This window comes from Equus caballus, chromosome 2 (assembly GCF_041296265.1).
Source record: "Equus caballus isolate H_3958 breed thoroughbred chromosome 2, TB-T2T, whole genome shotgun sequence".
NCBI lineage: Eukaryota > Metazoa > Chordata > Mammalia > Perissodactyla > Equidae > Equus > Equus caballus.
Genome location: NC_091685.1, coordinates 84,979,502 through 85,044,608, shown reverse-complemented (window position 1 = coordinate 85,044,608; position 65,107 = coordinate 84,979,502). Strand labels below are relative to the sequence as shown.

At 35.3% G+C, this 65,107-nt stretch overlaps 1 protein-coding gene across 9 annotated transcripts; it reads left to right on the top strand.

The window, feature by feature from the left end:
• Positions 1 to 8,676: 8,676 nt before the first annotated feature.
• Positions 8,677 to 54,051, top strand: RBM46 (RNA binding motif protein 46). Of its 9 annotated transcripts, none has more exons than XR_002806462.2 (7): positions 8,724 to 8,929; positions 22,298 to 22,459; positions 23,391 to 23,858; positions 24,384 to 25,163; positions 40,569 to 40,642; positions 46,016 to 46,075; positions 53,093 to 54,049. XR_002806462.2 is itself a non-coding variant. In XM_070257535.1 (6 exons), the coding sequence occupies exons 2-5, from the start codon at positions 22,309 to 22,311 to the stop codon at positions 46,069 to 46,071; spliced, it is 1,455 nt and encodes a 484-aa protein (XP_070113636.1). In that variant the 5' UTR covers positions 8,677 to 8,929; positions 22,298 to 22,308; the 3' UTR covers positions 46,072 to 46,075; positions 51,993 to 54,051. The 9 variants fall into 9 exon arrangements, 6 of the variants coding, with proteins under 6 accessions (XP_070113636.1, XP_070113642.1, XP_070113649.1 ...); XR_011434823.1 differs by having other exon boundaries at positions 8,724 to 9,469; positions 51,993 to 54,048; XR_002806461.2 differs by having other exon boundaries at positions 51,993 to 54,047.
• The last annotated feature ends 11,056 nt before the right edge of the window (positions 54,052 to 65,107 follow it).

Genomic DNA, 65,107 nt, shown 5'->3' with positions numbered 1-65,107 from the left:
GATGTTTTACAGTTTATATAATCAATCCTTGAGTTTTAGACATTTTACTAGCTGTGCAACCTCTCTTTTTCTCATCTGTAAAATGAAGCCAATAAAATTGCCAACTTTAAGGGTTGTTATGAGAAGTAAAGAAATTAACCCATGCAAAGTCTTTAAAACACTGCTGATTGATATTCTGCTTTTAGACCATGGCCACCATCAAGGCAAAGATCTTGTCTTGCTTGTTCAGTATGTATTTCTAGGGTCTAACAACAACTTGGCACACAGGAAGTGTTCAATAAATGCAAATAGGAGTACATATTAGTTTTAGTAGTACTGCTGGTAGAACTCAATTCTCAATAAATATTTGTTGAATAAAGTAATTAACATTTTTTACTTCTGTATTGATAGAGAACTACTTTTAAACAACTAAATATTCTAGCAAATCTTTAATAATATCAGAGTAAGACATTTTTGTTTTTAAATGCTAAAAGCTTTTTCATTGTCATCTAGAAATTCAGTGAGGCTAGTCTTATATTCATTGGAGCAGCATTTTTCCAACAATTGTTCAATGCGTGTTTGTCAGGTTATTAATAGACATTATATGAACCTGTTGGGTGATTAAATAAGTTTGTTAAACCTTGGGTATCTTTAACACAGGGCATCTCTGAACTTTTAATTAGCTACTGTGCACAGAGAATTTCTAAGAAAAGATATAGTAAATGATGTTTCTTGAATTAGTTTGATCACATAACTATTTTTTCATGGAGCATTTTCTGGTTCAATCATTGTACGGGATACAGTTTGGGAATTTAAAGATAATGCTTTTGAAATATAGGTATCTCCACTTTATAAATAAGAAGGCATACAGGGAGAAGCCTGGAGAGAGAAAAGGGATGAATATGAGGTGGATGCTATACTAGACACTTTACATTTAATATCTATGGTAGTCATTGATAGTGCTCAGCAAAAATGCAGGTGCCCACATTCTGGGTACCTAGGATTATACTGCCTAGACCCCTTTGTTGGCGGCACCTTGTGATCAGTTCCAGCTAATGACATGTCCTTGGAAAGGACATGTCAGTTTAGAATCTGGCATGTAATTGGTTGTGTGAGATCGTCCAGAGCTCTCCTTTCCCTCCGCCATGGCAATGTGCAACATAACAGCTTACTGTGCTCCATCAATCTGGGGTCCTGAGTAAAGAGCTGAGGAATGACTGCATAGGAGCAGAGCCACAGCTACTGTAGCTCAAGAAAGAATAAACATTTGTTATTTTAAGGTGAGATTTGTGGAATTGTTTAATTATTGCAGGATGACCTAGGCTTTTGTAACTGATACAGTATCTTATTTAATTTAGACAACCAACATACAAGGCAGGCAATACTGTTATAAATGTAATTGACTTAAAAATGGAGACTTCGGGAGGCTAAATAATTTGTGTCCAAATTTACATTGCCAGCATTTGAACTGTTTCATTCCAAAGCCCATTATATTCCCACCTTATCACTCTGACTAAAAAAGGTTTTGAAATACAACTCATTAGATTTCCTACTGTGCTTAGAAATCAGTAGGTGTTAGACAAAGTTTCATTGAACTATGTGGCTCATGCCCTTGAACTACTTGTTCGGTGATGCCTGGGGTTAGCGAAAGGATGGAATCCTCTACTGTGCCAGCTAAGTAAACTTCTAGAGGCTGAAGAGAAGGCTGGCTGGAAAATTTCCTTTGGGTTCTGCAGGAATTTAAGCTTCACTATAATTTCAAATCAAGGGATAAATAAACAGAGCAGCATAAATTGTACAAAAGCTAATTTTGGAGTCATATTTCCATCAGTTTCAAAATACTTTAGCTAGAAGTTCTCTAAATGCTGACATTATGAAAGTCATTCCACTCACATTTCAAAAATAAGCACGTACTCTAATTTTTCTCTTAGAAGCTGGGAGATGGAGATAATGTCTTTTCATATATTCGTAATTTGGGAAATCCTATAGGAATTATACTTTCCTTTCATTAGGTCACTTCAAGCATTCAAATTTGAGAGGAAAACAAACTGCCTTTAATTTTTAATCTTTTATTCATTCCTTAGTCCATTTGACAAATAATTATTAAGGGCACTGTGCTAGGCACTAGAGACAGAACAAGGAGTAAAACAGACAAAAATCTCTGCTTTCTTGGATCCTATATTTTAGTAGGGGAGACAGAAAATAGCAAGATCAATAAAATACAGAGAGTTAGATGGTGAGAAGCACTGTGGAGAGAGATACAACAGAGATAGATACTGCAGAGATAGATACAGCTCGTGCGTGCAATGTGGAAGAAGGATGCAATTTACATAATATGGCCTTGGAAGGTCTTACTGAGAAAGTGAAATTTGAATAAAGCCCTAAAGAAGATGTAATAGCCAGCCACTTGGCTATGTGTAGGAAGCACACTCCAGGATCATGGAATCGCAAGCGTAATGGCCCTGAGGCAGAAGTGTGCCTGACACAGTCAGAACAGTCAAGAAGTCAGTATAGCCAGAGTAAAGCGAAGGCAAGCATTTTTGTCTGTCTTGTTCACCGTGAATCCTCATCCAAGCAATTAGCATTGTGCCTAGCACATAGTAGGCACTCCATAAATGTATGTTGAATAAATGAACCAATCAACAGGCAGAGGGAATAAAGGGGATTCTAATTTTATCATGTGTGTATGTGTATGTGGTTTTTTTTAAATAAAAAAAATTAAGGCATATATGACCTGATGTAAACAGAAGTCAATTCTGAGTTGTGAGAAAGTATGTTGTACTTAATGATTTAAATGTCTAAAATTATAATAAGCAAACAAATAACGGACAAATCAAGAGATGACACCAAAGATCTCACATCCCGCATATGAAATGGCTACTGTAGGGCTTAGTATCTTTGCTGCTATCTCATGTCATACTACTCACCTGTGAGAGAGTTGGTATTACATCCCTTTTACAACTGTGGAAACTAGAGCTCAGAGAGGCTACATGAGTCAATCCAGGCTATGTACAACTGGGAAAGAGAAGAGCTGAAATGTGCCCATAGCTTCTCTGACTCTAGTTCCAGTGCTTTTTTTTTTTCTTTATACCATCCTGCATATAAGATATACATTAAAAAAAAGGCTTTTAATAAATATAAACTAGAAAATATATTTAACTATTTGTCACATCTAGTAAATAAGTAGTAAGAAAGAACAAACCTGTGTAAAATTTTAATATGATTTCATGCTATTAATATTTGTTCTTAAAGCAGTCATTTTGAATGTACATCTTATAGTCATTCTGCTGAACTCTTTCCTCCTATACCTCCAACTAACTACTCACCCGACCCTCTAAACCATACTACAGACTGACTCGATCTCCTATTTCCGCACAGAATTAAAACTCTCTATCTGTGTTACACAGCGCTCCTGGATGAACCGGAGAAGCAGTTCTCATCCAGTCTGGTTAGCCTGCCCCACATACACAGGGCAGTACTGAGGAAAACCTGAATGACTGGCTGTGGTTGTTTGGACAGTCTACATTTAACAACGTTATTCTAGCAGAATCAGATTCCTTTCTTTTCAGTCACAAGGGCTTAGTAATTCAGTGCTACCAAGACACAGGGTTGAGATGGAACTGTATCTCACTTATTAGGAATGAGAACTGTAAAGGAACAAGTAAAAGCTGGCCAAACATAAAAGGCTGGTGATTTCAGGGATGCCCTAGAGATTGTACACAGAAATAGATCAATGCAAATTAAAACAGACACAATGATTTATTAGAAAGATTGGAGGCCTTAATTTAAAACACAGACTGCATTCTGGATTACAGCGGTATTCTACATCCCCGTTAGAGTTCCATGGACTCTTTATTCCCTGCATTTTGAGAAAATGCAAGATGTTCTCCTAACCACAGAGAGGGAGTCTCCCTCTGCTTCTTCTGCCATGACAAATGACAGTTGGATAGTCAGAGTTGGAGTCCTTGAAGGAGGGAACTACTCATGGAGTGCAAAGAAAGCAATGTCATACCTAGGAAACTGCTTTGCCCCACACATCCTTTATTGCCAGGTGTACAAATGTCCCTGAACCAAAGCTGACCCTGTTGTCCTCAGCCAAAATAATTTTATTCATTGAATATATTTATGATGGCTTTTTTTAAAACCACTGTGGAAGTTAAAAGCACAATTTAAAAGCTTCTGTGAGAGCCAGTATATAAGACAGAAGAGTCAGAAGAGAGGAGTTGGAGATCCAGATTGGCACTAACTGGTTCTGTGATTTGGGGCAAGTCATTTCAGCTCTCCCAGCCTGAATGCTGAGGTATCTGTCAGCTCTAGTCCCACTGTAACTTGTTACTGGAGGAAGCACGATACTGAACTTCTTCAGTGAGATAAAACAGGAAAGAATTCATCACAGTCTTTCTCCAACCAAGTGCTTAAAATGCTAATCTTCACTATTAGAAAGTTATTTTTTACATATGTTAGTTTTCTCATGTGAGTTAAGTCTATATCTCTCAGAGGGGCAAAAAAGATTATTTTCCTGGCATTGCCTAACACTATTTCTAATATTGTAGTTGATTTAAGAAAAACAACCTAGATGACTGGATCTTGATATTAACTAACAACTAACACTCATCAGCAAAGGTTGTCTTTATGACTATTTCCTTTAGTTAGCACCTGTGTTAACTGAGGCTTATATAGGTTTGGTCCCTGTATAGACCATTAAATTATGTACAGAGATCTCTATATTTGATTTGCTGCCTTGGAAGGACAGGTTGTTAATCAGGGGAGGTACATTGACTGGAGGTAAAGATGGTGTGGGGTAACAGCACAAGTGGAAAAAGCAACCATCCTACCTTATAATCACCTTGGTGCTGACACTCACATCCCAGAGTGATGAAAAGTTCCAATTAATCTGTCAGGCAGAAAGCATCAAACCAGGAGTGGAGACCTCTAGGGAGGGAACCACCCATGGAGTGCAAAGAAAGCAATGTCATACCTAAGAAACTGCTTTGTCTCACACATCGTTTATGGCCAGGTGTACGAATTTCCCTGAACCAAAGCTGACCCTGTTGTCCTCAGCCAAAATAATTTTCTACATTGAATATATTTATGATGGCTTTTTAAAAACCACTGTGGAAGTTAATTGTGAATTGTAATAAACATATTTACCACAAGCATGAAAAATTCCCCATACTTGTGAAAGAGTTTTGAGATATCATTTAGATTGGAGAGTCACCAGATTAAAGGAGATGTGCTTAGCTTAGCTCCCAGGCTGTGTCCTGTAGATCTTTAATTCTATAAACATGCAAGTAGTTGTCATGTTTTCAGTGGATCTGTGCCATCACTGCCAGGTATGGAGAGAGGAAGCTCCAACACGTGGAAAACTAACCAGAACACTGCATGATGCTCTTGTATATGAAACCATTCACCTTTCATTTCTTTTATCAGTACTAAGTTGGATTTTAAACATTTATATGGACTTCTCATTACTGTTCTTTCCTTTTAGGGGTTTGTATTTTATAGAAGGCACATGAAGATAACTTTATTCCAAAAAGCTTGCATTTCATATGGGGAAAAACACAGTTACATGGTGTCTAGACTACAGTAACCAACTATATTTTGCATATCCGTTCCAATTTTTACTGACAGTGCTTTTGTCCCATGTCCCACAGTCAGTATTATTTATCTTCCTGGCGTTTGCAGAGTCCCTTTCTGTTTTCTCTCTCACCAACAGGTATCTTCCAACTTTGGCTTCTTTTCAGTCAAAAACACCTCTGTGTCACTTAACTTTGTTCTTCCTATTCATTTGGATCACCTTTTCCCAAAAACTTGCAACAGGCTCTAATTTGGGATATATTCCTGAAAAAGAATTCTAGTTGGTGAAGGTGTTTTAGATTTTCTTTTCTAAGAGCCTTGAGAAATAAACTTAAAGGCTATTCCTTTAATTTTACATGCAGAGAATATAGTTCTCATAGCATGTGAAAAATACACCTATTAATAGACTTTGGATAAAAACGATTTAGAAGGAATCTGACCAAAAGGACATACAATATAAATACTGGAAGGATCTTTAAATAGCACTGTTTTCATTCTAAAGGAAGGTTCTATGGCCTGACTCTAAGGCCTGTTGAGAAGCCTTTGTTTATTTGGTTTTCTTTATACTTGGGGTAGAAAAAAAACTAGAAATGTTAAACAACCCTTCAGACTACTTGCATGAACTATCTTTTGCACCTCACAAAATAACATCTCCACCTAGTGATGTTTTAAGGATACTACAGCAACTCCTAGAAATTGTTTAGTTGTTTAAACTTTTCAGACTAACGTGTTTAACACAATTTCAGCTCGTTTAACCTTAAACACATGTATTTAGAATTAACTACTGAGAACTGAGACAGCACCAACATGAAAGTAAAGAATGTGGGAAACCTTTTTCTGGAGAAATAAAAGAGCAGCCACAAATAGTAATCAATATGACAGAACAATGATCATCCTTGCAGTTTTTGAAGTAGAGAATTGACATGTAAAAAAAATAACAAGTATGTACAGTCATCTCCCCTTATCTGTGGTTTCACTTTCCAAAGTTTCAGTTATCCATGGTGGTCAACCTGGGTGGGAAGCAGATGATCCTCCTTCTGACAAATCCTCAAACGGTCAATAGTAGCCTAATGCTACCTCACAGTGCCTATGTCATTCACGTCACTCATCTTATCACGTAGGCATTGTATCATCTCACGTCATCACAAGAAGGTGAGTACAGTATAATAAGGTATTGTGAGAGAGACCACATTCGCATACCTTTTATTACAGTATACTGTTATAAATTGTTCTATTATTAATTGTTGTTAATCTCTTACTGTGCCTAATTTATAAATTAAACAGTATCATACGTATGTAGGTATAGAAAAATAGTATACAGGGCTTGGTACTATCTATGGTTTCAGGCATCTACTGGGGGGCTTGGAAAGTATCCTCCAAGGATAAGGGGGGACCCCTGTAGGTACATTCTATCAGTCTAGATTTTCTACTTGCTTTATTTTGAACGCATGCATTTATATAAAGAGGTGGTGTTCACTGACTGAAGGGCAGAGAGTCTAGGAAAGAAGGTTTGTTGAGCTTCCATTATGCACTGGGTATTATGCCATCTATTTCTGGACATATTTCGAGACAGTATAGCATGATGGTTATGTGGGTAGGGTTCAGAGCCAAACCGGGCTATGTACTTGCTGTATGACCTTGAGCAAACTGCTTAAGCTTTCTGTGTCTGTTTCCCAATCTATAACATGGGGGCTACATGGGGCTAGTTTTGCCAAAGTTATTGTCAGAATTAAATGAACTAACACCTTAGAGTTGTTTCTGGCACATGCAAGTGTTCAGTATTTGTTAACATTACTATTTGTCATTTAATCCTCACAATCCCCATTTTAAACTGGGGCTCAGAGAAGTTAAGTAATTTACCCGAAGTGTCATAACCACAAAATGGTAACATGGTGATTTGAGCCCAGATCATCTGACCCTAAAGTCCTTGCTAATTCCTCACTGTTGAAGTACATTAAAGAAAATAAATATATATATATATACACACACACACACACTCACACGATTTGTTAATAAAGAAAGTCTAAGACATTCACTAGTGCCTTGAACATATGGAGACAACAAACTGAAATCATGAGTTAGTGTGGACGAAAGCACTGAGGTTGGCAAGTTGGGGACCTGTGTTACTGTGTAACTAGTAGATTGTTCTGGGCGTCAAGTTTCTCATTTTTTAAAGGAGAAAATACAGGATCTAGGCTCTTTCCAGTTCTAATATTCTGAGTCTGTGAATCCACAGAATTAGTTCCTAAAGCCCTTTTTTCCCCCTTTGTCTTCCATTTAAACCCAAGCTCTATTTCCTTTTTTTTAAAAGTTTTAAAAAAAATTTTTCCTTTTTCTCCCCCAACCCCTCCCCTGCTTCATAGTTGTGTATTTTTAGTTGTGGGTCCTACTAGTTGTGGCATGTGGGATGCCACCTCAGCATGGCTTGATGAGTGCCATGTCCGCACCTAGGATCCAAACCATGAAACTCCGGGCCACCAAAGCGGAGTGCACAAACCCAACCACTCAGCCCGGCCGGCACCAACCAAGCTCTATTTTCATAGGAAGCAAAACTCAGGGTATGTATGCAGAATGCCTCACAACCGTATGGTGAAAATTGGTTTTACACAAGCGTAGAACCTGGCTCTTCAGCTCCAATCCCGCCGCCAAATCTCTCCCCAAACTGACTAGTGGTGGAGTCAGGCCTCTTACTAGGTCCCCTGATTCAGGGCATTCTCCTAGGCATTTAAAACACTTAACTTTAATTTGTCGACCCCTATTTGCAAACCCACGTTTAGCTGTATACCTCCCCACCCCCACCCCCTCAAGCCCGCATTAAAAAAAGGTCCATAGTTAGGATATATGTTTGTTTTGGGGCAAACTAGCAGTTTAAGACTCGAAAACTCCGTTAAATGAGAAAAGAAACCTTTACAACGCATCTATACTTTCCCCAAGTAAGAGAAATACGGAAGTTCAAATCATAGCCCTTGCTTTTAAGAGCCTTAACAAAACTGGCAGGACTTTGTTTTGGTATCACTCCCTACCCACCCACCCCCTAAAACTCTCTCTCCTCGCCCCAATTGGCTCAACTGCTTGTCATTCCAAGTACTTTTACTTTAGCCTCCTTCGGATTTAAACCTTGGTCCCGCCCAGCTTCTTCCCAGGGCTGGTCACTGATTGGTCCAGGCGCCACTCCGCGTGGGGCGGCCCAGGCTGCTGCGCGCGGCGCCGGCTGGGAGCCGAGGCCAGGCGCGAGGACGGCGCGAGCTGTTCCCGGTGGGACCCCCTCCCCCCTGCGGCGACCCCGCTCCGACGGACTGGTCCCCGAAACGGTGGCGGCGGTTTGTGGTCGTTGGTCCCAGGGATTAGGACCAACATTTGAAGACCCCACGGGGTGAGGAGGGGATGGGGGCAGCGGGGTCACTGCCAAACCGCTGGTAACGGCTGGAGACCCTGCCTCCTGGCCGCAGGAAGCCTGGGCCGGCTCACTCTCACGCCACAGAGGCAGCGGGGACCCACGCCCGCGGGAGGCGGTGTCCGGGTCACCCGCCGCCTTCCTCGGCCCCGTCGAGCAGCGGGCGGGCAAGTGTCGCAGACGCGGCTGCCCAGCCCCACGGGGCATCTTGCGACCGGAGAGCTCCGGCCGTCCGTGTCGCGCGGCGTGGGCCCGGCCGTCTGCCCCAGCTCCCCGTCTCGGCGGCCCTCGGCGGCTCCCTCCGCCCCGCGGCGCTGTGCCCTCTCTCCGCCTTGTTTTCGCTCTCCCCCGCCGCCTTCCGGACGCTTCCCACCTGCTGCCCTCAATGTTCTCCCCCTGACCCTCTTCCTCGCGCGACTGCCACAGGTGAAGGCCGCCCGCCGTGCCTCCCGGGCCGTTGTCCCGCCCGCGCGTCCCCTCCCGAGGCTTTGGGGCGCGTCCGGGAGTCCCGACTGCCGGGTGAGATTGGGCGATCACGTCGTGGTTTTCATCGAGTTGTGATGGATGAGCCTCGACGTTTCCTCTGCTTTTGCCTCTCTTGTTTCTTCCCCAAGTGCTGTCTTGTGAGTTGGGTTTTGAACTGTGGAAAGCTGCCGGGGTACGCGAAAGACGACCGAGCCCCTCGCCGCCCGCGACACGCGACACGCGGCAGGCAGCCATGGATGGGGATGCTCGCCATAGGACCATTTTTGTCTCCTAACGTCAGATAGTTTTCATTACTAATTTGTAAAATATTTTCTTCGGAGCAGTGGAAAGACCACTGAAGCTGGAATCACGAGACCTCGGATTTAATCCTGGCATCGAAATAGATTCTGAGATCCTTGTGAAGCCCCTTGATTTGTCTGGGTACCGGTTTCATCATATGTATATTTAGTTTAGCTAATGTTGAAGTTCCTTTAAGCTCTCTCTTTACGTTCTTGATAAATAACGCTGTAACCTTTATAATATATGATGATTCGAATATAGGCCGATATCATAGAGGGAGTATCAGCAGCTTTTTAAGACTCGGCTTCTCTTACAGATCTGTCCCATTTTGTGTTTGAGGGTGGCGTTAGAACCAGGAAGCAGGATATGTTGCGTGTATGAGTAGAGTAACACATAAATAACACATTCACTTGTCGGTCGACTTTTGCTTTTTTAAGTAACGGGAAGGTATTTTCATTTCAAGAATCACTGCAGTGTATAGTTGAGTTGGCCAAACTTCCACTGGGAGCCTTTCAGAAGTAAAGCTCCTTATGGGCTCTAATGCTAGACTCTTTTCCAGGGTACACATTTAAAACATTCTATTTTAAAATTAGTTTGTTTGCAACCGTGTGCCATTATAGGCGTAAAGATGACTATTAGTGCTGCAATTAGTAAATATTAGCAATGCCCTAGTTTCAGCTTAAGGCACTACTTTGCTAATTTTCACTTAGCAGGGTGGAGCATTGGACTTGAACATTATTGCTACAGATAATACGTATGAACACTTGAAATATAAACATGCATATTACTGGATATATTATGAAGAATTATTAATAACAATAAGACCAATTTATGGACTGAAATTAAGCCTCATATTTTTAGTGGTGGTATTTTTGTTGTTAGGAAGTTTAGACCTGTTGGTTTAAGGAGGGTTTGTGAATAGAAATCAAATAATTGGTCTAAAATCTGTCCAGATTTTCATATTAATGCTGAATGTTGTTTCCCGTTTTATTTTACCACCTGTTAGTTGGTGAAGCAAGAAAATGAGGGAAGAAAATATGATCTTTATGTTCAAATTGTAACAGACTTCAGGTGACAGATGATAGAAGATCTTATGTAAGGAATAGTAGTGTACTATTTTGTAGTAGTGTACAAGAATTTTGGTTCTGTTGTAGACATCTTTATCTTAAGTTCAAAGAGCATGTTACGCTTTTGGGTTCAAAGCAATATTTAAAAAAATTATTATTAGTTACAATTATTTTTTAAATAGTTCAGTTTTTTAAGTCTCTAAATAAATCTTCCCTCCATAGTATTACTAGAGGTTGTGAAATGCCTGATACTAAAATAAAACTTTTTATGCGTTATATATTTAACTTCTAGGAATAAAAATGTGCTCTCATTCTTTAATAAAAATAATTTAAAATGGAGTTAAACTGATCCAACTATACCCTTTTATTTTGAAATAATGTTAGACTTACATATTCGTACACTTTTGCTTAATCCTTCTCATTTTCCACCCATTTTAATGTAGTGCTGTCTGTCATTAAAATGAGTTGCCACTAAAAAACCTCCATTGACCTGGCAACTATGGTCTCAGTGTACCATACTCAATAACTGAACTAACACATCAGAAATTTAATACCATGTCCTTTAAGGAATGCTGCAAAGATCTAATGTGCTTTCTATAAATGTATTTTGATACCTTAAAAGTTGTTTTTTTCACTATTCCATTGTTTTTAAAAATTATAGTAACACTTATAAAATGTTCATTTTCAGAACTTCATACATTTTTCCAGTAATTCAGAAGATAAAGTTTCAATTTAAGTAGTACACAGCTGACACAGACTCCTTTAGATAAATGCTTAATTATCATTTGTATTTTGCTAAAATTGTGCTTGTCGTTTTTTTATTAATGTTATTTTGAAAGACAGTACAAATTTGAAAATTTGTATTTGTGTTAAGTTATTAAGATGCTTACAATTAATGAAGATATGGTTAGCATTTAAAGGTGAAGGCTTGATTCTCATTGCTACTTGAGTATCCTACGATTGGCTATGCTATCTTGGCCTACTTTATACCTTAGTTAGCTTTTTTCTTTTTTTTCTGTTTTTTTTTTTTTACTTTTGAAACAGCTGGAGAGGAACCTTTGAAAGTTTAGAGTTTAGGAAAAAAGATTTCCCTGTGAAAGCTAGAGTTTATTTCTGGTACTTTTTAAAAACAACTTCTAATCTACTCTTCCCACTTTTTTTTTTTTCATAAACTATTTATGTCGTTCTCTTACTCATGGCCCTGCGTCTCTTACTTAGCTTCCTTGGGTCAGCAGGGTAAGGAATAGTTTGTAGAACACTTTGGAGTGTGAATCCACAGCCAAAAGTGGCAGAGGACTAATTGAGCCTGGAAGCTTCAGTTGGTATGTCAGCTTTGTCTTAGTGTATAGGACTGCTATGCTTCCTTGGAATTTTAGTAATTCTCTGATTCCGGAATATTTTAGAATGAATGTAAAGATATTGTATGCTTGTTTAGATTTGATCTATAATTCTCTAGTTCAGGGTCTTGAATTCTGACTCTTCTAGAAATGTGTTTTGTTTAAATTAAGTCTGGTGTTAAAGTTAGATATTTTTACACTTGCTTAATTGTGAATTAGATATGTGTATATGTTACTTTTGTTTTGGAGGTTTTAGGATACGAGAACACATTGCTTTCTAGAGAGGATGAGATTGGTGACTCTCCAGTGTCTTTTATACTTCTGTAATTTCAAGTTTTATATTATTTTCATTAAGGTTTCTTGAAATGTATTAAGTCTAGCATGTGTTTCTAGTCATTCTTTAGTAAAAAGAGTCTTTAATGTGAAAATTAGCCTTTTATGTCAATGTGAGACCCTAGATAATATCTTTAAAAATACAACTTTAGAGACGTGAATTAATTGAAAATATGTGTCTCTAAGGTATTTGCAAGGATGAGTTGGGTTGCAGAAATTCACCATTTAGAGCAAGCTGTGAATTACGTTTAAATAAAAAAAAGTACTGTTTATTAATTGATTTAAATTCTACATTTTGGATAAAATGAAAGCAGAAGTCATATTTATCTGTTGCTTTTATAGGCAGTAAATAGCTTATGTAAGGTAGCATACTAGAGTCTTAGTTTTTTCCTCATCCTTTTTCCTGAAACATGTTTAAAAACTATAAATCTCACACTTGCCTATTCTCCAAATGATATCAACATATTAGTGTAATGGGCCAGTATGATGTCCTGTGGGATGTTAAGGTTCCTCTGGACTAAATTATGGAAGAGAGTGAGTTTATAAATTGCTTTGGGTTTGAGTCTCAGGTCTTTTCGATTGCTAGTTTTATGACCTTAAGCAAGTCTCACTATTTTATTTGCTCTTGATTTTCCTAGTATGAAATTTGAAGTGATTTAAAGTAGACTTGCAAGTCTAATATTTTCTTACTGAAAAGTCTTGAATGATGGTATAATGGCAAAACCTAGAGTTAAAACAATCTTAAGTGGAGAAAGGTAGTTATAGCATTTAAAATGCTTTTAATTTTAAAGGAATGATAGTAGAAAAACCTTGCATTTTTTTAAAGACAAAAGGCTGAAAGTTGGTTTGGTTAATTAATCTTTATCTCATTAATCGTTCTGATTGTCAAAGAGTAACATCTCTTTTGCCAGAATCTATCAATAATACATTGATTTATGTATTGGATTTAATATCACATAAACAAAATATGTTCCTGAAGTATAGTGGAGGGTTACACAGCTGATAATTCAGACTTAAGACTTTTCCCTTGGTAGAACTTCTTTCCTGTTTCTTAATTCTGCCATTTAATAAGTGTGTGAGGCCAGTAAATTAGAATAATGTAAAAGTGACTAGGTAAAGAGAGTTGAGACAATACCTGCCATGATGAAATGAACCTGGAAGTAGGAATTGAGAAAAAGCTGCACAGCTTTTTCCCTTCTCTGGAGATGGGCCTTTGCAACGTAGCTTTATTATTTAAAAAAAAATTCTTTAGAATATCACATATACCTGTTATTCAAATGTAAATACATTTTGAAAATGAATTATCAGGGCCCAAATAATATTAATAGGTAGATATTCTGTCTCATTACAAGGAAGACAGAATGTTGACTATTTAAGATGAAGTAGAATCCTATATACTATTCACAGGTCAGACGAGGGCAGTTTTAAGATTTTTTTGATTATATTTGGAAAGATAGCTCTTAATTAAGCTTGCAAATATGAAAGTTGTATCTTGGAAAAGGTGGATAAGTTAGGCCATTTCATGGATGGGACATAAGTGGGTAAAAGATCAGAGGGGAGGGGAGGAAGAACTAGTGGATTGAATCTAGAAAGGTGAAATTTATTATGACTCTAAAATCTGGTTACCTGATAAAGGCTAGGGCAGATTGTTTGTTTTGTTGACAGTATGCTTAATTTGAACCATGTATCACTAACCTGTGTAGACCACTAATGCAGTCTTTCTCTGCACTGGTGGACTTTGCAGTTTTGGCTACCCTGCTTTCAGAGGAAAAAGAGACCAGGTAGTGAAGGGACATGAAACTGTATCATATAAGAAGCAGCTAATGCTGCATTTTCCAAATGTTTCTATAGAAAGTTAATAGACGTATGAAGGAAAATTAGGGTATCATACTGAAGTGTTTGGGAAACATTGAGTTAAACAAAGCTGAATGGTTTGTTTTAGCTGAACTTTTCATAGTGTTAAATATGCTGATGTTCATTGTGATTCTCTTAAGAGGTAGGAGGTATAATGATTCTCAGATGTATTAGGCATTGAATACATTTTTGAGGCCTGCTAATAGCTCCTGGAATAATATTCTAAGGGACATCATTTTAGGAAAGGTTGAGTTAAAGTAACTGATAATGTTTAGCCTGGCAAAGAGGAGAATTGCTTTTCAAATGCAGTTACATGAAAGAGGCATATTCAATTTGGCCAGAAGGATAAAATCAGAATCAATATGTAGAAGTTACAAGGGAAGAGATTATGATCCATTATAAGGAAGAACTTTCTTAAAGAGTTAACCAAAATTAGGTTCCTCTAGAGAATACTGAGTTTCTTGTAAGAATTTGAGACTAAGATGGGTGATTGTTTTGTAGCAATTATTATGAAGAAGATGCAAACATCAGGTGGGTAGTTGAGTTAGATGATTTTTAAGGTCTCTTATAAATCTGAAATTATTTTTCCAAAAAGGTTTTCCAAAAAGTGTTTGTTGACCTTTTTGTTTGTCAACAAACAAAACAACAAGCAAAAAAAGTGTTTGTAGATCTTTTTCCCTCTAAGTTAATAAAATATTTTGTTATTTTTTAAAATCATGCCATAGTTTTTCAAAGAAGGCATGAATAATTGATTAGTTGTTATAATCTTGTAAAAAAAAAAACTATTGTGAAAAAAATCTGGATTCAGGTACTGGTATTGCAATTTATGTTGTATGACTCCAGGCAAATCACATCACTTTTTGGAGATGTCAGATTATTAAATATCTAAAATGAAGATAATATAAAGTTGGGGTTTAGGAGCCCGATATTTAGGCAGACGAGTCTCTGATTTGAATCTACCCTACTAATTTACTAGCACTATGACCGTATCTCTCTTAGTCTCAGTTTATTTATTTTTAAAATGGAAAGAATAATACTTATCTTTATTATAAGTGCTAAATAAGATAATGTATATAAAATACCTGTCATCCTGCAGGGTATATAGTATGTTAAATAAATGAATGCAGAAATAAACATAAAATGGAATTTCACAGATTAGGAAAGTAATGGTAAATGTTGTGAAGTGATTTGTCAAAGATCTCTTGATTAGGAACCAGAACTCAGGTCTTCTCTCACCCAGGTCTCTTTAGTTAAAGCATGGTGTCCCTCCATCCTTGTCTCATTATTGAACATTTATAATATGCCAGGGAGTATATATGGTGGTAGAAATTTGAAAATAAAAGACTAGACCCTACTTGATAGCTGATGGGTGTTGGGGAAGAGGAGGTGGAGGGGATTGACTGTTCATTGCTCTGAGATGGGTTCTGTGATAGTAGTACAAACAAAGGGCAGCCTAATATAGCATTGAGAAGGGAGGGTTTTCCTGGAGAATATTAGGAGTGGGAAAGCCAAGGAAAGTGAGGAAGGACTGTGAGAACAAGCTAAGCAAAGGCTGGTACATGAGAATATGGCACATTTGAGAAACTGCAAATAGGTAAGTATTGTTGTTGACATATAGTAAGAAATGAAGTTGAAGAGTTAGGCTGGGCCAGATTATGAAAGGACCTTTATGACTTTTTAAAGAGCTTGGATTTTATCTTTAAAGAACAGTGGGAAACCCCTGAAAGGGCTTTTTGCTCTTAATACAAGTAGCGCATGGTCTTATTCACAGAAAAGTGAAAAGTTAAGGTCCCTTGACTCATCTTTCCTGCTTACCAGTGATAATGACTGTTAAAGTTACTTGTGAATTTTTCCAAAGTTTTTGTGTGCCTATACGTACAAGCCTCTGTGAATGTATGCATATATATCTTTAACCGAAACAGAGTTGGTAATATAGTAAATGTATTGTTCTCTGACTCACTTTTTCTCAAATATTTCTTGAATATTTTTCCATATCAGCACACACAGATCTATGCCATTCTTTAATAACTGCATAACAAAAAGCATACCATACTTTTTCAATCAGTCCTCTATTGGGAGACAACTAGATATTTTCTAGATTTTTGCTTTTATATACAGTGTGTCAGCAAACATGCTTGTGCATGTATCTTTGTATACTTGTGCAACTATATCTGTAGGTGAATTTCTTAGTAATTGAATTACTATGTATATGTACCTCCTAGATTTTGATAAATATTGCTAAATTTCCCTCTAAAAAGATAATTCCAATTTAATGCATACCTGCCAACATTGTATGAAGTCCTGTGAAGGATTTTTCTGAATTTTCTCTTAGACTGTTCATCCAACAAATAATTATTGAGTACCTGCTGTGCACCAGGCGCTATGATAGATAATAGGGAAAGCGTTCAAGGTAGATGGAATTTCTGCCCTCGTGCAGCCTAGAGTTTAAACCATAGAAAGTCTGTAGATGTTTTATTTGATCTGTACAGTTTTTCTTCTTGTTTTTATAATTGAATTAATTTCCAGGTTTTTTTTGTTTGACCTTGCAATACTGTTTTAAAGGAACCATGAACCTCTTGTAGAGCTATTACTCTCTAAAATGTGGGCTTAAAACATAGAAGTCACCTAACTGGATGATGAGGGTATTACTGTTTTCTGGATCATAAGTACTTTTAAGACAGGATCTATGCTACAGCTATCTTTGTACTAAATTTTGGAAGGAATATTAAAAGCCACATGGTCCAGCAGTGCACCGTTTGCTTGAATCTCTACTGCAAGTCCAGCCCATGTTTGAACACTTCCATTTGTCAGGAAGCTACCTTCTGTAGCTTTCCAGCTTTGTGCAGTTCTCTTTGCTTAGTAGAAAGCTATATTGAGGCATACTCTATCCCTGGCACTCTCCACCCATGGTTGCTGTTCTATTCCTTAGGGTCATCAATATGACTGGAAACCCAGTAAAGTGACTTGGACATAAAAAACATTAAATAAATGTGTAGAGAATTGAACTGAAATATGAGAATTTGACTCATTAAGTTTTTGAATTGGGATTTGGAACCAAAATATACCCTAGACTAAGTTTGAACATGATTTTCCACCAGATTACTTTTTAGTTATGCCATTTTTATGCCTGTGAGTATCTGCACACGTAAATGGAAATGACATTTATGTAGCTTTGCAGATTTAGTATGTAAATGTAGCCCTTTGGATCTCAAATTTTAAATATTGAGAGATTTCATATAAAAATTGGCAGATTTCTGGTGTTTCTTGAAAAATTGGGGAATTTTGCATAACTGGGAAAACTGGATTTCCTCATGGCAACAGTTTGCTAAAATTGAGTAGCCACTGCCCTTTTCAAATGCATGGGCAGTCTAGTTAAGCACAGTCCATAGCACTTCTTAGAGTCTTGTGCTTGGCCTTGCCACTTATTACAATTTTCTTGCCAGGGCCTTGTAGACATCTGAGTTGGTCATTTAGTGGATACTTAAACTTAAAATGTCCAAAACCCACCTCTGATCTTACCCCTAAAAACTGTTCTATCTCAGCTTTCCTCACCTCTCTGCTTCTCAGAGGGAAGCAGAAAGTTTTGTTCAGGCCAGAACTTTGGTGTTGTCCTTGAGTTCTCTATTTATCTCCTAATCCATATCTGATCTGTCAGAAAATTCTATTGGATATACCTTCAAAATATATCTCATATCAAGGACTACTTCTTTTTCCCTCCACCTTAACCTCTCTGGTCCATGCCACCATCTTCTCTCACCTGAATTTTAGTCTTGGTCTTCTAATTGGTCTCCGTGCTTCCACCTTGGTTTCTCAATACAATACCATATTACTTCTGTGCTCAAAATCTAGTGGCTCCTCATTTAAAAGCTAAAGTCCTTTGTTACCTGACTTACAAGGTCTGGGTGATGTGACAGCTTGTTGCCTTGCTGACTTTGTCTTCTACTCTTCTCCCCCGGCTTTACAATACTGGTTGCCTTGCTGTACCTTGTATGTGCCACATACGCTTCTACTTTTGGAACTTTGTTTTTGTTTTTCCATTTGTGTGGAATGCTCTTCCATGATAACTGCGTGCCTGTGTTCCTTAATTCTTTGCTCAAATGTTACCTTCTCAGCGAGGCCTATACTGGTTATCCTGTTTAAAATTGCACCCTGTCTTCTTCCTGCCAACCTTCCCCCCACCGTGGGCCCAATCCCTGTTCTTTCCCCCCCTACTATTACCTTTTAACATATATTATTTATTATTACTTTATTATCATTTTTTTTCCCCACTGAAGTAAGCTATGCAAAGGAGGAATTTTGGTCTTTTATTTACTGATATATCCCCAATATAAAGAATAGTGCCTGGCACACACTTGGTACTTAATAAGCATTTGTTGAACAAATGAATGAATTTGAGTTTATAGTGCCTGGTCTGCAGTTTGTTTTTCTTTTTATTGTATTAATCAATTTTTTACAGAATAGTATTATTTTATTATACATTAAGATTAATTATATATTGTTTTATTATATATTAATTAGATAGTAAATACATTTATAGTGCTGATATGCAAAATACTATTTTAAGCCCTTTTTACTTAATCCTGACAGCAGTCCTGTGAGGTAGAAACTATTACTGTCCACGTTTTAGATGCAAGTAACCTGAGACCAAACTTGCCCAGAGTCACAGCTGGTAAGCGGGGAGAACCAGAGTTCACGTTTAAGTAGTCATTTAGGTACCTGAATTTGCTCTTAACTATGACGCCATGCTGCTCTGGTTATTTTAAGGAAATTAGCCTTTTACTATGTTGCAGATCATTTTCCCCGTCTGTGATTTTCTGTCTTAGTTTTGTGGTATTTTTTGCCTTCTAAAATAGTTAATATTTATATAGTATTAACTATATAATCTAATAATATTTTACTTTGAGGCTTATTTGTTTATTTTTTGGAAACACCTTCTTGATTCCAAGATTAAAAAAAAAATTTACTCATTTTTCCACTTAGTTTTGATTGTAGCAGAAACTTAATCAGATATGTATTTTATGTCACTTTGACAACATTATGGAGATTTGTTTGAAGGGGACAAGACTAAAAACTGGAACAACAGTTAGGAAGCTAGTACTAATTCAGGTAAGAAATAAGTGTCTGAGAACAGGCTGTGGGGATGGAAAGGAAAAGACTGATTTCAAGAGATATTAGAAGGTAAACTAGTCAGGTCTTTGTGACTGATTAGCTGTGAGTCAAGGGAAGGACTCTGGGTTACCTCCCAAATTTCTGGCTGTGACAGTTTGGAGGAGAGGGAGTATGGTTGTGATGCCATTTATGGTTTGAATGGATGAATTGATGGAGATAAGGTAAAACAGGAAGAAAAAGGTTTGGAAGATAAAATGACATTTAGTTTTGGATCTGTTGAATTCAAGATGCCTATTGAATATCTCACTCTCAATACGTACGTTCTTTAGGCAGTTTGATAAATGAATCTTATCTTAATAAAGAAAACTTGGCTACTAAGTTTAAGGAAATGAGGTAGATGGCAGGTAGAAACTATATGGGTGCATGAACTACTTTCCTGCCTTGTTTTCTTCCGAATTACTTGATTGGATGTACTGTAACATCTTGGAAGGAGGTTTAGATTGTAAAACGATTGTGTGTGGTGTGTATGATATGGATTTGTTTTTAGCTGTATTCATCATCACTCAGAAAAATTCAGATATTTTAAAACTAGGAAGGAGTTCAGAGTTCACCTAATTTTAATATGCCAATTTATAATTTCTGAATATTTTATTTGCATAAAAGTCAATTTGGGGGCTTCTTTGTTCCTTGAGGGACTTTTTAATATGATGTTGTGGCAAAAGATATGTCCTAATCATTTTCTTGGCAGGAGGGGATGTTTGAGATCAAGCAGACCTGGGTTTAGGTTCTTGTCTGTGCCACTTTCTGGCCCTGTGACCTTGGATAATTTATCTTTCTTAGCCTATGTTTTAGCATCTGTGGAAATAATAATTTTCTTTTAGCAAGGTTGAGATTCCCCTTCTAGTAGTTATAGTGACTAGAGATAGATAATATGTAGAAATTCCCTGGCATTTATAATAGGCATACAAAATAAATGGAACCTCTTATGATTCTCATTCTCAGCCTCTTTCATTCTGCTGTCTCTGGTTGGTTCTGAATCCAGTTCAGATCAGTTACCTAAAGATAAAATGAATATCTGGATTCTAAGCTATAATTATTTGCAGATGTTTAATGATTTGCAAGGTTCCAATATCTGCATAAAAATTAGTATTTGTGTTCAAGGCCAACAAATGAGTCCTGGAGGTTTTTTTTTTTTAACCACAGTTAACTGCTTTAATATTTATAAAAACTGTGATATAGGCAATGTTATTATCTACACTTTACAGATGAGGAAATTGAGGTACAGAGGGCTAAATAACTTACTCAAAATCATGTAGCTAAAGAGTGAAAAGAAAGGATTTGAATTGAGGCAGTCTGGCTACGGAGCCGCTGTGCTATATCAAGCGCTAGTGAGGATAACTGTGGGACAGTTGCACTTAGTCTGGAGCAGTCATTCTTTGGTGATGACCTCTCCACTCCTACCCTCTATCCGCTCTTCCCTAGAAATGTCTGTGCCACATCACACTCACTCCTCCACCTTTGAGAAAATGAAAGATATTTCTGGAACAACAGAAAACAACCACCAAAAAAACAAAAAAACAACCTGAAAAATGTGCTGCCTTTGTTAACAATAAGGTGCATGCACTTTGTTAACAAGGTGCATGAACAATTAAGATGGACCATTCTCTAGTATTTATCAAAACTAACCTTGATTTGGCCTTACGTAATTTGAAGAAGCCTTTTGCATTCGTTGCCTCATTTAATCCCAACAGCAACCTTCTGATAACTTGTATTGGTATTCCTGTTTTATAAATGAAACGACTAGGTGTAAAGAAACTGAATAAGTTGTCCAAGGTTGTAGTGCTAGGAAGTGGCAGAGCTAAGTCTGAAATTGAGATGCTGTGGCTGAAATTTTCATACTTTTGAAAATGCTGTGCTAAAATGACTTGGTTTCCATTTTTAATTAGTAAAGTTCTATTGAAACCCAGAATATCTTTCCCAGTGCATTTCCCACACTGTGGATTTTAATTTTTCTATTTGTTCGCGGTAACAGCGGATGAGAAATAAAATTAAGAAACAGAATCAGCACCATATTGATCTTTAGGATCAGTGTGATTCTTCTGAAAACCTAAGGATATAGTAAATAAGTTCATTTAAAAATTAAAAACATTTTTATATACAGTAGTCAACATAGATCTCAGCTCCTCTTCCCTAACTCCTGCTCTCTCATCGGTGTAAGTTTTGTAAGCTGCTCCTACTTGGAAATCACAGTAGCTCCTGTTTCTGCCCAGAGAACAAGTGGTTTTGATTCCTGCTCTATCTAGTAGCTCCTTTAGTAGATAGGAAGAGGGGCTAATTGGAAACTCTGTTTACTTATTCCAAGCGTCTATTTAATTTCTGATAACTGGTGGAGCTCTTGAGGGTTGCTGACAACATTAGCGTTATTGGCATTAGGCTACGTTTATCTGACAGGTGTAAGTCACAGAAAAATCCGGTTGGCCTGTATGATAAAATAATTTAAACCTTGGGCTCTATAGATTGGCGGTGATCATATATTCATTGATGGCAGTATATTTATTTTGTTACTCCTTCTGCTTGCTTTTTTCTTCTCCAACTCCTTTTCACTTAGTTCTGTTTTCCTACTCTTGTTTGTGGTGTTCCTTTCTCTTTTTCGTTTTTGCTACCCTTTCTTGTAGCTTAGGGCTTCTAAAAATACTGCTTAATTCATCAGTGATGTTAAAAGAAGTTTCTACCTTCCACTGTTGAGAATAACTTTGGGGGCAGGACCAGAGTGATTACCAAATGTAGCAGCTGCAACTCCTTGGTTTCTTGCAACCCAAAAGAATGCTTCATAGATTCCTGTTACTCCATTTCATAAACACTGTTTTTAACCTTTGTTTTAGGAAGTGCAACCATGAATGAAGAAAGCATAGACGGAACAAATGGATGCAATAAAGTCCGAACTGGCACTCAGAATGAAGCAGCGTTACTTGCTTTGATGGAAAAGACTGGTTACAACATGGTTCAAGAAAATGGGCAAAGGAAGTTTGGTGGTCCCCCTCCAGGTGTGGATTTGTTTATGTTCAAAAAAATTAAATCCTTAATGTAGTCATTTCCGTTAGGTGTACATCTCCACAAGAGTCCCAGACAATAGCTATTTCCTTGACTGCTTTAAGAGCTTAGCGGTCATTTTTATTATTGTGAGGGAAAAGAGCTAGATCATATATGTTACGCAAGTCTGACCCTCACATTCTTTTCACTCCTGCTCTTGGTTTAAGAAGCAGTTGAGAAAGAAGTTGGATTGGGTTTAGAAAGAAGTCAGAATTGGATCAGTGGAGAAAAGGTACTCTGGCTCTTAAAGGGGAGGTGGTTTTGGGAGGAATTTGAAAGAGCAATGAGTAGAGGAATGGCATTTATACTAGATGCAAACCAGGTGCACACAGGTAAATAAAGAAGAGTTTTGTCTTTCTACCAATACCCAGTGCAATCTCTTTGCTCAAACTCTCCAATTAACTTTCTCTCAGGCTTAAATAAAATCTTGACCTCTAGCTGCATCGATGGCTGCCTTGCCTGCTACTCTCCTCCTCCCTCAATTACACGTTAGCTGTATGGTTCTGTGTGCTCTCTGTTGTTTTCACATATAAACCACATGCTTCTTCCTGATATGTCCTCAAGGCTCATTCCTTCATTTCATTCAGGTGTCTGCTTAAACCTCGTGTGCTCAGAGAAGAGTTACCTGACTACTCTACCAAAAATAGTAACCCTTCTGTGGCTTTGTTTTCCCTTCATAGCACTTATCACCCATTGTCTCCATTTTCTATTGATTAAAAGCTTCACAAGGGAAGGGGCTTCTATTTTGTTCACTGATGTATGCCCAACGCTTAGAATAGTGCATGGCACATAGGAGGCTCACAGTAAATTTGTGGAATGAATGAATGATTGAATAGTGAATATGATTATCTGACTAGAATTTATGTGTGTATTTCTGTTTTTCAGGTTGGGAAGGTCCACCTCCACCTAGAGGCTGTGAAGTTTTTGTAGGAAAAATACCTCGTGATATGTATGAAGATGAGTTAGTTCCTGTATTTGAAAGAGCCGGGAAGATATATGAATTTCGACTTATGATGGAATTTAGTGGTGAAAATCGAGGTTATGCTTTTGTGATGTACACTACAAAAGAAGAAGCCCAGTTAGCCATCAGAATTCTTAATAATTATGAGATTCGACCAGGGAGGTTTATTGGTGTGTGTGTAAGCTTGGATAATTGCAGGTTATTTATCGGAGCTATTCCCAAGGAAAAGAAGAAAGAAGAAATTTTGGATGAAATGAAGAAAGTTACAGAAGGAGTTGTAGATGTCATTGTTTATCCAAGTGCAACTGATAAGACCAAAAATCGAGGTTTTGCGTTTGTTGAATACGAATCTCACAGAGCTGCTGCTATGGCTAGGAGGAAACTAATTCCAGGTAAACTTATCCTTTTAAAGATTATTTTTTCATATTAACTTTATTATAAATATGGAAAAATGAGAGTACCTCATAGATCAATATCATGGAAATATGTAATGCCCTTAAAGAGGAATAAAGATTGTTTCCATAAGGAAGTAAAATAAATCAAATGATTCTAAAAGACAAGAAGGTGTTCCTATAAAATTAGTCATTATTTATATTAATTTGCTCATTCACTGAATGTATATACTTTTTTTGAGCTGTTAATTGTTGTTTGAAAAATCCAAAGGTTAGTACCTAATTCTTCTAATAAAAGTCTATCCTTGAAGTATATTTGTTCTCTTGACTCTTAAAATTAATTCCACCTTAAGTTCTGGCTAGGTTTGCCTTAGTAAAAACTTTCGTTTGAGTAGGAAATTAATGCTTAACCAAATATCTTGATATGTATTTGAGTTTTTGCTACTTTGGAGAAACAGTTTTCTTAACAATTTTTGAATTTTATTTGGTTTAATTGTCTTCAGATTAATTCATTCTTTTTTACAGGAACATTCCAACTGTGGGGCCATACCATTCAGGTAGATTGGGCTGACCCAGAGAAAGAGGTTGATGAGGAAACCATGCAGAGAGTTAAAGTTCTCTATGTAAGAAATTTAATGATCTCAACTACAGAGGAAACAATTAAAGCAGAATTCAATAAATTCAAACCTGGTGCAGTTGAACGAGTAAAGAAACTTAGAGATTATGCTTTTGTTCACTTTTTCAACCGAGAAGATGCGGTGGCTGCTATGTCTGTTATGAATGGAAAATGCATTGATGGAGCAAGTATCGAGGTAACACTGGCAAAACCAGTAAATAAAGAAAACACATGGAGACAGCATCTTAATGGTCAGATTAGCCCCAATTCTGAAAACCTGATTGTGTTTGCTAACAAAGAAGAGAACCATCTAAAAACTGTAGGCAAGCCACCCACTCTTCCAGCTCGTCTCAATGGTCAGCATAGCCCAAGCCCCCCTGAAATCGAAAGATGCACTTACCCATTTTTTCCTGGAACAAAGCTTACTCCAATTAGTATGTATTCTTTAAAATCCAATCATTTCAGTTCTGCAGTAATGCATTTGGATTATTACTGCAACAAAAATAATTGGCCACCACCAGAATATTATTTATATTCAACAAGTCAAGATGGGAAAGTACTCTTGGTATATAAAATTGTTATTCCTGCTATCGCAAATGGATCCCAGAGTTACTTCATGCCAGACAAACTATGTACGACGTTAGAAGATGCAAAGGAACTGGCAGCCCAGTTTACATTACTTCATTTGGGTAAGTTTAAAAATACTTTAAATAATATTGTAGAATATGAAATTAGGAGATATTACAGATTATTTATAAATTTACTTATTTTGAACTCAACATTAGTGGTATTTAACATAAATTTTACCTCAATTATATGAATTCATGGTAAATTTTGTTGAGATTTTTCTCTTGTATAATCTTCCTATATTTAACTTTTTAAATGTTACTTAGGGGAGAATTTGGTTTTGATTTACTTCAGAGTTCATGATCCTGTTTTTTTATCTTATTGTTTTTGTAGTGACTAATTCTCATTTGAAATAGTAATTTCTATATGTGTTACAAGATTTGCTATTTGAACCAATTTATGAAAATGTCCGTGCATCTTTGGTGAAGTCTACACAATAATCTTTTTGTGGGGCAGGAGTAGGGAGTTGGTAAAATCAGAGGCATTTCAAATGGGTCATGTGTAGACACAGCTTTATGCTCACCAATCTGGAAATTTGTCATTATTACTCGTGAAAGACAAAAAGCATCATTAAGAGATGTTTGTGACCATTCTCTTCTTTAATTTCATGCTTTGGAAAGAAAGTAAATTTCTTTAAAGCATTTGAGGGATAATTAAGAAAGGCTTTGGGCCATATGCTAACTAGATATTTGGCGTTGTGAAGGGAGAGATGTAATATTACTCTGGTTCTTTCCTACATCCTGTTTTTTACTGTTAGCCTCCCCCACTCCTTGTCTCATTTTTTAATGCACTTATAGGTTTCAGTTGGTGATTACTTTGTTCCCAGAATAATATTTATTAGAAGAATAGCGGTTTCTTGAAAATCAACAATAAAAAGGAAAGGTCTCATGTTAAGGATTATAATTGTTTCTTGATTATACTTGTCAAACTCTTAGCTTGAAATTGATTTGTTATGTGGTTGCAGAACCATACTACTGAAGCTTATATCTATTTAAAATTGATATTCTTAAATTTGTTGAGAGAAGGCAGTCAAAAAGGAAAAACAGTGACAAAAGAGAGAGTCATTTTTATACATTGTGTAGTCTTGCTTATTCATCATGATATCATGAATATTTTTAGGAGATTCTGATTTAGAGAGATCGTCAGTATTGGGGCTAAAGATAGGGTTCCCCTCAAAGAAACTTTTTGGTAGTGTCCTCAATTATTAGTTTGGAAATATTTTGGAATTTTATAATCATCTAAGTTAATAAATTCTTAGATATGATTTCCATTAATGTGCAAAATAAAAGCCTTCTATTTTTGTTTTAATAATCTAAGTTAAAGATAAAATTAGCTGGACAGCAAGTAATTTAAATTAGCATTCTCAGAGAAAAATGGATCAAATTATTCTTTTAGAGTGACGTATAGGTAATTAGTTGCTGAGCAAGATTTTCCCAGGATGCTTGTGTCTGATCGAATATGGTAATGCTGGAACATATTTTATTTCTATCCTCACTTAATTCTTTTACAAATTTAATTTAAATTTCCAAGATTCTTAAAACATTGTCTAGTTTATTTTATGTCAGATTTTCTATTTAGACATGGTTTGCCCATCTGGTATCCCATAAAGAAGATCAGATGTTATATGGAGCCAGAGGTTTTTCATCAGCTTTTAATTCCATTATTAAGATGTTTTTTACTTGAGTCCTGGGGCCGTAGTTAACTCATACTGACCTGTAGTTCCCGAAGAAAACCCCTGTCCAGGTTCAGTATTCCCTACTTGATTATATTAATTAGGAATAAAATTAGCTTCAGTAAATGAAATCCTTAGAGGGCACAGGCAGTTTGCTTTAGTCATCTGTTCCAGATTTTATCAGCCTTATCAGCCTGTCAAAGCTGCTTATAATAAAAAATTGAACAATTCATGTTTTAAATGTTTTCTCACTCTCATTTCACTGTCGGAGAGAGGAGCTAAGAGCCAAAAATAAGTGAAAAATTTCGATTAGACCTTAGGAACTGTTTGGATGCAGTACACAAAGCCTGAGGCCTTATTACAGACAGTAACACAAAAATCCTTATTTTGATTGATTGACTAGAAATATGAGTGAAGGTTGAGTTGGAGGCAACTGAGGAGAAGGAGAAAGAGAATTCAGGAAGTGGAAGGACTAGTCAGACATCAGGGTGTAGGAATCTTTGATCAGAAAACAGATGTCAGATGTTCAGAGGTCATTAAGTAGTGGCAGGAGCCATAGAGAGCCAGGAGGTTCCATGCTGCCATGTGGCAGGTAAAGAATAGATTGAATATTGTGGCAATGTTCTAGCTTGCTATTTCCTTCTGTTGATGTTGGAGCCGCTGGTCTTTATAGAGTTGTTGCTGTTTTAGGTACAGTTTCCTTTAGATGAAGGTTGCAGGGTTTTGTTGGATGGTCAGGGTCGGGATCTTGGTGGTAGTGGTGTATTCTTAGAGGGGAAGGAGTGGTGTGTAATTGATATCCTGCTAAATGTTTACTTCTTTCAAGCACTGGATTTTTCTGAGATCTTGAGAGGTTGGTTCCTGGAGTCCCTCAAGTGAAGTTCATTAAGTATTAAATCTTTTGGCTCTATTTTCTTAAAGAATTTTAGTCTAATTCTCTGCATATTAAATTTAATTACTATTTTAAGATGTTTTCTTTGAGTGTAGTAATTTTTAAAAAAAATTTCTTTGGATACCTTTCTATCAACCCTTTCAGTTTGATGCTATTTTGAGCATTATTATCCAGTCTTACCTTGATGATCTTTGATTGTTACATGTGATATAAACAGTTATTTACCTTTTCATTTCAGAGCTCTTTAAGAATGTACTTGTAATATCCACGTTGTTTTGACATTACCATGCCCATTTTCAAGTAGTAAAATAGGAAAAAAATTAGACCTTATTTAGTTAAATGACTGTCATTGGTATTATTAGGAAAATTGAAGCATTTTAAGGGATAACAGGCACCTAAATGAGTACTGGAAATCAGAGAATTTACTTCTGGTGACCATTTAGTGCTCTTACTAGAATCCTAAAAGTTCTTGGTGTATAGTACCTTAAAATCAATTTTTAAGTATTGTGGGTTTTTTTAGTCCCCAGGGGAGATCCCCAAGCAAAATACCCCTATTAGAAGAAAAGCTGAAAGTTGAGGTTAGTGCCAAAATTGAACCCTCGTGTTTTTTTATTTCAAAGTTAGAGACTATCTTTACTTTCACAGTGTCAGAGAATAGCTTCCCTAACCTCACTGGAAACTGTCACCCAACCAATAGGATAAGGAATTTTGTATCACCTGGTTATATTTAGAAACCTGTAATAAGTGGGATTCTCAGTGGGTTTAATGAGTAGAAGACAGACTTGGAGGCCTGGAGATAGATTCTATACTAAATATTTGATATATGGAGACATCTTGGGTCATTCAGTATCACGTCTTTTTAAATAAGCCTTTTCTATTTCATCATTTTGTATCCGTTTAATAATGGATCACACTATCAGTGTGAATAATCCTACTTTTTCTAAAGCTTTGTCTCTGATTTGAATCTTTGCCTTCCAATATTGCCACTGTTTTCCCTGGAGGATTCTTCGCCATCTAGGAGTGAAATAAGCAAAATCAAGGAGATAGGGGAAAGTCCTGGAGAGTTATAGTTTTGAAGAAGAAAGTCCTGGAGAATATTGGAAGGAGGGAGGGAGCCTCAGTGTGTTGATAATTCACCTTGTTAAATAATTTATTAACAAGTAATTGTAGGCGAGGCATTTCTTTTCTTGTTTTCATGTTTGTGTAATGCTGACGCAAGTGGTAGTTTTTCACTTGTATGATGACCTAAAGCTTTAAAACTGGTGAAGAACCCCTGTCACAAACAGCGTGTGCCATTGATTTAACTCTGTCTGACTTGTGTACCATCATTTTGGTCATGACAGATAAAGTTTAGTTAACACATCTTTTTTGAATGCCTTTCACATGCTAAGTGTAATTTCCTAAGCAATTGGGAGCTAAAGATAAACAGAACATTGTTTTTGTTCTTAAGGAGTTACAGTCTGCTGAAAACGGCAGAGACACAAACTCTGTGCATAGGTTATTTTGGGAGTACAAAGGAAGGCACACCTCTACCTGAGCTGAGTTGTAGAACTTGAGGAGAGTGTATGGGCAGAGAGAAGCACAACATGAGCAAACACCTAGTAGAGAAATAGCATGGTGGGTTAATGGCAAGCAGTTCCGTATAATATTTGCTTTGGTGGTTCGGTCAGATTTTAAGAATTAGAAATTGAAAAGATGGGGACTTTAGTTAGTTAAAATTTCATCAGTCCTGCTTTTTAAAACTTTGCAAGTATTTTTTTAGTACAACTATGTTGACTGTACTTGCTTTTCCTCTGAGCAAGTAATTTTTTTCTAGATGAATCCATCCTGATTGTGTGGACCATTTTATGTGTGAATATTCATCTTTTTAATATCTTCTGTACTTTCTTTTTTCCTTAATCATTTTATGACTGATCTGCATATTTCTTGTCATATTTGACTTTGTAATGACATACATCATTACACTTTAATTTTTTCTGGTCTTTGAGTGGTAAAATATTTAGCACATATATATTCTAAGCATGATAGCTATTTTGTTTGCTATCCCTTCACTATCATTTAAATTAGGTTTTGATTTCTGTCACTGTAACTTGGTTGAAAGTTATGAAATAGAAGACACAGCAGGATGAAGGTATGCTATTCTGAGACATTTTAATGTGAAAAATAATTGGTGCTTTTTTCTTATGAGCTATCATTTCCAGATTGATGGGCAGAAATGCAAAAATAAAATTTTGATTTTAAAAATTTACCAATAAGTTGCTTTGAAACAAAGAGAAAGCTTCTTCAGTTTTTTTTTTTTTTTAATTTAAGAAATAATTTTAGGAGACACTTAAGGTAACTATAATGGTTATATTATAATGAAATTTATTGTTATGAATAATTAGAAGAAAAATAATACTTTTAGAAAATTATTCTTTCCTTTCCAGTTTTAATTGCAGATCTAACTTTGGTGATACTATTTCAAACTGATATTTTAAAGAAAAAAAAAATTTGCTAAATTTGCTTTAAAATTCACCTAGTTAAATAAGAAGTAGGATCAGCATCAACACTTTATACATTAATTTGTTTTCATATGACCAAGTGGTGAGATGAAAATTCCATTAACTCAACTATGTGTCTTTGACCCTCTGAGAGGGACCATTGCTCATGAAAATATATTTCTATTCCTTTTGAAACTTACTATTTTTTTCTGAAAGACCGTAATCTGGTATTACTCATAATTATTTTACTGAACACTTGTATTAATGAACTATAATTATTATGGAGTTAGTACTGTGACAGAAGCAGCTTAATAGAGCAATGAGTAATCAAGTAAAAGTACAAGAACCTGTAGTCTCAGCCACAAATGAACTGTGACCTTGGAACTGCAAGTGAATCGTTTACTATTCGTGGACCTCCATGCCTTCAACTCTAAAGTGTCAGGGTTTCACTTTGAGCTCTAAGGACTCTTTTATTCCCCAAATTATGGTTTTGTTTAAAATATGATCAAAAATCTTAGGAATGACCAAAAATAATACTTGACTTTTTTTGTGTCCACGAAGATACATATTTGAGTTCAAATAGTTTAAAACCAAGAGTTGCTTTTGCAAGAGTTAATTATCAGTTTAATATCCCTTCTTTTATACAATTCAAAGCTTATATCTGTCTACTTCACAGCAGAACAACTGGATAAAAAAATGAAGGATTCATTCAGTCACCTGTTTTATTTGCATGATGACAATTAATTGCTTTTTGGTTATTTCCTTCCCTGAATTTGTCAATTATAATCAAAACCAAGATTTTATAAAACAAATTAAATACTTAAAAGTTTGGAAATTAGTTTTCTTTTTGTAACAGAGATTCTAGGAAAATAACGCTTTGTAAATTTAACATTTGATTTTGTCATTTAATATTATAAAAGATATAGTTTGTAAATTTTCCCCTATTGTATCGAATGCCATAATAAATTTTGCATATAACTTCCATTCTTAGATGGCAGCAGTAATTCATAATTTTGCCACATGGTGTCGCCTAAATATATTTTTTAATGCAGCTTTAAAAGAAGTTTCATTGTTATATTGATTTTTCTCTCCTCTGTGGCTTACTTATTTTGGGGGGTTTAGAATTGGTAAATCTGTGTGAGAAGCTGCACTTAGTCTTCTGCCTATCATACCTTTATTTCTGCTTCCTGTTTAATGTCTAGTAGACAATAATTGCTTATGCTATAGCAATATAATTTAGTGAATGGACTAGTAAATGGAGATAGATGTTTGGAAAAACGGTTTTACTTTAATGAATTTATTCAAGTGCTCATCTGTGCTTGTAACCACTTTAAAATTATTTAGTGTCAATTATATCCAGGTCTTTTGGTTAAGATTGAATATAGTATCTACTCTTATTAGTTAATTTCAGTTGTATCACCTATCCTAGAGCAATTCATCCTCTGTCCTAGAGTAATATCCTCTATCCAAGACCTGGTAGTACCTTAGCTCCAAGAATGTGCACTTCCGTCTGGGGATCAAAACAAAAGAAAACAAAATAAAAACTTTAGCCTCTTAAACTAATTAGAAGCTTTAAGTCTCTAGAATGTTAATAACTAGTTGGATTTTCTTGCTCCTTAAATTTGTAGTATTTGGTTAAAGATATATTAGTTACACGTGGGCCATTATTTATCTCATAGTAAGTGACCTTTGAGCTATAAAAATGGCCTGTATGCAGATTTTTATATATACAACAGTTTATATTTTAAGAAAATGATTTATTTGGCTAACTATATACCTTTCTGCATTGTTTTGACTCAGTAAATATAATCTATTTACCACAGTGATAATGATTTCTACTGTAATTATCTCTATAACTTTACGTTAGAAAGTACATATATAGGAATGTAATCATCAGAAAACATCAATTTGTTGTAATTGTATTGCCTGATAATTTGGTAAGTGTATCTAAAAGCCCTCTTTTGTTGTATTTTAAAACAATGTAGCTTGATTTTTATGCACAAATTAATTCAAGGGATTGACATGAATAACTAAAAAAATTGTGAACTAGGATAGATAACTTCAGCTTCTTTTATACAGTAGATATTTATGTTTACCTTTACTTCACTTTTTTTTTCTTTTGCACATTTTGATTTTCTTTCATTGTGTTTTCTAAGGTGGTTATTACTAGAGATACTTTGCTTTTCTCTACACTTTTTTTGTAATCCTGTTTTGTGTGTGAATGTAAGACTGCAAGCCCTTTAACTTAATTTTTCTTCTTGTTACATTTGCTTCTGCAGTATATGTTCCAGTCTGCCTGTTTACTGGCCAGATTCTGGGGTAAACAAATAAATTTGCAGCATATGTGCCATACATGTCTCTGGCTTTTCTTTTCTTCCACTGCTATGTTAATTTTTGGTCCAAGGGTTACCAGATCTTTAGTTGTGGGTTTGTGAAAGTAATGGATTATTTTGGGCACAGAATTTGTAAGCTTCCAAGTAAGCTATTATGGATCTTTGGAAAACAGTTTTAAAATTTTATTCTGCACTGTAAAGTTATAATTTTTACCAAAAGCAAAAAAATAAATAATTCAATCGGGGATATGTTTACTAATTTAAATGAGTCTCACCTATAGATTTTATGTTTACATATGTTTCCTTGAGAGATCACAAATCAAGTTTCCTTGAGTGATCAAGAATCCCTTGAAAGATTTCTTGGTATGAAATTTAGGTGTATCAAGTAATATAGAAACAGTGATGATGCCAGAGCATTGGTATCTTAAGAATACCTTAAGAACTAGAGGGAAAGAACCAGAGAAAAAGAGGAGGTACTTAGGAAAATAGGATTACTTATACCCTATGAAAGCACTCTTATAGCTTCTGAGGGAGATTTTTAAATGTGAGATAGTGATAGTTGTTTTCCTTCTTCTTTATTTCTTAAATTTTTTCTTTATGATTTACTTTGTTGTAGACTTAAGATTTTTAAGTGCTTGTATTGAAATGCATCTAGGATATCTGAGACTCTTCTGCTCTTTTTGCAATCATCTACTGCTGATTAATGCATCAGCACTTTTTTGAAACCTCACTTCTCTTGATTTTAAAAAATCTTTACACTTATTTATTTCCTTGCTTATTTATTTTTATTTATTGTAGTTTGTGCTACAAGCAAGGAGTTGCTACCTTAGTAAACAGAGCTTGGGGAGGGTACTGACAGGATTTTTCATCAATCCTCTGAGGCCTTGGAAAGTAGATGGGTGATGTCAGGTACTCTTTCATTTGAATTGATAAATAAGGGAATTATTTCATTGTATTTAGATTTGGTCTGAATTTTCAGTTAATAATGATTTATATTTTCAGTTCTTTCAAACTGACGTTCTATATTGAGAGTTTTTCTATTACAAAAATTTCTCTAGTCAACTCCCAAATATTTATATTTAGATATGAGGTATGAATAAATTGAAACTAATCCAAATATAATTGGCTTACTTTATTTAATTATATTTATTTATTTATATTGGGATGATCTTTAAATATGTAGTTCATCAATTCAGGGAATTTACATACATTCGAAAGCCATATTATAAAACCCAACTGAGGAAAAGATGGAAAGATGTTCAACTTCCCCTCAGCTCGGTTTCTTATTGGGGAGAGATGGCATTGTCTCATATTGATGGACCTGCTGACCTAAGTAGAATATTAATCTTCCTTCTATCTTTCTCTATTACTGGTAATGGATGGCTTATTCACTTTCATCCCTGCCTCATTCCATGAAAGATAATGAGGTGACTTATTAAAAATATGTAAAATACAAACTGATTCAAATTTTAAATTGAAGGAATTGAGGCAATGGGAAATTATGAGTGGAAAAATAAAGCCAAGCGAAACTAAACAATATACTGTTGAGGGATGTATGAATATGTGGCAAAACCATGAAGAAAAGCAAGGGAATGATTAACACTTAAAAGTTAGGATCATGATTACTTTAAGGGTAAGAAGGATAAATTGGAAAGGTTGCAAGAAAGACTTCTAAGGTATTGATAATTTTCTATTTCTAAACCTGGGTGATGAGTACATGTTTTTATTTTTTAAATTGTATAAGCTATACATCTATATTTTCTATGTTCCTCTGTTTGTATAACATAATTTTGTAATTAAATAAATAAGCTGGCAAAGAATGAAAGTCAGCCAGCCAGCCAGGGGTAAGAACTTGAATTATTTTGTCAAAACCAGAATTATGACTCATTCTACTCTGGAGATTTCTCAAATTATTATAATTCAGGGCAAAATAGGAAAGTTATGTAATATCCAGACCAAATAATTTTATTCTGCTTACACTATAGCTGGAATGTTTTGTTTGCTTTTGGGCACCAGAGTTTATCGAAACTTTGACAACTAGGGAGGACTTGGAAACACTGTAGTAGGAAGGACAGCGAGCAACTGAAGTATTTGGGACTGCTGTCTGTAAATGCTAGTATTGACAGGGGGAGCATGATTGCTGTCTTCACGTGTTTGAAGAGTTGGCATATGGAAGAAAGAGTTTAATATGAAGCTCCAGGGGTTGGAATTAAGTCTAATAGAAGGAAGTTTCAGGCAGATAGATTATGATGTAATATAAACCAGAACCATGTAAGCTTTTGAACTACTAAAAGCTCTGAATTCCTCAGTTAAAAAAGAAAAAACCTTTAATTTTTTTATATTTATTATTAATCTGTTATGTTAAATAAATGTATGGGGGAAAGAAAGATTGTTTACTAGACTATTGTAACTCAGAATTATCTGCCTTAGCAACACTTGGAATATATTAACCTTGCTAATTTAAGCCCTCTAAAAAATTTCCTTTTGCAAACTTTAAGAAAGTTTGTTTTTGGCGTCCTTACTCTACTCATACGAATAACCCTTTCGTTTATCATTATTCACTCCTCTCGGCTTTTCCTTCTCATTTTCAGTTGTTAACTGGCAGCTGGCTGATTGTTCATATGTGTGTTCATTCAACAAAAGCTTATCGAACACTGTGCTTTGTTTAAAGTCCTGAGGATCACTGTAGTGAGTCAGACACAGTTGCTGCCTTCATCGAGTTTACATTCTATTGAGGGAGACTGCTATTCAGTTACAGTTCTGATAGATGCTCTGAGGAAGTTCAGGTGTTATGAGGAGGTTTAATTGGATGACCTCACTAATCTGAGATGACGGTCAGGAAATAGTATATTGCTTTTTAGAAAGAATTCCAGCAAAAGGAAATTCAGTACTTTTAAGTTTAGTATAGCAGGTAAACAGAATAAAAGACCATGACTTTGCGAGCCAGATTTCCTGGTTCACATCTCAGCTTTGTTACACATGTGGAAAAGCTACCTTAACCTCTCTACTTCAGTTTCCTCATCTGTAAATTGGGAATGTTAACAGTATTTATCTCATAGGGTAATTGTATATATTAAATGAATTAAAATTGTAAAGGGCCTGCGACAGTGCCTCTTGTATATTAAAATGTCATGTAAGTATTGAAAAATAATATCTATTCAGAAAACAAATCCAAGACGACAGTTTCCAATCATTTGTAGTAATAATTATTATTAGTAATAATAACAGTTAAGATTCTTTGAGCACTTACTGTATGGTAGGTACTATGCTAAATGACTTTACAGCATACATTTTTCTGACAGTTCTTTGAGGTAGATATTGTTTTAATGTCTGCACTTTTTTTTAACAAATGAAGAAACTGTGGGGCTTTAGTAGATTAAATAATTTGCCCAGGAACCCCAGTTAGCTAAGAGGCTGTGCCCTTAACTGCTATTCTTTGTAACTTCTCATGATTCCAGTAAAAACTGACCTTTGTCTAATGTTAAACATTGACAACAGACTGTGAACTTGTGGAATATTATTGGCAAGTTATTCTTCTAAAAATTAAAATATAGTGAGACAGGCTTTTGTTCCCTGCTTTACCTCCTTTTCAGAGACAGTTTTATCTTCACCAGTCCTACAAGCTTGTATACCAGACTACGCCAGTGTAGTGTGGACCCAGTACATCTGATGGAATCCTAAATGAATCATTCTAAGTTACAAAGATCTTCTGAACATATTTTGTTTACAAGGTAGCTTTGGGATTTTTAAGTTTGCCCTAGGATAAGCATTGCCAACTGTTGGCAGATGTGTTAACGTGGGTGGCAGATAATATGTGTTTTTTCCTCCTTCAGATGCTAGGCAGAAGTTCAAAAAGGCAAAGTTTGTATATATCTATTTCATGGTCACTTTTTTCTTGGTACACTCATTTTGCTTTCTGATTATACTTAAAACATGTCAACACATAATTCAACCATTTAATTTATCATTCCAATTATGGCTAATTGTGCTTTTTCATTGTTATTTCCTCTCTCAGGAACCTACACTGCCTTGCTATGGTAGAATAATCAAGTCCTCTGAGCTCCACATTCTCCTGTTGAGAGTGCTCCATTGTTTGGCCCCATCTTATCTAATCATAGATACCTCTTGCTTTGATCATATGAACTTGCCGTGCTCATTGGTATTTCCAGGCTTTTCCTAGTGCTGCTCACTCTGCTTGGAATATTCTCTACCTACTCTCGTCTACTTAATCTCTTAAATTAAGCTTTTCTTGGACATAGTAATTGAGAATGACTTGTTCTTTATAATATTACTCAACAATTTAGTAAGTTTTGTATTACTGTTTATTTACTATTATGAAATTTTTGATCTACCAGGATTATAAAGCCAAGCGACTTTGTACACATATGGTTTCTTTTATTGTTGTTGTTATGTCCTGCATTATATAAATCAGTGCTGTCTCCTCCTTTGGTACTTAGAACGTAGTGCATTTCAAATAAGTGAAAGTAATCTACATGCTGTAAGGTTAAAAGATAAAGATTCTGAGGAAAGATAAATTTTGGCTGTGCTTTGAGCAGAAAGAAGAAAGGATTGGACAAGAAATATCTAAGATATGGAGTTGGTAGGTGCAGACACAGAACAATTAAATTATGAATGGTGGTTAACAGGGTGATATATATCTATATTTTACTGAAGTAGAAATGATCAGTATATATTTCTTAATATGCTGATGAAACAAGTGTTTATTCAAAATAATGAAACCCTTGAAATACAGACTGAATCATATGGATTATTTTATTTTGAATATGTATGTCTTATATGTGTGTGTATATATATATATATACATGAAATTTGGATAGTAGAAAAATAAGAGATTATGGTTGTAGTAGTATAGAATATAATGGATCATATTATATACAATTTTATAATTTTTTGACCATTATGATAGCTGTTTAAGTTCATCACATAAGCCACAGTTATATTTAGTGCCATCTATAACATTTGTTAAGACTTCACAAATGGAAAATAATTGGCAGTAGATTATTGTATGTTATTTCTAAATTTACTTTTCACTAGTATTGCATTTCTTCTTCATTCTTCTACACAGGTATAGACTGAGAAGATGACTTTCTTCCTTTCAGTTTATTTTCTAAAGGCAGGAAAAGCCCTGGAAATTCAGGATGCTAAGATGGTAGTCTTTGGAATATACTGGAATCCTATACATTCATTTTCTGTTTTCAAAAAAAGAAATAGTATGAAATACTTGACAGTGTGAAAAAGTTTTTTATCTTTCATACTAATTACTTTAAAATTTTTATGGAATTCTGTTTTGAACTGCAAACCAGTAAAATCTTCTTGAAAGATACGCAATATGCTTATACAATTAATTTTAAGTGACTTTTAAAACTTTTCATCACATCTTTGTGGAAAAGTCATATATCTACTACTGTTATGTCTTAATTAATACAATGAAAATTAGTATCCTAATTAGTGGAATTTTACCCAGTTTATCTTTCTTGTGGCTCTTATTCCTACGTAACTGAAAAGTAAAAATAACACGTATAATGATTCCAATCATTCAATGTTTCCAAGAAAACGAGATCCTGTCTCTGATCTTTGAAGTTTAATGTATCCTATTCTTATTCTTGACGTTTCGAGGTGCCTTTTCTTTTCCCTAGTCTCTTTCTTGTGTCTTGATTACTGAATAATCCTCTTTGAAATAATTTCTCAGAATATATTTATTAACAATCAGGGCTTTTTTAAAGGAATGACAGTAATAAATGGCAAATTAAACTGGACTAAAGCGCCAGTAGTAACCTTGTATTTGACATTAAATTGAGGTTTTACTGATATTTTTAAATTTTGCTTTGAGGATCATCACCATCTCTTCTATATGATAATCGAAATGTGATTGTTCTAGATCAGTAATTTCAATCCCAGAGTTTTTTTCTGTTAAATTTGATTTCTTTCAAATTAAAGATGAACAAAAAGCTAATTCTAAAAACTCCAGGTGGTAGTAAATGAAGGCATTGTAGACGGAAAACTGGTTCCATGTTTAATAGTAGTTCTATTTAGCATCTCTACTAAAAAATGGCCATTATAGTTTTTAAATTACTCTGAATCATTTTTGTATGTTATCCTGTTTGGATAGTAACTTTATTATAATCAGTGGTTTTATTTTTTATCATAAATGATCAACTTCTCATTTATGTATATCACTATGGTAGCTGTTATTGTTCCCCCTTTTTTTAACTTCTTATTACATTACATACAAATGGAAAAGTGCATAAATCATGACTGTGGGCTTTGTACATTACCACAGAGGGACTGCATCTGTGTAACCACCAGGTGAATACATAAAATATCAATACCTCTGAGGGCTTTTTTGTACCTTCCACCCGATACTAACCTTTCTCTTCCCAAAAGAAGCCACCCTTCTGACTTCCTCTGTTTTTTGAAATTTATACAACATTATCTGGCTTCTTTGAACATTGTGTTTATGGGATTGATCCATTGTTGCATGTAGAGGTACTTTTCATTCACTCTCGTTGATGTAAGTATTCTGTTGAAATGATATAATATATTTGCTGTTTCTATTGTGGATAGAAATTGGAGGTGCTTTCAGTTTGGGCTCTTTGAATAATGATACTGTGAAGATTCTTGTACATGTTTTTCTGGGTGTTCATTTGCATGCATTTCTGTTGAATACGTAGGAGTAAAAGTGGTGGTTCATATTTTTAAAACATGAGTAGATAATGCCAAATAGTTTTCCAAAGTAATTATACAAATTTACACTTTACTAGCAGTATCCGGGCTTCAGTTCCATATTCCTGCCAACACTTCGGTATTATCAGCCTTTTAAAATTTTGAACATTCTAGTAGGTAGAATGTTGCAATCCCATTGAGATTATAACTTGTATAGCACTGTTTATAATGATATGGAGCATATTTAATAGGTTTATAGGGCATTAAGTTATCCTCTTGATGAAGTCTTGTTTTAAGTCTCTTGTCCTTTTATTGTATTGAGTTCTGTTTTTTTCTTTATTACTTAAGATACAAACCCTTTGTTGGCTATATATTTTGCAAATACCTTTTCCTCTGTGTGGCTTACTTTTCTACTGTCTTCATGATACACTTTGAAAAAAACAGAAGTTCTTAATTTTAGTCTAGTTAAACTTATCAGTTTTTTAAAGTTAGTACTGTTTGTGTCCTGCTTAAGAAATTTTTGCATACCTTGAGGTCATGAAACATTCCCCTGTGTTATCTTTTAAATTTAGTGAAGGTGTGAAATATATGTCAAAGCTTTTTTTTCCTACCCCAAATATAGATAATCATTTACCCAGCACCATTTATTGAAAAGACTACCCTTTTCCCGTGGCTCTACAGTGCCACTTTTAGCATAAATCAAGTATATATATATATATATATGTGTGTGTGTGTGTGTGCATACATGCACACCTATCTACATATGTACATACCTTATTCTGGGTTCTCTTTCTATTCCATTGATCTATTTTATTACATTGTCTTCATTATATAACTTTATGAAAAGTCTTAATATTTGGTAGAAAATATCTCCACTTTTTTTCTTTTTCACAGTTATCTTGGCTCTTCTCAACCCTTATATTTCCATATGAATTTTAGGGTCAGATTGTACATTTATACCAAAAAATATCCTACTGGGAATTTGATTGGAATTGAATTGAACCTGTAGATCAGTTTGCTAAGAAGTGGCATATTTATAGTATTGAGCCTTCTGATCCATGAACATTATAGATCTCTCTGTTTATTTAGGCTTTCTTTAATTTCCCTAAACATTCAGTAGTTTACTGTGTAAATATCTCTTCCAACTTTCATTAGATTTATTTGTAGGTATTTAGTGTTTTTCAATGCCATTGTAAAAGGTACCTTTTAATTCTAATTTCTAATTGTTCGTTTATATAAATATGATTTTTTAGTATATTGAATAAAACTACTTATTTGATTCTAATGGTTTGACTCTATTTTAAATTTTCTACATACACAGTCGTGTCAACTGCAAATGATGAACTTTTTTCTTCCTTTCTATCCTTATACTTTTCTTTTTTTTCTTGCCTTATCGCACTGGCTAGAACCGCTTGTCCAGCGTTGAATACAAATGATGATAGAAGGCATCCTTGTAAACTTTCAATATTTCTCCATTAAGGTATGATGTTTGTTGTAGCTTTTATTATAGAGCCCCATTATCACATTAAGGATATTCCCTTCTATTCTTAGTTTGCTAAGAGCTTTTATCATGAGTATGTGATGAGTTTTATCAAATGCTTTTGTGCATCTATTTAGATAATTATATCATTTTTATTTTTTTTTTTAATAGGGTAGATTGCCCTGATTGATGTTTGAATGTGACATCAACCTTGTTTTTCTGAAATAAACCCAATTTGGTCATGGTACATTATTCTTTTTATGTATTGCTAAATTTGTTTTTGATATTTTCTTTAGGATTTTTACATCTGAAATTGGTCCATACTTTTCCTCATAAGAACAATTGGGAAGTTTTTTGTTTTACTGTACTATGGAAGTCTTTGTATAGGATTGGTGTTATATATTTTTTGAGTATGTGGACTATCATTTAAGAAGCCATCTTAGTTTAAAGTTTTCACCCTTTCTTTTAGTACAGTATGTGCATTTTCAGGCTACCAATTTTCCTTTTAAGTTTAGTTATAGCTAACACATACATTTTGATGTATCTTATTTATTTATTTATTTTTTTATTTTTGAGGAAGATTAGCCCTGTGCTAACATCCTTTGCAGTCCTCTTTTTGCTGAGAAAGATTGGCCCTGAGCTAACATCCATGCCCACCTTCCCCTATTTTATATGTGGGATGCCTGCCACAGCATGGCTTGATAAGTGGTGTGTAGGTCTGCACCCGGGATCTGAACCAGTGAACCCCGGCTGAGCATGTGAACTTAACTGCTATGCCACCAGGCAGGCCCCTGATGTATTTTATCATTTATTTCAAAATATGTTCTGTTTTGATTTCTTCTTGACTATGAGTATAAATTTCTAAACACATGGAGATTTTTGTAGTTATATTTTTGTTTTTTATTTTACTATGATCAGAAAGGATATTATGTATCATTTCAGTCATTTATTTTTTGTTTTTGTTTTGTTAACAGGCAAATTTTCTTCTGCTTCTCCTTTTTTTTTGGGGGGGGGGTGAGGAAGATTGGCCCTGAGCTAACATCTGTTGTCAATCATCTTTTATTTTTTTTCTCTCCAAAGCCCCAGTACAGGCTTGTGTATCCTAGTTGCAAGTCATTCTAGTTCCTCTATGTGGGATGCTGCCACAGCATGGCTTGATGAGCAGCATGTAGGTCCGTGCTGTGCCCAGGATCCAACCCAGTGAACCCTGGGCCAATAAAGCCGAGTGTGCAAACTTAACCACTTGGCCTCAGGGCCGGCCACATGTCTTTTGTTTTTTTAATGACCGCTTAAAGGAAATATTTCATGCCTGCTTAAAAAGAATGTGTTTGCAGTTGTTAATTGTAGTTTATTAGTTTGCTAGGGTTGCTGTGGCCAAGTACTGCAATCTGGGTGTTTTAAGCAACAGAAATTTCTTCTTCCACAGTTCTGGACACTAGAAATCAGAAATCAAGGTATTGACAGGGCCATGTTCCCTCTGAGGCTGGTAGGGGAGAATTTCCTTGCCTCCTTTAGCTTTTAGTGTTTGCCAAGCAATCCTTGAGTTCATTGGCTTGTAGATACATTATTCCTATCTCTGCCTGTCTTGTAATATGGTCATCTTCTCCCTGTGTGTATCTGTGTTTTAACATGGTATTCTCTCTGTATTCTGTATTCTACTCTTTTAAGGAAACCAATCAGATTAGATTAAGGGTCCTCCCTACTCCAGTATGAGCTCATCTTAACTAATTTCATTTACAATGATGCTCTTTCCAAATAAGGTCACATTCTGAGGTACTAGGGGTTAGGATTTCAACATATCTTTTTGGGGCACACAATTCAACTCATATATCTCAATTAGGTCAAGTTTGTTAATCATATTTAAATTTCTTTACCTTTCATGATTTTTGGTCTGCGTATTCTGTTACTTACTGAGAGGGTTATGAAAATCACCCACCATGATTTTAGATTTATCTTTTCCTCCTTTTGGTTCTGTCACTTTTTGCTTTTACATATATTTTGAGGTTCTGTATTAGGTGCCTAGAAATCTAGAATTGTTATACTTTTCTGATGAAGTGTACCTTTTATCATTATCCTTCTCTATCATGCTTTCTTGCCTTAACGTGGACTTCCTCTGATATTAACATAGACTTATATACTTTCTTGTGGCTAAAGTTTGCCTGTTATATATTTTTTCCATTTTTTTTACCTTTTATTTTTCCTGTATCTTAGCCTTAAGATGAGCTCAATATATAGCTAAATTTTGTTGTTGTTTTTGCTGTTTGTTTTTGTTGAAAGTCTATCCTTTGATTGTTTGATCAGCTTGCATTTAAAAATGTACTTACTGATATGCTTGGAATTAAGTCTTTCATCCTGCCATTAGCTTTCTATTCCTTGTTTTATTTCCCTTTTCTCACCTTCTTTAGATAATTTTGTTGTTGTTGTTTGTTTTCTGAGGAAGGTTTGCCCTGAGCTAACATCTGTGCCAAGCTTCCTCTATTTTGTATGTGGGTCACTGCCTCAGCATGCCTGCCAATGAGTGGTGTAGGCCCACACCCAGGAACTGAACCTGGGCTACTGAAGCGGAGCATGCTGAACTTGACTACTAGGCCACAGGGCTGGCCCTCGATAATGTTTTTTGCCCTTTTTTTCTCTTCTCCTTTTAACTGTATTAGTCATAGAGTCTTTACTGTTCTTTCACTGATTACCCTGAGGACTCCAACGTGCATTCTTAACTTACTGAAGTCTAATATTTCTTAGTGCTTTTGTCACGTTCCAGACAACGAAGGACCTCGGTACACTTTAACGTCTTTCTTTCTTCTTGTAATTTGTATAGTGTCTTGGTATTTCCGTATGTTTTAAACCTATGTATTTTAACCCCTGCATACCTAATTATGATAGTTTTTGGTTAATATACATTTGTATTCATTTAGCATTTACATATTTATCATTTCCTTTGCTCTTCATTTCCTCGTACATCTCCAAGCTTCTACTATAATTGTTTCTTTATTCTACCCAAAGAACATTCATTTGTGTTTCCTTTGGTGTGGATATGCTTGTGACAAATTCCCTCAGTTTTGTTTGACTGAATATGTTTTTAATTCACTTGCCTTTTGAAAGGGTGTTTTTACTAGATCAGCAGTTATTTTCCTTTAGCCCTTTGGAGTTATAATTCTACTCGCTGTCTTTTGGATTCCGTTGTTTCTGGTGAGAAGTCAACTGTAATTTACTCATTACTCCTTTGAACCTAAACCTTTTTTTTCCCTTCTGGCTACTTTTAATATTTTTTTATTTGCGATTTTCAGAAGTGTTACTATAATGGACTTATGTGTAGTTTTCTTAGTTTTTATCTTAATTGAGACTTCCCCCACTTCCTTTTTTTTTTTTGAGGAAGATTAGCCCTGAGCTAACATCTGCTGCCAATCCTCCTCTTTTTGTTGAGGAAGACTGGCTCTGAGGTAACATCCGTGCCCATCTTCCTCTAGTTTATATGTGGGATGCCTACCACAGCATGACTTGCCAAGCAGTGCCATGTCCGCACCCGGGATCCAAACTGGCGAACCCTGGGCCGTCAAAGTGGAATGTGCGAACTTAACTGCTGTGCCACTGGCCTGGCCCCTCATCACTTCTAAAATCTATGGATCAATGCTTTTCACTTGTTTTAGAAAGTTCTAAGTTATTCTGTTCTCAAGTATTGCTTTTGTTATTTTCTCTCTCCTTTTTGTATGGTACTTCAATTACACATGTGTTAGACCTCTGTAGTGTGTCCCATATATCTATTCTTTCTGTATTTTCCATTCTTTTGTATGGTCAGTCTGCATATTTTCTTCAGACCTATCTTTTGGTTCATGAATTCTTTTTCTATCTGTCTAACATGCTGATAAAACCATTAATTTGGATTTACTTCTCAGTTCTAGAATTATATTTCCTTTTTATGATTTTCATTTTTCCTCCAGAAGTTTCAATCTTTTATTTGCTTGAGTAGATTAAGCATAGTTATGTTAATATACAGTTCTGAAAGTTTTATCTAAATTTCACGTAGATCTGTTACTGTTGACTGTTGCTTCTCTTGGCTTTAGGTCACATTGTTTTATCTCTTTGTATGACTTGCTTATTTTTTATTGAATGCCTGATATTGTGTATGAAAAATTGTAGAGATAATTTGAAAGCTAGCATGCTGTTATCTTTATTCAGAGAGGATTTATTTTTGCTTCAGAAAGGTGGCCAAGGGACTGGCAATCCCAGAGTGCCTTAATCCAGGCAGGGATTGAGAAGGTTTGAAGTTGTTTAGTCTCCATTAAAGTTGGTCTACTTCTAGTTCAGTTTTACTCAAGGTTTCATTCAGGCATGCCTCATCAGTATCTCCTTAGCTCCAGTTTTTGTCCTATCCTCTGAAATTGGTCTGTCTCTTGTTATCTTCCTTGCCTCTCAGATCTCTCTTCAGAATTGGCCAGTCTTTCTAGGGGAAATGCACCTCCAAAAGATATGCACACCTCTTTGGATTTCCTTCTTGTCGAAGATCATGGTCCAGTAATTCTTCACTATCTTGGTCATTCTCAGTGCTTTCAGATATATATTTTTGCTTTGAATAATTATCTACCTTTTCTAGTTCTCACCAGGAGGGTTGATTAAAGTTAGCTATTTCATCATGCAAAAATTAGAAAATGTTGTCACTGTTTTTTTCTTTTTTTATTGAGTTATATAATCTTTAAGACGCCTATTTAAAAATCTCTACTTTCATGTAGATCAAACATTTTTCATTTTGGTCATACTTTTATGCACAGTTTCTTAGCATAGAGTTGAGTATACATCCCTACCAGCAAGCTTTAAGGTATATAAAGAGATATCCACAAAAACGGATGGATATCCAAAGTTGTACTACATATGGTTAAATTAGGCTTCAAGTAGATGAAGTTTAGGTGTTAATAATCAAAATGTTTTTTAAGCTTAGTATTATTTTGGCCATCTATCTCTTTTTAAGACAGGAGGAAAAGATATTGATATTTTTCAAATTCACTTAGATTCTTTGGCTATCCACTTATCAAAAATTGGGCAATCTCGTTTGTTTTAAAAATTCTTTATTAGTAGAGTAGTACTTCTAAGAAAAAACCCAACTAATAAGAAATTAATTTGTATAGAAGGTATGGTTTTTTTCCTGATAATGTATTAACTCGTTATTTTCAATAAAATATCAAAATACTTTTCTCTTTGTTCATCTTTGCAGAAATTCAGAAATGATAACTATTTGTCACTTGTTTCTTTCTCTCTAAATTTGTTTTCCTATTTATTGATCAAAAGGTTTTTCACTAAAGTTATCAAGGATTCCATGCACTTCCAAGATAGGGATAACATTAATCTAAAGACTCAATTCTTTTCTGTCTTCACTGCTTACAGACAGGGAACACAATCTCTTCAGCCTGGACCTATGTAGAAGAATTTGGAGAAAATAAGCAGGTAAGAAAAAGTCTCTTAGGAATATTAAGTAATACGTTTAGTTTTCAAGAAGCTAGTTATAGATTACTATTCTTAGAGTTGTAAAAAGCAATATCTAAAATTGTCCAATGAAACCTTGCAAAGTATTTTGATTATTACAACTTTATTAATTATAGACTCATTAAGCAGTTTTAAAAAGTTAAACTGATTTCCTTATTTCAGGTCTTCTCAAAACTTTTCATATGCTAGTGTACATTGTGAGTCTTCTCAAAACTTTTCATATGCTAGTGTACATTGTGAACTACCAAGATGGTAAACAGTGTTTTAAAGTAGATGTAGTTGGAGTATGTTATATGTAGATCATCCATCATTTCTCAGATTTATCTGAAAATAGAACACGGATTTTTTTTTCAATCTTATAAACCAAAATTATTATTGATACAATTTAGAATAAAAGTTACGTGTGTTAGGATTTACTGTTTTTCCAACATAGTAGTGAGAAGGATAAGTTTTAGTAGGAAGTTAAAGGTAGTTTATATTTTGAGTGAAGATTATTACTCTCTAAACTCCTTTTTACACGTAGAGGCAAATGGAGTGTTGTAGTTCCCTGGATAATGATCCGTGTACTAGTTCTGTGTTCTTGAATCAGTCTCTTCACCTTTCTGTGCCTCAATTTCCTCATTGTTAAAAAGGAAAATAATAGTACTTATCTTGTAGGGCTGTTATAAGGATTAAATAGTTCTGATCTTGTATAGTTATTTTTGGCACTTAGTAAGTGCTCGATAAATATTAGCTGTCATTAATATAACTCATACTTCAGACACAAACACATTTATTATGCTTGAGACATAACTTTATTTTTATAGATCTTAATCTTAGCATAAATATTCAAATACATGATGCTATTCTTAGAACTACCTTTTCCTACAAGTTTTTAAAGTTCAGATTTTGAATTATAAGGACTAATTTTACTGATAGAAATGAAACTCGAAAAGAGTTGATATCTTTTCTAAGCCTTTTATTTTCTATTCACTTTTACCCGGATAGTTTTTCTAGTGAGCTACAATTTTTGAGCTATCCTGAAGCCTAGATTGTTACAGCTTAGATAATAATATTCCCCTTTATAGGCTGCTGTTCTATTACTCTCTTTCCGAATGGTTTAGAAACTAGCATTTAAAGGAATTTGGCATAATTAATCTCAATACAAAGGTAGCAAACTGGAAGCTCTAGATATGGTTCGTTTGGACTCCTCAGTTTTTTCAAAGGAAAGCAACTAGGCTGACTTTCAGTCCAAATAGCTAGACGCCTATTGTTTTACGTTTGGTCCTCTTGGAGTTCTTTTTTCCTTTGTTTCATCTTGGCTTCTGAAGGGATTTGAGTTTGTAATCGTTGTGTTTAACATACTTCAAAACTTGTTCTGTTTTGTTTTTAATGTTTTCTTATTTTACGTATTATCCCCATTGAAAGTTCTTCCCAAACTGATTTTCAGGGTTGTTCAGGGAAGTAACTGCTGCTAAGGTCAAACCAGTTTGGGGAAAAGTGTACTATATACTCCCTTTGGAAAATCCTAATGCCTTTGACATATTGAATAATTGTAGTAGCTTACCTGTTTAACTGTTAAACCCATCTTTCCTAAATTTTTCCTAAGATTTTTGCAGCTGAGGGATTCTTATTTTGAGGTACTTGAATTGTATGAGACGTAGTTTGGGAAACACTGAAACTAACCCGAAGAAACACTTGGGTGTTGTTTATGACTTTATTGAAGTATAATTGGAGTACAATAAATGCACATATTTAAAGTATACACTTTGGTCCGTTTTGGTTTATGTATACATCTGTGAAATGACACCACAGTCAAGAAAACAAACATTTCCATCACTCCTAATGTAATTCATTCCTCCTACCCTCTTTTCCAGGCAACCACTGATCTCATTGCAGTCACTATAGGTTAGTTTGCATTTTCTAGAATTTCAAACTCTTGTTTTTGAAGGTTTAAATTATAATCTTTAGATAATTTAGAATAAATAGCTGGAGTTTCTTAAAAATGAAAGTACAGATATCTGACAGATTATGTGTTTATGATAATTGTTATACACTATCAAAATTTCATAGTAAGAATTTAAACCCAAATCACTCCTTAAAAATTATATGTGAAAACATATTGTAAATTAAATAATTTAATTAAAAACAAAAGAAAAATTAGCGGTTGCTGGGGCTGGGGGGAGAAGAAATGGAGAGTGACTGCTATTAGGTACAGGGTTTCTGTTTAGAGTGATAAAAATATTCTGGATAGGAGTGTTGGTTGCACAGGCTTTGTGAATATACTAAAACCCACTGAATTGTACACTTAAAAAGGTGCACTAAAAAGAGGGTGGAGGGACCAGCCCTGTGGCCTAGTGGTTAACTTCGGCAAGCTGCACTTTGGCTGTCCAGGTTCAGGTCCCGGGTTGAGACCTGCACTGCTTGTCGGTGACCATGCTCTGGTGGTGACCCACGTACAAAATAGAGGAAGTTTGGCACAGATATTAGCTCAGGGTGAATCCTTCTCAAGCAAAAAGAGGAAGATTGACAACAGATGTTAGCTCAGGGAGAATTTTCCTCATCAAAAAAAACACAAAACAAAAAACAACTGGAGGATGAATGTGAAGATAGAACTCACATAGCTAAAGAAGAAAAAACCAATTATGAGTAATGTACTTTTGGAAAATTCATTTAAAGAGTGTCTGGTCAGAAACAGACAACAAAAAAGATAGCCAAAGTTAATATGAGAAACACTTTCACTGAACTCACTTCAAAGTCTCTATTAAGTGCTTCCTTCCTCTTTGCGTGAAGCAGAAAAGCTGCTAGAGAATCTGTGTTGTTTGGCCAAGATGTGTAAGAGAATTAGAAACAAAAAGAACGAGACACAAATAGAGTAAATCAATATATACCCATTGCTTAGATTTTCACAGAGAAACATATTGGTGGCATTCATCTCTTGTGTTGGACAGAGAAAGGTAGTAACCAAATTATAATCACTCCAGAAGCAGGACTGACAAGCAGGTGGTGAAGATGCTACCAGTTTCTGCACTTGCTCCCGGTCAGATGTGGTGCAACAGTGATTAACTCACTCACTTTTCTGCTTAGTCATGAGTAAGACACAGCTTCAGAACCCTTTAGAATCCAGGGTCCTTGTAGCCATTACTGCTTGATTAGAATTGGCACTTAAGGTTAAGCCTGTTTGCTAGTCTTTATATAGATCAAAGTTATTCAATGAAATGTTTGTATTCATTCAGGATATGAATGTGAAATTGTAGAGGATTTGATCAAGATGCTGTCTCTAATAATTTATTAGAGCAAGTTATTTTCACAGTTTTTGCTTTTTTGAAAAAGGGCCTTTTCTTCAAATGAAATATTACATAAAAGTTTAACATATAAAACAAGGGCATGCAGAGCCGTGTGGTTGAAAAGGGAAGTGTGGGGGTGGTAGGTGCAGGCAGAAGCCGGGGGGCTTAGAGCACCATCTGTTTGATTTCTGTCACCCTGCTCACAGCAGCCTCTTCAGGCACTTTCTCTCAACCCACTGTTGAGAAGAAGATAGCAAGAGTGAAAAAGCTGGATCAAGCAGAAGTAATACTTCCCTAGGAATTAGGAAGCCTAATTTTTAACTTGTTCTTTCTCTCTTTAACTGTGGGAATATGAAACAGTCACTAATCAACCATCTTTTGTCTGTGTAATTCTTCAATGAGAGGTGGTTTGAATTAGAGACTTCTGAGGACTCAACTTGTTCCTGGTTTATGATTTTTGAATTTGATTACTCAAAACTTTATTAATATCAGTGATAAAAAGGTGAAACCGATAAAAATGAGGCAAAAGGCTTGAATGGATACTTTACTAAAGATGTTCAAATGGGCACTAAACACGTTATTAGTCATAAGGGAAGTCCAAATTAAAACGCAAATGGGATACCATTTCAGATCGCTGAAATAGCTATGATTAAAAACACTAGCAATACCAAATGTTGGTGAGGATGTGGAGCAACTGGAGCTCTCGTATTTTACTGGAGTGAGTGTAAAATGGTCATATTGGAGCATTGTCCAGCAGTATCTGTCTGCCTACGACCCAGCAATGCCACTCCTAGTTATTTACCCAAAAGAAATGAAAACCTGTATCCACAAAAAGACTTTATATAAGAATTTTCCTAATGGCTTTTTCATAATAGTCAAAATTTAGAAACAACCCAAATATCTATCAACAGGTGAATGGATAAAGAAATTGTGTATATTCATATAATGGCTTACTAAACAATAAAAAGGAACAAACTGATATACACAACATGAATGAATCTTAGAAATTATATTGACAGAAAGAAGGTAGACGTAAATACTTTAAAAAATACATTTTATAAGAAGTCCAAAAGTAGGCAAAACTAAGCTGTAGTGATAGAAATCAGAGAGTAGTTGCCTCCAACAAAAGGGCTGTTGCCTGGAAAGGAACACAGTGAACTTCTGGATTGATGGCTATGTTTTATATCTTGTTTTGGGTGTTGGTTACATGGATTTGTACAATTATCAAAACTCATTGAAATGAACACAAAGGATGTATGCATTTTATTGTGTGTAAATTGTACCTCAATTTAAAAGATGTTAATACAGTTGAATAATTCTCAGTGTAAAACTTAAACTCTGAAATTGGCTCTGTATCATTGCCTTGAGAAGGGGAAAGGGGAGTCCATATCCCAGTCTGAGGCAGAAACATTAGAATTGAAGAGCTAAGGGTGTTCATTGAGAAGAAAAACCAGGGTGGGCAAGTAAGTATAGGCTAGGAATTTTAACTAATTTATTGATTTGTTAACTTCATAAAAATCAGTGATGTTTTCTGATTGTTTTCTATGATATATAAATTGTATGTTAGATCTAAGGAAAACAGATTGATCTAGGTTTATCCAACTAGTTATTATATTGAATTTTCTAATCACCCAGATGCTTTTCTGAATATATTTAGATTCTTGGAGTGTAACAAAATTTAATTTTGAAATGCTTGTAAAATCTTATAAACATCTGAAGCTTCTCATTTCTAATCTTTGTAGTATTCGAGGGAAATTTTTTTCTCTTGATTTATCTTGTATGAAAAAGTCATCAAAGTCAGCTTTTAATTTTGTATTTTAATTTAGTCTCTTTAAAAATGTGAGACTACATCAGTTTATTATATTTCTAAATTAAGCGTTTGCAGTAGGGAACTATCGGAAATGCAAAGTTTTTAGACCTAAGCACTATGCCAGTAGCCAATTGTCTGGCTATCTTCTTTGTGAAATCTTCCCCTGAAGAAATCTACTCTGTCCACATTTCATGAGTAGGCTGCATTAGCCTTTGAATGGATATAAACCCAAAGTGAGAGTGATTTCTCTGAAAACTACAGTTCCGCACCTACAGGAGTTAACTGTTTAAACGTCTGCTCTTCTAAATCGTGTTGTTTCTGACCACATTGGTAAAATCTGAAAGAGCTAGTTGTATCATAGATACATGGCTACTAAGGAATTGACTGTATTTGTGTAATAATTTTTAGGAGGAGAGAATCAAAACTTTTAAGCAATTATTTGAATTATAGGAGCACTAAAGTTTCTATTTATATTCACTACCATAACCCTTCAGGCAAAGTGGATCCTTTAAGAGAAAAAAAAAAGTTCTATGATACTTGGAGTTATTCTACCCGGGATATTAGAAAAGCAAACGGTATCAAAGTAATTCCTTATCCAATTTCAAAATACTGAAAATATTTTGAACTAGATGCTTTAAAATGTATTTATGTCTTTTTGGAATTGACTGCTTTTATTGATCTTATGGTACCATTAATAAAAATAAAAAGGTTATAAAATTATTCTCATTAGAGTTTTACAATGCTAGAAATTAAACCTATATTTAACTGATTTTTCTGTTTTCCATTTTTTTTCCTTAACTAGGTCCTTTCTGATGCTTGAGCTTATTCTGCAGTTGATCTCATTCCCGTTGGCTAAATATTAAGTCCCATGACAACATTAAGTTAATGCTCATGTTTAGGCTTCATTTATAGTACCAGAAAAATGAAAAAACCTTACCTGTACATTAGATGACCTAATTCCTTTTCTTCCATTCCTAGAAACACCCGAACTTTTATAAATAATCATTTTATAGTCATTGTTACACGCTTGGCTTATTCTACCCTAAAGAACATAGTTGAGTTTTTGGAAAGTACAGGATTTACAAATTTGGTCTTTAATATTCACACACATCTATAAACATAATTAACAAAGCAAGAAATTATTGGTGCATAAGATGAATGTTTATTGTGGAACAGTAATAGTTCAGATATAAGTGGTTTAAAAAATAATTTGGTTTAATTTGGGATTTTTCTAAACTCTAAGTTGATAATGGTTTCTTGAAGTTTATTTTATAAAGATGATTCATTTTACTGTTTTATGGTACCACTAGGACTCTAATGTTAAGTTGGTGTGTTGAGTTGTATAAATGTTTGTATTCGTATTTAAATAATGAAATATTGGACCGTTAGTTTTGCAGTCCAAACAGTTAGGTTTGCATCAAACCTGGACTGGTTTGATAACATCTGCTGGTTTGATGACTAATAGTTTCAAAAAAAGAAGCAAATATGAATTCACTGTTTTTTATTTTTTCTTCATGGATTACCCCTTAACATCAGAAACAAATTTAGAAGAAGCTTCATTGTGAAGCAAGAGAAATCAGAGGTTCTCTTTCCTTGTGATCAAAAGAAGACACAAAACAATTAATAGGTACCCAAGAAGTAGATATCCAAAGAATGCATTCTAATAAAATCTCTGAAGCATTGTGTCATTGAAAGAAACATATTACTGACTGATAAAACTATCAGGATTTCCAATGCAGTGAATGCTGAAACAATCTTTTTACCAGCAATATGGTATTATCAGGATTTTGAATGTTAGAACATTATGTTAAACTGTGATTATAGTTTTAATGCTTTGTCTTTTTGAATTAAATTTGTATCCATAAAGATGTGCAGCATAATTGTTCATGTATTTATTTACAGACTACAATTTCCGTCGCAGCTCAATAAATAGTCTTTCCCCCGTTAGTGCTACCCTCTCTTCTGGGACTCCCAGCGTGCTTCCTTATACTTCAAGGCCTTATTCTTATCCAAGCTATTCCTTGTCACCAGCAATATCACTTGCTAATGGCAGCCATGTTGGACAGCGATTATATATCTCCAATCAGGCCTCATTCTTCTGAAGAAAATATTGTAAACAGGAGTATGAAAGTTTCTTTGTAAGCATGCAGATTAAAATACTGTTTTATTTTGGAATCGGGTTTGCACATTTGGTTTTAAAATGATAGATATGTATTTATTTCAACATAGTAAGCAGCCACAATTCAGAATAACCTACAGTTATGGAACTTGTAAAAATGCTAAGTTTAAAAAATTACTCAGTGGTTTCTCTTGATAAAGGTATAACAAACTACTATTCTTTTTAAACTTTTGGAATTTTAAATACTTCTAATTCCTGAGTGAGCAATAGAACCCAGTAGTTTATGTTAAATTTTTGCATAATAACTTTGCTAAATAGCATTTCACAAATATTAAAGTACTTGCAGACAATGGTTACACTAGATTTGTTTACCAAGGATCACTATCTGTATTAGAGATTAGAGCAATTATATAACTAGAAGCATCTAACTATTATGTAGAAAGAAATGAAGGGCAAAAAGATTAAGATGCAGATCTTATGCATTACTAAAGAAAAAGCAATCTACCATTGTGGTCCTTGAAAATAACTATAAATATATTAGTTAATTATTTGTTATAGAAATTATAATTTTGCTGTTGATGTATTTAAAGTTTATACAGTTATGCTGAATTTGTGTTTTTGATATTCACTGTATAGTTGAGTAATGTGTTATGGTTTTTTAATGTTGAAATCATGTGTTGTTTAATTTTTGTACTTGAATTGAAATTCTTTGACATTAAATATGTGATGCTTCTAATATGCATATGTTTTATTTTTACTTATTAGCGTGTACAAAAAATTAGCTCTCACAATCACCTTGACCTTTTCTTGAGGACAATTTCCCTTACTCAGTATATAGTCATAGGCTCAGTGTCTTCATGGGACCAAAACAGAGGATATTGCAGACAGAAATTGTTGTTTTGTGAAAGAGTAACAAAAATCCTTTCCAGGGGCCAATAGAAATATTTTGTTAATGAACCCAGTGGAGTTTCCCCCTTTTACTTAGGAACAATTAATGAATCCAGGTCATTTTGACTGTTAGTTTAGTAGTGTACGTTGTAGTGAATTTCTAATGATGGTTTACATAGTTGATGGAGACAAAAGTCTTGCTGCTCTTAGGTAGCAGATGTTAACTTTGTTGATCAACTCATTGTATTGCTAAATGGGACATAGGGTTTGCATGCATAGAATATGAAATTGTTACAAATATTTCTCCTACTCACTTAAGTTTCTAGCAGAAGTTGTATGGAGAGTAAATTAGATTTTTTTCATCCTCTATTGAAGGTTCATTCCATATAACCATATGCAATACTTAACTTTCTGCTTTACTGCCTTAGGATTTTCTAATTTAAATGAGCATAGTATGCTTTACTTGACCAGCATTATTTTTTTCCCCCTGACATAACTATGTAAACTATATAGATTTTGCAGTTTAGTTACCATGACTCACAAATTCAAATCATTCCTTCAGCAAACATATACAGTAGTCCCCACTTATCCGTGGGGGATACATTCTAAGACCCCAGGGGATGCCTGAAATCGCAGATAGTATGGAACTCTATATATCTCAGATTTTTTTTTGTATACATACACACCTGTGGCAAAGTTTAATTTATAAATTAGGCAGAGTAAGATATTAACAGTAACTAATAATAGAACAATTACAACATAGTATAATAGAAGTTACTTGAATGTGACCTCAAAACATCTTACTGTACCGTACTCACTCTTCTTGTGATGATGTGAGATGATAAAATGCCTACATGATAGGATGAAGTGAATTGAATGACTTAGGCATTGTGATGTAGCGTTAACCTACTATTGACCTCCTGATAATATGTCAGAAGAAGGATCGTCTGCTTCTGGCCTCAGTTGTCCATGGTAACTGAAACTTCGGAAAACACAACTGAGGATAAGGAGGCTACTAATTATTTGCTGCTTTAATTCTTACAGGATAGGCTATATAAGGCCTTTGAATCATATGAGGGCTTTCCTAGTCAGTTCATCACAAGCTAGTACTGAAAAGTCTCTTAGCTCTTTGATATTGCTCATTGGGCTGGGAAACAATTTTAAACACAGCCCTTTATCAAATTCTTTGTGCAAGTTTGTGCAAGGGGCTATGGCTGAGATGTAAAGTATGTCCTATTATGTAGTGATGATCCATCTTGTATAAAATTCCTCATAAGCAGAAAGATTAGAAAGGTTAGGCAGAAAGTTTAACCTTATCTCTCGTCTATAGTTTTTCTTTTACACTGTTAGAGTTGGAAAGATTTCTCTGACTATGACTCAAAATCTAGAAGCCATAATGGAAGAGGTTGATAAGTTCAATTTGAAAAGAAAAGCCTGTGTGGTTATGTCAAAAGACAAATGATAAACTTGAACAATAATTGCACATCATTTCACAAAGGACTAATCTCTCTAATATTTCTAGATAATAATAAGAAAAAGACCATCCTCTTAAGAGAAAATGGATAAAATATGAATAGGCAGATGACAGATAACCCTTAAATGTATAAAAGGATGCTTTATCTCATAATAAGAGGAATGAAAATTAAAGGTTCAGTTTTGCAGAAATACAAAGTTTGATAAACTCTTGTTAAGCCTTTAAGGAAATGAGCATTCTTATACATTGCCAGGATTATAAATCGGTATAAGTCATGTAGAGAGCAATTTGTTAGCTATTGTCCAAAATTACAAATACTTAAATCTTTTGACCCAGGAGTCCTTTTCCTGGGATATACTTGCATGTGTGTGTGAAATGCTATATGTAAAAGGCATTCCTTGAAACGTGGTTTGTAACCCTAATACCCATCATTGGGGGACTGATTAAAATAATACATTTGTTGGTGCATACTAAGAAGTACAAAAGAGAATTAAGAGCACTCTTTATTCCTAATATAGAAAGAGATAAGTGAAAAAGAGCAAGAGTCAGAAGTATGTGTGTAATACACTATGCTGTATTTTGAGTAGGGAGGGAGAAATATTTGTATGTTTTTATGTTTGCAAACAAAACTAAAACACTAAGTGATTACGAGGAAAACAGATCACACTTTAAAAATTCCCTTTACTTCAGACACAGTGCAATGATAAGTTTATCTAAATTTTTTTCAAGTAAAAAGACATAATTGTTCTCAGAAACAAAATGAACATCCCCAGTGAACTGTAATCTGATCTGAAACACATTAGAAAAACTTAAAGCTGATCGATGTACTCAGTGACAAGAAGTTCATGGCTTTTAAGAGGGATCCAGGACAAAATAAGCCAAAGTTGTAAATGCAACTATGCAGCAGCTGTGCACTTCACCAGTTTTGACTCAGTGGGTCCAATGTATTTGAAATGTGTCACTAGTGATGTGTGCAAAGCATGTATAATCTCTGATAGGAAAAACACGGTGAAGACCTCTAAGATTTGGAACAAAGCCATCTTCTCTTAGGCAAATAATTTGCCTTCTTTTGAGAAACAGCTCCTAGCTAGTGATTAGGCTTAATAGTGACTGACCCTCATGAATTGGGTGTTACTTGATTGCCAAATAAAGTTGAACATGTCCAGCATGTCTATCAGGTGGAAATGGTGTATGACAGTCTAGAGGACTCTTCGTGCCATGATGCCATTCCTTAATCTCTCACGTCAAACAGGGTTCCTAAAATCAGTTGGCTAAGGTTAATGGAAGTCACCAAAAACTAAATCTCTTTACACATCCTCTAGAAACTAAACAATAACAAAAGCAAATAAAGCCACACATGATGCACACCTTCACCATAACTGGAGAATACTACAATTTGCAAACTACCGTAAGTAATAATAAATATGGACATCAAATTCCAGAAGAGTTTTTTTTTTGAGGTAAATTTTACATATAACACACTAGCTTCAGGCATACAACATGATTTGATATTTGTATATATTGTGAAATCATCACTACAATGGATCTAGTTAACATCCATCACCACATGTAGTTACAGTTTTTTTTCTTGTGATGAGAACTTTTAAGATTTATTTTCATAGTAACTTTCAAATATACAATACAATGTTATTAACTATAGTCACCATGCTGTCCATTATATCCCTTGACTTATTTTATAGCTGAAAGTTTGTATTTTTTTGATCCCTTTTTGCCCACCCTCCACCTCCCACCTCTGGCAACCGCCAATCTGTTTTCTGTATCTATAACTTCAGGGTTTTTTGGTTTTTTTGGTTGTGTTTAGATTCCACATATAAGTGAGTTCATATGGTATTTGTCTTTCTCTGTTTGACTTATTTCACTTAGCATAATGCCTTCAAGGGCCATCTATGTTGTCCCAAATGGCAAGATTTCCTTCTTTTATTATGGCTGAATAATATGTCCACTGTGTGTATATATATACACCACATTTTCTTTATCCATTTCAGCCAATTATGGACACTTAATCTACTTCTATGTCTTGGGTTCTGTGAATAATGCTACAGTGCACATGTAGGTCCGTGTATCTTTTCGAGTTAGTATTTTGATTTCCTTCACATAAATACCTAGAAGTAGAATTGCTAGATCATATGGTAGTTCTATTTTTAATCTTTTGGGTAACCTCCATATTGTTTTCCATAGTGGCTGCACCAATTTACATTCCCACCAGCAGTGCACAAGGATTCCCTTTTCTTCACATCTTCACCAACACTTGTTGTTCCTTGTCTTTTTCATAATAGCTGTTCTAACAGGTGTGAGGTGATATCTCATTGTGGTGTTGATTTGCACTTCCATAATGATTAATGATATTGAGCATCTTTTCACATATGTGTTGGCCATCTGTATGTCTTCTTTGGAAAACTGTCTATTCAAGTCCTCTGCCCATTTTTGAATCGGGTTTCTTGTTTTTATGCTATTGAGTTACAGGAGTCCTTTATATCTTCTGTATATTAGCTCCATACATTTGACTTGAAAGTAATTTCTCCCATTTGGTAGGTTGCTTTTCATTTTGTTGATTGTCTTTCTTTGCTGTGCAGAAGCTTTTTAGTTTGATATCATCCCACTTATTTATTTTTGCTTTTGTTCCCTTTGCTTTTGTTGTCAAATCTAAAAAATCATGGCCAAAACCAATGTCAAGGAGCTTACTGCCTATGTTTTCTTCTAGGAGTTTTATGTTTTCAAGTTTTACATTCAAGTCTTTAATCTGTTTTGAGTCAGTCTTTGTGTATGGTACAAGATAGTGGTCTAGTTTCATTCTTTTGTATGTGGCTGCTGAGTTTTCTCAGCACCATTTATTGAAAAGACTGTCTTTTCCCCATTGTATATTCTTGGCTCCTTTGTTGTAAATTAATTGATTAGATATGTGTGGGTTTATTTCTGGGCTGTCTATTCTGTTTCATTGATCTATGTGTCTGTTTTTATGCCAATACCATACTGTTTTAGTACTATAGCTTTATAATATAGTTTGAAATCAGGAAATCTGATGCCTCCAGCTTTGTTCTTCCAGAAGAGTTGTTATTTGAACTCTTGATACAAACCTTTGTTCTTCCATAAGAGTTATTATTTGAGCTTTTGATACAAACCTTTGGGGAGAGCAAGGGATGAGCTGAGGGGTCTGGAAAAATGTGTAGAAAGGAAAATGGGTATAGAGGGCTTAAGGGTGAGCTAGCGGTCCACCCCAACTTTGAAAATACTGAAAAAATTTCCTAGTGTATATAAGCAGTCTCTTCTGGGAGATGAGGGTCAAAAGGAACCAGGACACTCCCTTTTGGTTCTGGGTTATGAAGGGAAAAAAACGCAAAAGGGGAAATGCAGGATCCTGTAACACAAATGAGAACCACAAAAGAAAAGTGGGCATACAACCCCTATCACTCACAAGAAAATCCATTAAAGAAGTTGTACTTTACTACTCTGAGAACAGAGGGCATTCTTGAACTTGTAATCTTATGAACCACTCATAACTGCCAACCCTATCTGTGAAATGAATAGATAAAAGTAGTCCACATTTTTTATTGAAGTATAATTAACATACAATATCCTATTAGTTTTAGGTGTACATCATAGTGATTTGATATTTATATGCATTACAAAATGGTCACCATGATAAGTCTAGCTGTCATCTGTCACCATACAAAGTTATTACAATATTATTGACTATATTCCCTATGCTGTACGTTACATCCCTATGACAACCTAACTTTCATACATGGGAAATTGGTTGAATAAACTGGTACATCCATACAATGGAGTATTATGCAACTTTGAAGAATGAGAAAAACTCTATGAACTGACACGGTGTGATTTCTGGGATATATTGTAAGTGAAAAACCAAATTATAAGAGAATATAATGTATGCTGCCTTTTGTAGATGAAGAAAGAAATAGCCCCTATGTGAACCGGTGATTCATATCCATACTTGAATTCATTTTCTAATGAATCTCAGTCCTATCTCCAGCTTAGTCAAGACATCCTGTTACATAAGGTTGAAGAGAATTATACCAAGAGCCAAGCTTACAAAGTAATCTCCTGGCTGTGCCAAGCTCTTAGGCCGAACAGGGTTCTGACAGATAAAACACGATGAAAGTCTCAGTTGCTTCATTATTTCAGTAATGTAGAGAACTCATGACTAGCTGGAAAGAGGATCACCAGGTATAATAACCAAAAGCGAGAATTAATTATATTCAATTAACAGGCATTTATTGAACACATCCTATGTGTTGAGTTCTAGAAAGATGCATATGAATATGATCCCAGACCTGAGAGAAATCACAATACTGGAGAGGAGATAAGCATATAAAGAAATAAAATATAGTGTGGCCAGAAAATTTTAAGAAGCATATGGACAGACGTTACTGGAACTGGAAGTTCAGGGTCATGTGTGCAAACACAGAGGTTAGTCTGGTATCCAGAATCTTAGGAAACTTTGTGGTGTTCTGCTGCCCAATATGTTATAGGTGTAGGTGATAAGGTATTTCAGACCAACATAAAGTTTTAAAAAATGTTTATAGAAGCTAAGTCTCTCTCCACATTTAAACATTTTTCACAACCACCTTTCATACCATGTTACTGACGTTCCAAAATAAACAATAGAAGCCATTTGCAGGGAAGATAGGAGTGGTAGGCTACAGGTCACCTGTCACCCCTAATTTGAAGATCTCATGTATTCAATATGTAGACCCTTTATATTGATTCATTCAGCAGATATTTATTTTGTACCTACTTATTCTTTTGTAATTAGCATTGGGTTTACAGTGAGGAGTGTACGTTGTCCCTCTTCTCTTGGAGCTGATATCACTAGGCAGTACTGACCCACCAGTATAGGTCAAAGCTTCTAGATTGCCTGATGAAAGAGATATTACCAAAAACCATAAGTGTTCATGCCAATATCCAGTCCTCAGTAAATAAGATGGACATCAGGATTGTGTGAAATCCTATATAGCACAAATGTTAAGGTAAAGAACTTCAGCTCTTGAGTATAAACTGTGTACTCATTACAAAAAGGCTCTTTAGAATGTTCTTCAACAATAGGTAGTGCGTAAAAGGCAACATTCAGAGAACATTGGAGAGAGGAATGCAAACCAAACTGTCAACCCCTGAAAGATCTTTGACTCTTGAACTGGGTGCTTAGTTATCTTATGCCAATGCCACTTGAGTGGCCTTTTAAATTCCCCAGTACCGTCACTGAAGTACTACACAGTGATCGATGATGTTGGGTGTCACATAAATAATTCTGGATAATATGCTGTGTGAATTAGAAAAAATTGTTCTCTAAACAGAGGAGGGGGGCATGGTATTCCAGGTAGAAAAATAATAATATGCAAAGCTGGCATTGTGAGACAGCATAACATGTATACAGAATTTCCTGTAGTAAGTCCCTTTCTGCTTGAAGTATCTACAATGGTTTCTGGTTCCTGCACTGACAGGGTGGGGGAGTATATTCCTTGCTCTCTTTGGTACAGGGCAGCCGTCTGTAGTAAGTTGCTGGTTACATTCATCACTCACTGAGTATCTGAAATTTTAAACTTTGTGGAGACGTGAGCTGTAAGATTGATAACTGTGTAGGTCAATGTGGATGAACTGTTGAATATATCTGGGAAAAATGCTTAAAAATTTGGAAAAGAAATATTATTAGATCCCTTCCTCACATGATCCATCAAAAAAAAAAAAAACAACAAAACCCAGTGGATGAGCAAAGAAAATGTTAAAAGTTGAATACATAAACGTGTGCACTCCAAGATGGGAGAATAATCTCAGGCATAAAATGAATCTCAAATTGTCACAGCATTATAGGTCACAGTCACAAGCTGCCTGACCTTCTCAGCCATCTCCTTAGATATTCCTGCTCTGTAACAATCAGAGAACCTATGGCTATTCTAAGGGCAGACTAGAAGGAGGGCATTTCATGCTTTGTGTTTCTTTTTTGTTTGAGGTGTATCGGAGGGAGAAAACAATGAACATGTCCTCTTCACCTAGGTTTGTCAAAATTTATGCCAAAGAATGCCCTTCAGTGGCCATTTCCTCCAAGCTGCCTTTTCTCAGAAGCACTTTTCAGGTAGGGCCAATGTTTTCTTCCCAATGAAAATGATTGCTCCAGAAGTATCTTTCTATAAGTTTGTGAAATTACCTGAGTTTTCCTGTGGGGAGAAACATCTTCTAGTTTATCAGGAAAACAAAAAATTAAAACCTGCAATATCATCAATCTGGCTTAGTGAAAGTTGAAAGTGCTTTTTAAAAATAAAAGTTGCAAATGTGTCTGCTTGATTCCTATTTTATTTTTCTTGGGTGAAGGATAATTCTATCACATTTTTAAAATAAAATAGAAGGACTTTAAAAGAATATGTGTTGTCTTAAGTAAATGTTAGTTGACCACTGTATAATATTTATTGCATATACAGTTCTTGGATGGCCCACATAATTTAAAAGCATAACTGGCCACCTACTATAATTAGTTTGTATGTCTGCAGAGCTAGAAAGAGCTAACAGGACAGTGGTAAAGGATAACGGACTAAGTGAAATATTCGGGAAGGAATAGAATGGGGGTTGCCATTCCTTCATGCATTCCATCAGTCAAAATTTACTGACTCTCTCATGTGTGAGACATTGTGCTGGGTGCTAGGGATACAAAAGTGAAAAATGTGGTGTTTTTGAGTTTGAGTTTAGAGAGGAAAAAAATTAGTGTTTTGCAATAAAGCATTTAAAATATTTCTTTCAATCTGATTTTTTAAATGTTTGTCTTTCAGAGAGATAAATGGGGCATATTGTCATCTCACTTTATCTATGGGCCTAGAGAGGAGAGGTTACTTTTATTTTCTTCTTGATAGTTCACCGGGTTCTCAGCCACCTAATGGCAGCACCCAGAGGCCTTTACCAGATCCTCACTTTCTTTGATTTTTTTGCACCATTTGATGCCATTTCTTATAAAGCTTTACTTTTATGTGATTTGCATAGTATTTTCACACATATTATTTTATTCAATCCACCTGCAAGCCTTGTAATGTTAGCAAAGCAATGAAGCTGAGCTACAGCAAAATTAAGTGAATTGATAAGGATCTTTTCTTCCTCCCCAAACCCGTGTGTTATCAAACGTTTTATTATTATTATTTGGATCTTCTTTTTCTTTATAATCTCCCTCTGGATATCCTGTGTATATCTAAAATTCAACATAGCTATAATCCAACTAACCATATCTCTTATTTCCTAAGCCAATTATTATTTTTCCAGACTTCTTTATTATCATGCAATTACCTTCATTCTTTAGGTCGTTGAGGTTCAACATACTGATCTGCTTACTCCCATCAGTTACAAACTCTTCCCTTTGTACTTCCAAATGCATCTTGCTTTATTTCTATCCTGTTCACTTGCCACTGACACTCCCAAAAGCCTGAACTTTGGTTATCTGGACCATTGCAGTAGCCTTCAAATTGAGCTCTGTGTTGAAGACTTTCTCCCATCAACAAAGTATGTCATTACATATTAGCATGTGTATTTATTTATTGCCTATTTCTTTGAGGGCAAGGACCCAAGTATATACACTTAGAATAATATATTGAAGTTTCTCAATAACTATTAATTGGATAAATTTTAGATTGATGAATTCTGCTATAATAATCTTCCCAAAGCCTTCTGATTATGTCATCCTTGCCCCAAAGCTTCCATGGCCCACCTAGGTCTAAACTCCATTGTCACCATCTGGCCTACTCCTATTTTTCCAGTTGTCTTTGACAGGGTTCCTTTGGTTGTAATACATTTAAATCTGTGAAAACCTGCTTAAATAAAAAAAATATTTATTCTGGAGTGATACGGACATATGCATCTCACAGAATGCAAGGGCATATAATATGGTCTGGCCTCATGAGGGATTATAACTAGCAGTAAAAACATCCATTCAAAGTCAAGGTACCATCTCTCTTTCTTGTGATCCTTCATCTATGCTTTTCTTTCATGTCTAATTCATTCTTTACTTTCTCTGTGAACTGGCTTTGGTTAATTAATGAATTCAATAAATTCTTATAGAGTGATGCTATGTGCTAGGTACTATTCTACACCGTGCTAGATATAGCGACAGGGCAAATGTCCCTCTTCTCATGGAGCTTATGTTCTAGTTGGGGAGAGAGATCATTAACAACAATACAAATATACTGTCAGGTGAGTGCTGTGAACAAAAAGGGATAAGGGAAAGCAACTGAAGGGCTGTTTTATATAGCGGGGAGGGTGACATTTGAGAAGATAATTGAATAAGGCAGTACTGACATCCAGTGACTGATCAAGGCAGGACTATAAAGGCCCAACCATTTCAGCCCAGTTAAGGATAATACCGAGTGTCCATTTTAGTGTCAGCTTGCCAGGGAATTGGCAGAGGATAGGAGGTCTGCATCACAGATCAACGTCTCCCTTCTACCTTTCCCTCCCTTCCATTGGTATTGATCCCAAGGGCACTCCTTACTAAATATTCTGAATGCAAAACCCCACCTCACAGTCTGCTTTCCAGAGAATCCTACCTGTGACAGTTGGTGCCAAGACTTTGCAGAGAAAGCCAGTGATAAGATGGAGTCTTGGAGCTAGATCACTCACTGTTGGGCCAGCATCAAAGACCCCATCTCTGGGAGGTGAAGTGCAGATAGCTCCCACTGGTTCTCTGATTGTTAAAACTTACACTAGTGGTGAATTGGGATGCTATGCTGGTGAAAAGGGATACACCAGCTGGTGCAACATGTTAGGTATTTGAAAAGTAGGGAGGAAATAGTAACTTTAAAAACAATGAAATTTGATGGTTCCAGATAAGTTTGATTGATGTTCTTAAAAAGGCTGATGAGAAGCTGAGAGCATTTAATAGGCAGTGAAAACCAAGTGTAAAAGTCAGAGGGCCTAGATATCTTACATAGAGGCTCGCATCTTCTGAAGAGGGAGATCAGAGAAAGCTGTGGAGACTCAAGACCTGCCTAGGACTTAGTTGTCAGAGTAGCTCAGCTCCAGAGAGAGTTAAACTCCCAACCAAGGCAAGTAGGCCCTGGTTAGTGCCCTGACTGGGAAAGAATGGGACCTTGACACATAGACTGAGTGATTCCCTTGATCCTCAAATCTTGAGTTCCCAGATTCCCCTGAACTCTGAGCCTGAACTAGCCCTCTCCTCCCTATTAATAGCTAGCACTTACCCTTCATTGAAGACAATGCAGAGGCACCCTTTTCAGGATCTTCCCTTGTCTCTCCTGCTGGTCATGAGGCCTTAACCAGGATTAAGTCTCAGCATAACTCAGCTGGATGTGCTGGCCTGATAAGAGAGGAAAGGGAATATACCTCAAATGTGCTGCAAGACTTAGCACATACTCGCTGGAGTCAGGAGAGTATGAACTGAATTCTGAGGGCGCTTGCTCGAGGAGTG

Bases quoted from the DNA above. Each gene is read 5' to 3' on its own strand.
- RBM46 (XM_023636404.2), top strand. From the start codon at position 22,309: ATGAATGAAGAAAGCATAGACGGAACAAATGGATGCAATAAAGTCCGA. The intron at 22,460-23,390 runs GTGTGGATTTGT...TCTGTTTTTCAG, and splicing joins GTTTGGTGGTCCCCCTCCAG to GTTGGGAAGGTCCACCTCCA. The intron at 23,859-24,383 runs GTAAACTTATCC...TCTTTTTTACAG, and splicing joins TAGGAGGAAACTAATTCCAG to GAACATTCCAACTGTGGGGC.